Source organism: Aegilops tauschii, chromosome 5 (assembly GCF_002575655.3).
Source record: "Aegilops tauschii subsp. strangulata cultivar AL8/78 chromosome 5, Aet v6.0, whole genome shotgun sequence".
NCBI classification, from domain to species: domain Eukaryota; kingdom Viridiplantae; phylum Streptophyta; class Magnoliopsida; order Poales; family Poaceae; genus Aegilops; species Aegilops tauschii.
The window spans coordinates 277571405-277643493 of NC_053039.3; the positions used below are offsets into that span (position 1 = coordinate 277571405).

The following is a 72089-nucleotide window of genomic DNA, read 5'->3' on the forward strand; positions in this document are numbered from 1 at the left end:
AATCCTACTCTCCGATATATATAATCCTAAGACTCAAAACATTTTGTTCTAGACTCAACAACGTCAGCGATTCGATCAAGCAGGGGGCTCCTAAGTCGGGGAAGGCTCTGATTACAAACTTGTAACGCCCACGATGCGGCTATATCTCCCACGTGTCGAGGCACGACTTAGAGGCATAATCGCATAGTGGTTTTGTCGCAAGAAGGGTCATCTTCACACAATCCCATGTAATGAACAAGAATGGGATAAAGAGTTGGCTTACAATCGCCACTTCACACAATACATAAATATCATTCATACATCATCCAAAATACAATCATATAGACCGACTACGGTCAAAATCCAGATGAAAATAAGACAACCCCAAATGCTAGATCCCCGATCGTCCCAACTGGGCTCCACTACTGATCATCAGGAAAAGACACATAGTAACGGCCACGTTCCTCGTCGAACTCCCACTTGAGATCGACGCCATCGTCTACACCGGCATCGTCGGCACCTGCAACTGGTGTTGGAAGTATCTGTGAGTCACGGGGACTCAGCAATCTCACACCCGCGAGATCAAGACTATTTAAGCTTGTAGGACAAAAAGGTGCAAAGAGGTGGAGCTGCAGCGGCAAAAGCATATATGGTGGCTAACTTGCGCAAAAGAGAGCAAGAAGAGAAGCAATGGAGCGGTCGTCATCTAGCAATGACCAAGAAGAGGTCCTGAACACCTACTTACGCCATACATAACACAGACCGTGTTCACTTCCCGGACTCCGCCGAGAAGAGACCATCACGGCTACACACGCACTTGGTGTATTTTAATTGGGTCAAGTGACAAGTTATCTACAACCGGACATTAACAAATTCCCATCTGCCTCATAACCGCGGGCACGGCTTTCGAAAGATAATACCCTGCAGGGGTGTCCCAACTTAGCCCATCATAAGCTCTCATGGTCAACGAAGGATAAACCTTCTCCCGAAAAGACCCGATTAGTCTCGGAATCCCGGTTTACAAGACATCTCGACAATGGTAAAACAAGACCAGCAAAGCCGCCCGAATGTGCCGACAAATCCCGATAGGAGATGCACATATCTCGTTCTCAGGGCACACCGGATAAGTCAAGCTACGAGTAAAACCAGACCTCGAGTTTCCCCGAGGTGGCCCCGCAGGCTGCTCGGTTCGGACCAACACTCGAAGGAGCACTGGCCCGGGGGGGTTAAAATAAGATGACCCTCGGGCTCGCGAAAACCCGGGGGAAAAGGCTTAGGCGGCGAATAGTAAAACCAAAGTTGGGCCTTGCTGGAGGAGTTTTATTCAAGGCGAACTGTCAAGGGGGTCCCATAAATCACCCGACCGTGTAAGGAACGCAAACTCAAGGAACATAATCCCGGCATAACAGTAACTAGGGTGGCAAGAGTGGAACAAATCACCAGGCATAAGGCCGAGCCTTCCACCCTTTACCAAATATATAGATGCATTAATTAAATAAGAGATATTGTGATATCCCAACATATCCATGTTCCGACATGGAACAAACTTCAACTTCACCTGCAACTAGCAACGCTATAAGAGGGGCTGAGCAAAAGCGGTAACATAGCCAAACAACGGTTTGCTAGGAAAGGATGGTTAGAGGCTGACATGGCTAACAATAGGAGACATGATATAGCAAGTGATAGGTAGCGAGCATGGCAATAGAGCGAACAACTAGCATAGCGAAGATAGAAGTGATTTCGAGGGGTGGTCATCTTGCCTGCAAGATTCTCAGAGTTGTCGAAAGCTTGATCCTCGTAAGCGTACTCGACAGGTTCCTCGTTCACGAACTCGTCTCCCGGCTCTACCCAAGACAAGAACACAAACAAACGGAACCACAATCAACAACGAGAAATGCGCAAGCAACATGATGCAAGACATGTATGATATGCAAGTTATGATATGCGATGCATATGCGTGCTCCGGAAGGAAAATGATGAACATGGCAGTAACTTGGCAAACCAAGCATGCCACTGGAAAGATGAGATGATTTTGGTCGAAATCGATATAAAGATCACCGGAATCGGATACACGGTTTGCAAATGGCAAGCAAAACAAGAATGACACTAATCTGCGATAAACAGCAAGATAGCACTTAAAATGCACCAAGTAACAATGCTACATCACCCCAACATAGCAACAAAGCACATGGCAGTAATCTACAGGAGAGGCTTGACAAAAGATGAACACTGAGCTACTGCTAGTTCACAACATAACAAGCTCAAACAAGCATGGCAAAAGTGCAAAAGATTACAGGTTCACAGACTTGGTGAAAAACTGGACATGGCAAAAATCAGCATCAGGTAGCAATGTTCAGAGCACGAAATCAACATGCTACAGGAACTTAACATAGCAAGACAAAGCATGGTAGTGTTCTACTAAATTCACACGACAAAAGTCCCTTAATGACCATAAGCCAAAAAGGACCAGAATTAATAATGGCAAGCATGTAAACATAGCAAGTTTCGTTATCAGGTTTCAGACTTAGCAGAAAACAGAGCATGGCAGAAATATTAATATGTAGGCCTCTTTGTGAGCTTGATGCACTCACTACAGAGCAACTCATGATGAACCAAGCATACCTACAGCAAGATGGCATGTTTGTGAAGCTATCAATGGCAAGAACAATTGCATAGCATGTATGGATCAACTACAATAAGCTTGGCAAAAATGCACGTCATGTTAAGAATCTGCTAGAAATATTTTATAGCAAAAGTAGAGCAAGATTGAGTCATGCTATGGTACTCTAAAATTGCAAAACATTGCTGGAGTGGATCTATTACAACTATATTTACAAAACATCCTTACTGAACATCTCCAAAATATGCATGGATCTCTCTGTAGCATCAAGTTTACATGGCAACAAAATTACAGCAGACAAGGACTTTGGAGCTTGATTCTGAGACTTGTTCTGATAGCCAGAGTTTGAAGAACCATGGCCACCTTTGTTCTTCTGCTGGTAAGGCTGACGAAACGGAGGAGGAGGAGGCAACCAGAACTTCTGTTGCTTAGCTGTCACAAGAGAGGAAGAAGAAGACTGAACTGCGTCTCTGACTCTCTTCTTAGAAGCCTCACACTTGAGCTGAGCAGCCTCTTGCTTCAGTGCCATATTGTAGAATTGATCAAACTGAGTAGGCTCAACAAGAACGAGAGCTAACTGCAGATCCTCTTTAAGGCCACCTCTGAAGTGATAGATCATGCTCTTCTCATCAGGAACGTCTTGTTTAGCGAAGCGAGCAAGTTTCTGAAACTGAATGTTGTATTGATACACAGACATGTTTCCTTGCTTGAGATTGCGGAACTCCTCACGCTTGCTCTCAACAACACTTTGTGGAATGTGGTGTGCTTTGAAGTCCCGACAGAAGTCAGTCCAAGTGATCACACGACCTCCTCTGGAATCTTTGTATTGCTGAAACCAATCAGCACCTTGGTCCTTGAGCTGGAAAGAAGCGAACTTGACAAAGTCCTCAGGCTGACATTGCTACATTCAAAATGCTTGTTGATGTCCACGAGCCAATCATCGGCATCCGTGGCCTCGGCACAGTAGTTGAAAGACTTGGGCTGATTTGCGAGAAACTGGTTGAGAGTGGCAAAGTGAAACTGATTGTTGCCTTGACCTTGATTGCCTTGATTGCCTTGCCCTTGAGTACGTTCTTGCAAGAGTTGCAGAATCATCTGAGCATTGGCGTTGGTGGCTGCCATGATTGCTTGCCATGCCTCCGGAGGTGGAGGTGGTGGCGGAGGGTTCGCTTGACTCCCTTCATTGCGATCCGGATTCTGACGCGTTGGCGGAGCCATCCTGAAGAGGGTGACATCCGTTAGCATCTCGATAGACAAAAGATAAGTAGAATCAACGGACAGAAATTGCAACATATAGTCTTCACAATAAACATTCGCACGAAGATGAACGAATGAATTCCGTAGTAAATCATCACACTTCCATGAGTTGAGAAGCCACTTGAAAAAGATATGGAATGAACATATGAATTGGAAGCAACTCGAATACCACAATACAAAATAAAACAAAGTATTGGCTTGCAGAATCAGCCGGAACAAACATATGATAGAGGTTTCGTCCGAAGTTTTTGTGGTGGGGCCCACATGGGCTCAATCGTACAGCACCATCATGTACAAGGCTGTGCACATGACATACGAAGCGTCCCCGAGTCGGCAAAGCCATGGACTCTTTAAGACTCAACGAGACCACTGTAAAATCAACCGTATACAGGCGGACCACTAGACGTCGAACCCCAATCTCATATCATGCATCTGTCGGAAAGAAATCCTAAGGCTACTTGAATTCCCACTTATAAACTCCCGAAACTTTCTGGTTATGCAATCTGGTGTAGGGGAAACAGGGGACACAAAATATATCACCCAAACTAGCAATCCCTAGATCCAGCTGTATCCATCCGTCAACACATAACCAAGAAACCTTCGGAAATCGTTTACCTCAACCTTCGAAAAACATCTGTTATACAAGTTATGGCAATACTCCCGAACTCCCGCCCCAGTACTGGGTGGCGTCGAGGTGATCTCACCAACAACTGCATAAAAGAGATTTCGATGTCGGCGAAACTCAGGTATTCCAGAACTGCAACGATAAAATTGTGACGACAACACCTCGGAGCTCAACTCCCCGGGACACTGCCACAACCCCTAATGACAGGAGGCACCACGAACAATGTTCTCGTCACAAATCGATCGGAACGATTCCAAGATACCCGCGTGATCCAAATTTTTTTTTTTGTGAAATTTGAGGAGAGAATAGTCAAAACTCTACGTCAGGAGACCCCACCAGAGCGACGAAGGGACTGAGGAGTAAAAAGAATCCTACTCTCCGATATATATAATCCTAAGACTCAAAACATTTTGTTCTAGACTCAACAACGTCAGCGATTCGATCAAGCAGGGGGCTCCTAAGTCGGGGAAGGCTCTGATTACAAACTTGTAACGCCCACGATGCGGCTATATCTCCCACGTGTCGAGGCACGACTTAGAGGCATAACCGCATAGTGGTTTTGTCGCAAGAAGGGTCATCTTCACACAATCCCATGTAATGAACAAGAATGGGATAAAGAGTTGGCTTACAATCGCCACTTCACACAATACATAAATATCATTCATACATCATCCAAAATACAATCATATAGACCGACTACGGTCAAAATCCAGATGAAAATAAGACAACCCCAAATGCTAGATCCCCGATCGTCCCAACTGGGCTCCACTACTGATCATCAGGAAAAGACACATAGTAACGGCCACGTTCCTCGTCGAACTCCCACTTGAGATCGACGCCATCGTCTACACCGGCATCGTCGGCACCTGCAACTGGTGTTGGAAGTATCTGTGAGTCACGGGGACTCAGCAATCTCACACCCGCGAGATCAAGACTATTTAAGCTTGTAGGACAAAAAGGTGCAAAGAGGTGGAGCTGCAGCGGCAAAAGCATATATGGTGGCTAACTTGCGCAAAAGAGAGCAAGAAGAGAAGCAATGGAGCGGTCGTCATCTAGCAATGACCAAGAAGAGGTCCTGAACACCTACTTACGCCATACATAACACAGACCGTGTTCACTTCCCGGACTCCGCCGAGAAGAGACCATCACGGCTACACACGCACTTGGTGTATTTTAATTGGGTCAAGTGACAAGTTATCTACAACCGGACATTAACAAATTCCCATCTGCCTCATAACCGCGGGCACGGCTTTCGAAAGATAATACCCTGCAGGGGTGTCCCAACTTAGCCCATCATAAGCTCTCATGGTCAACGAAGGATAAACCTTCTCCCGAAAAGACCCGATTAGTCTCGGAATCCCGGTTTACAAGACATCTCGACAATGGTAAAACAAGACCAGCAAAGCCGCCCGAATGTGCCGACAAATCCCGATAGGAGATGCACATATCTCGTTCTCAGGGCACACCGGATAAGTCAAGCTACGAGTAAAACCAGACCTCGAGTTTCCCCGAGGTGGCCCCGCAGGCTGCTCGGTTCGGACCAACACTCGAAGGAGCACTGGCCCGGGGGGGTTAAAATAAGATGACCCTCGGGCTCGCGAAAACCCGGGGGAAAAGGCTTAGGCGGCGAATAGTAAAACCAAAGTTGGGCCTTGCTGGAGGAGTTTTATTCAAGGCGAACTGTCAAGGGGGTCCCATAAATCACCCGACCGTGTAAGGAACGCAAACTCAAGGAACATAATCCCGGCATAACAGTAACTAGGGTGGCAAGAGTGGAACAAATCACCAGGCATAAGGCCGAGCCTTCCACCCTTTACCAAATATATAGATGCATTAATTAAATAAGAGATATTGTGATATCCCAACATATCCATGTTCCGACATGGAACAAACTTCAACTTCACCTGCAACTAGCAACGCTATAAGAGGGGCTGAGCAAAAGCGGTAACATAGCCAAACAACGGTTTGCTAGGAAAGGATGGTTAGAGGCTGACATGGCTAACAATAGGAGACATGATATAGCAAGTGATAGGTAGCGAGCATGGCAATAGAGCGAACAACTAGCATAGCGAAGATAGAAGTGATTTCGAGGGGTGGTCATCTTGCCTGCAAGATTCTCAGAGTTGTCGAAAGCTTGATCCTCGTAAGCGTACTCGACAGGTTCCTCGTTCACGAACTCGTCTCCCGGCTCTACCCAAGACAAGAACACAAACTAACGGAACCACAATCAACAACGAGAAATGCGCAAGCAACATGATGCAAGACATGTATGATATGCAAGTTATGATATGCGATGCATATGCGTGCTCCGGAAGGAAAATGATGAACATGGCAGTAACTTGGCAAACCAAGCATGCCACTGGAAAGATGAGATGATTTTGGTCGAAATCGATATAAAGATCACCGGAATCGGATACACGGTTTGCAAATGGCAAGCAAAACAAGAATGACACTAATCTGCGATAAACAGCAAGATAGCACTTAAAATGCACCAAGTAACAATGCTACATCACCCCAACATAGCAACAAAGCACATGGCAGTAATCTACAGGAGAGGCTTGACAAAAGATGAACACTGAGCTACTGCTAGTTCACAACATAACAAGCTCAAACAAGCATGGCAAAAGTGCAAAAGATTACAGGTTCACAGACTTGGTGAAAAACTGGACATGGCAAAAATCAGCATCAGGTAGCAATGTTCAGAGCACGAAATCAACATGCTACAGGAACTTAACATAGCAAGACAAAGCATGGTAGTGTTCTACTAAATTCACACGACAAAAGTCCCTTAATGACCATAAGCCAAAAAGGACCAGAATTAATAATGGCAAGCATGTAAACATAGCAAGTTTCGTTATCAGGTTTCAGACTTAGCAGAAAACAGAGCATGGCAGAAATATTAATATGTAGGCCTCTTTGTGAGCTTGATGCACTCACTACAGAGCAACTCATGACGAACCAAGCATACCTACAGCAAGATGGCATGTTTGTGAAGCTATCAATGGCAAGAACAATTGCATAGCATGTATGGATCAACTACAATAAGCTTGGCAAAAATGCACGTCATGTTAAGAATCTGCTAGAAATATTTTATAGCAAAAGTAGAGCAAGATTGAGTCATGCTATGGTACTCTAAAATTGCAAAACATTGCTGGAGTGGATCTATTACAACTATATTTACAAAACATCCTTACTGAACATCTCCAAAATATGCATGGATCTCTCTGTAGCATCAAGTTTACATGGCAACAAAATTACAGCAGACAAGGACTTTGGAGCTTGATTCTGAGACTTGTTCTGATAGCCAGAGTTTGAAGAACCATGGCCACCTTTGTTCTTCTGCTGGTAAGGCTGACGAAACGGAGGAGGAGGAGGCAACCAGAACTTCTGTTGCTTAGCTGTCACAAGAGAGGAAGAAGAAGACTGAACTGCGTCTCTGACTCTCTTCTTAGAAGCCTCACACTTGAGCTGAGCAGCCTCTTGCTTCAGTGCCATATTGTAGAATTGATCAAACTGAGTAGGCTCAACAAGAACGAGAGCTAACTGCAGATCCTCTTTAAGGCCACCTCTGAAGTGATAGATCATGCTCTTCTCATCAGGAACGTCTTGTTTAGCGAAGCGAGCAAGTTTCTGAAACTGAATGTTGTATTGATACACAGACATGTTTCCTTGCTTGAGATTGCGGAACTCCTCACGCTTGCTCTCAACAACACTTTGTGGAATGTGGTGTGCTTTGAAGTCCCGACAGAAGTCAGTCCAAGTGATCACACGACCTCCTCTGGAATCTTTGTATTGCTGAAACCAATCAGCACCTTGGTCCTTGAGCTGGAAAGAAGCGAACTTGACAAAGTCCTCAGGCTGACATTGCTACATTCAAAATGCTTGTTGATGTCCACGAGCCAATCATCGGCATCCGTGGCCTCGGCACAGTAGTTGAAAGACTTGGGCTGATTTGCGAGAAACTGGTTGAGAGTGGCAAAGTGAAACTGATTGTTGCCTTGACCTTGATTGCCTTGATTGCCTTGCCCTTGAGTACGTTCTTGCAAGAGTTGCAGAATCATCTGAGCATTGGCGTTGGTGGCTGCCATGATTGCTTGCCATGCCTCCGGAGGTGGAGGTGGTGGCGGAGGGTTCGCTTGACTCCCTTCATTGCGATCCGGATTCTGACGCGTTGGCGGAGCCATCCTGAAGAGGGTGACATCCGTTAGCATCTCGATAGACAAAAGATAAGTAGAATCAACGGACAGAAATTGCAACATATAGTCTTCACAATAAACATTCGCACGAAGATGAACGAATGAATTCCGTAGTAAATCATCACACTTCCATGAGTTGAGAAGCCACTTGAAAAAGATATGGAATGAACATATGAATTGGAAGCAACTCGAATACCACAATACAAAATAAAACAAAGTATTGGCTTGCAGAATCAGCCGGAACAAACATATGATAGAGGTTTCGTCCGAAGTTTTTGTGGTGGGGCCCACATGGGCTCAATCGTACAGCACCATCATGTACAAGGCTGTGCACATGACATACGAAGCGTCCCCGAGTCGGCAAAGCCATGGACTCTTTAAGACTCAACGAGACCACTGTAAAATCAACCGTATACAGGCGGACCACTAGACGTCGAACCCCAATCTCATATCATGCATCTGTCGGAAAGAAATCCTAAGGCTACTTGAATTCCCACTTATAAACTCCCGAAACTTTCTGGTTATGCAATCTGGTGTAGGGGAAACAGGGGACACAAAATATATCACCCAAACTAGCAATCCCTAGATCCAGCTGTATCCATCCGTCAACACATAACCAAGAAACCTTCGGAAATCATTTACCTCAACCTTCGAAAAACATCTGTTATACAAGTTATGGCAATACTCCCGAACTCCCGCCCCAGTACTGGGTGGCGTCGAGGTGATCTCACCAACAACTGCATAAAAGAGATTTCGATGTCGGCGAAACTCAGGTATTCCAGAACTGCAACGATAAAATTGTGACGACAACACCTCGGAGCTCAACTCCCCGGGACACTGCCACAACCCCTAATGACAGGAGGCACCACGAACAATGTTCTCGTCACAAATCGATCGGAACGATTCCAAGATACCCGCGTGATCCAAATTTTTTTTTTTGTGAAATTTGAGGAGAGAATAGTCAAAACTCTACGTCAGGAGACCCCACCAGAGCGACGAAGGGACTGAGGAGTAAAAAGAATCCTACTCTCCGATATATATAATCCTAAGACTCAAAACATTTTGTTCTAGACTCAACAACGTCAGCGATTCGATCAAGCAGGGGGCTCCTAAGTCGGGGAAGGCTCTGATTACAAACTTGTAACGCCCACGATGCGGCTATATCTCCCACGTGTCGAGGCACGACTTAGAGGCATAACCGCATAGTGGTTTTGTCGCAAGAAGGGTCATCTTCACACAATCCCATGTAATGAACAAGAATGGGATAAAGAGTTGGCTTACAATCGCCACTTCACACAATACATAAATATCATTCATACATCATCCAAAATACAATCATATAGACCGACTACGGTCAAAATCCAGATGAAAATAAGACAACCCCAAATGCTAGATCCCCGATCGTCCCAACTGGGCTCCACTACTGATCATCAGGAAAAGACACATAGTAACGGCCACGTTCCTCGTCGAACTCCCACTTGAGATCGACGCCATCGTCTACACCGGCATCGTCGGCACCTGCAACTGGTGTTGGAAGTATCTGTGAGTCACGGGGACTCAGCAATCTCACACCCGCGAGATCAAGACTATTTAAGCTTGTAGGACAAAAAGGTGCAAAGAGGTGGAGCTGCAGCGGCAAAAGCATATATGGTGGCTAACTTGCGCAAAAGAGAGCAAGAAGAGAAGCAATGGAGCGGTCGTCATCTAGCAATGACCAAGAAGAGGTCCTGAACACCTACTTACGCCATACATAACACAGACCGTGTTCACTTCCCGGACTCCGCCGAGAAGAGACCATCACGGCTACACACGCACTTGGTGTATTTTAATTGGGTCAAGTGACAAGTTATCTACAACCGGACATTAACAAATTCCCATCTGCCTCATAACCGCGGGCACGGCTTTCGAAAGATAATACCCTGCAGGGGTGTCCCAACTTAGCCCATCATAAGCTCTCATGGTCAACGAAGGATAAACCTTCTCCCGAAAAGACCCGATTAGTCTCGGAATCCCGGTTTACAAGACATCTCGACAATGGTAAAACAAGACCAGCAAAGCCGCCCGAATGTGCCGACAAATCCCGATAGGAGATGCACATATCTCGTTCTCAGGGCACACCGGATAAGTCAAGCTACGAGTAAAACCAGACCTCGAGTTTCCCCGAGGTGGCCCCGCAGGCTGCTCGGTTCGGACCAACACTCGAAGGAGCACTGGCCCGGGGGGGTTAAAATAAGATGACCCTCGGGCTCGCGAAAACCCGGGGGAAAAGGCTTAGGCGGCGAATAGTAAAACCAAAGTTGGGCCTTGCTGGAGGAGTTTTATTCAAGGCGAACTGTCAAGGGGGTCCCATAAATCACCCGACCGTGTAAGGAACGCAAACTCAAGGAACATAATCCCGGCATAACAGTAACTAGGGTGGCAAGAGTGGAACAAATCACCAGGCATAAGGCCGAGCCTTCCACCCTTTACCAAATATATAGATGCATTAATTAAATAAGAGATATTGTGATATCCCAACATATCCATGTTCCGACATGGAACAAACTTCAACTTCACCTGCAACTAGCAACGCTATAAGAGGGGCTGAGCAAAAGCGGTAACATAGCCAAACAACGGTTTGCTAGGAAAGGATGGTTAGAGGCTGACATGGCTAACAATAGGAGACATGATATAGCAAGTGATAGGTAGCGAGCATGGCAATAGAGCGAACAACTAGCATAGCGAAGATAGAAGTGATTTCGAGGGGTGGTCATCTTGCCTGCAAGATTCTCAGAGTTGTCGAAAGCTTGATCCTCGTAAGCGTACTCGACAGGTTCCTCGTTCACGAACTCGTCTCCCGGCTCTACCCAAGACAAGAACACAAACAAACGGAACCACAATCAACAACGAGAAATGCGCAAGCAACATGATGCAAGACATGTATGATATGCAAGTTATGATATGCGATGCATATGCGTGCTCCGGAAGGAAAATGATGAACATGGCAGTAACTTGGCAAACCAAGCATGCCACTGGAAAGATGAGATGATTTTGGTCGAAATCGATATAAAGATCACCGGAATCGGATACACGGTTTGCAAATGGCAAGCAAAACAAGAATGACACTAATCTGCGATAAACAGCAAGATAGCACTTAAAATGCACCATGTAACAATGCTACATCACCCCAACATAGCAACAAAGCACATGGCAGTAATCTACAGGAGATGCTTGACAAAAGATGAACACTGAGCTACTGCTAGTTCACAACATAACAAGCTCAAACAAGCATGGCAAAAGTGCAAAAGATTACAGGTTCACAGACTTAGTGAAAAACTGGACATGGCAAAAATCAGCATCAGGTAGCAATGTTCAGAGCACGAAATCAACATGCTACAGGAACTTAACATAGCAAGACAAAGCATGGTAGTGTTCTACTAAATTCACATGACAAAAGTCCCTTAATGACCATAAGCCAAAAAGGACCAGAATTAATAATGGCAAGCATGTAGGCCTCTTTGTGAGCTTGATGCACTCACTACAGAGCAACTCATGATGAACCAAGCATACCTACAGCAAGATGGCATGTTTGTGAAGCTATCAATGGCAAGAACAATTGCATAGCATGTATGGATCAACTACAATAAGCTTGGCAAAAATGCACGTCATGTTAAGAATCTGCTAGAAATATTTTATAGCAAAAGTAGAGCAAGATTGAGTCATGCTATGTTACTCTAAAATTGCAAAACATTGCTGGAGTGGATCTATTACAACTATATTTACAAAACATCCTTACTGAACATCTCCAAAATATGCATGGATCTCTCTGTAGCATCAAGTTTACATGGCAACAAAATTACAGCAGACAAGGACTTTGGAGCTTGATTCTGAGACTTGTTCTGATAGCCAGAGTTTGAAGAACCATGGCCACCTTTGTTCTTCTGCTGGTAAGGCTGACGAAACGGAGGAGGAGGAGGCAACCAGAACTTCTGTTGCTTAGCTGTCACAAGAGAGGAAGAAGAAGACTGAACTGCGTCTCTGACTCTCTTCTTAGAAGCCTCACACTTGAGCTGAGCAGCCTCTTGCTTCAGTGCCATATTGTAGAATTGATCAAACTGAGTAGGCTCAACAAGAACGAGAGCTAACTCTCAACAACACTTTGTGGAATGTGGTGTGCTTTGAAGTCCCGACAGAAGTCAGTCCAAGTGATCACACGACCTCCTCTGGAATCTTTGTATTGCTGAAACCAATCAGCACCTTGGTCCTTGAGCTGGAAAGAAGCGAACTTGACAAAGTCCTCAGGCTGACATTGCTACATTCAAAATGCTTGTTGATGTCCACGAGCCAAAATATTACGGGGCCTACTTTGCATGCTTGTGCTAGTCACCACAGAGATCACAAAAATACATGGACTATACCACTGGAAAGATGTCATGGCATACTTCAAAACACATGTAGAGCTCATGCTCAAAAGATGCGCAGAATAAATGATACAAAAATGACAATCTCCAAGTTTTGATAAGAACCAGAGATTAACAGCAACTAGCCCTCTTCCAACGAAGATTTGGGCATCAAGATGACCTCTAATAAAAATGGTGCAATTGAACAAAATGAAGAGCATCACGGGCGAACAATTTGACATATTATACGCGCAAATCGGAGCTACATGCACAAAGTTATCGCATCGGGAACAGGAGCACTTGCGGATAGAATTCTCAGACTTGGAAAAAAAATTCGGACCGACGGAAGTCAACGGGGAGGAGTTACCAGATCTGATCCCGTGCTGGAGCTCGATCCGAGGCCGACGGCGGCGAGGCAGGGCCGGCGGGGGAGGAGCGGAGGCAACGGGGCCGGAGGCGGCGGAGGGGCGCCGGCGGCGGCGGGCCCGAGGCGGCGGCGAAGATGGCGGCGGCGGCGCCCGGCGGCGGGGCAGGCGCGCGGCGGCGAGCGTGGGCCGCGGGGGCCGGGGTCGGGCTCGCGGGCCTCGGCGGTGGCGGCGGCGAGCGGGCTGACGTGGCGGCGCGGGATTCGTCCGCCGGCGCGGGCGGACGTGTCCGGCGCGGGCGGACGTTGTCCGGCGGCGCGAGGGATTTTTGCTAGGGTTAGACTGCGATTCCGTTTTTCGAGATGCCCACTTATAAATAGGTAGAGGGAGCTAGGAGACTCCAAATGAAGTGCGCTTTTCGCCCACACGATCGTGATCGAACGACCTTGAGCATGGAAGAGAGTTTGGTGGGTTTTGGGCTGGTTTTGGAGGGGGTTTTTGCTGGACACTCAAATGGACATTGCGGATGCCCGGTTAACCGTTGGAGTACCAAACGACCTCCGAATGAAACGAAACTTGACTGGTAGTCTCCGGGTGGTATATTAAGACCACTTGACAAGCCTCGGTCCATTCCGAGAAAGTTTGACACACGCACACGAAAGAAAACTAGAGGGTGCACCGGAGGAGATAGGAGCGCCGGATTGGAAAACGGACAACGGGGAAAATGCTCGGATGCATGAGACGAACACGTATGCGAATGCAATGCACATGATGACACGATATGAAAATGCATGACATGACAAAATACAAAACGAAAGACAAAACCCGACAACGGAGGAAAAAACATATCACATAGCCGGAAATGGCAAGAGTCGGAGTTACAAATATGGCAAGTTACATGCGGGGTGTTACACGCCAACCCAAGCAAAGTTCGAATCGCCCCTCGTCTCGTCTCTTTCCCCACCTCTGTGCCGGACGAGGATGACGAAGACGACGGTCGCGCTTCACCACTGCACCGGAGCTACCTCATCTACGCCCTCGCCCACCGCACCGAGTGGTCCACCGACAACGTCGGCCACCGCAACCGACGTGCCTCGGAGACACCGACTTCCACCGCATCAGGTGCGCTTCACCAACGCCGTCTCCCAGCTCAGCGGGGCTACTTCACCGAGCACATCGTCGCGCCTCCGCCCCCCGAGGCCGCTGGGGCTTCACCAATGGTCTCGTGCACCGCATCTTAGCGCTCCGCTGCCACTCAAGATCGGCATCCGGGCGCGGCCAGCCAACGCCAGCGCATCACCCTCAACGGCTCTGAAGTGACCCGCACTCTAGCTAGGCGAGCATGCCCAAACGCCGGCCCGAACTAGGTATCCACACATCACTCCCTTGTGGACTGTTCTGACGATGTTTGGATATCCTTTCACTGCTCTCTTAGCTTACACGCCTATCCAACTCTGACTTTAACTCTTATTTCTTCTGCAGATATCATCTGAAACAAGCAAATCCATTTTTTAGCGACGCATGACGGCGCTACGGGATCTGGTACACATCCTGCACACCCGTATAACCTTGTAAGTATTTGTCCTCCGGTACAACAGCAAGGTCGGTTCCTCTTATTTGATCAGCCATTCGCCGTGTCAAAAATGCAGAGGGGGATGCAAGGAGCACAAGGCCTGCACATCCAAGCAAGTGGTAACATGGACTTGTACATGGAACATCCCAAGCGCAAGCAGAGCTGCAGTGAGCCTGTACAACGAGCTAGGGTAAGTCCCTGCATTTCATTTAATTCGTACTGGCATTCGTGTATGATTTGTGTGCAGTGGCAGATCCACGAATTCAAGTTACCAGGGGCGAACATTTAACTTAAAAATACGAAGGCACTTGCACTCCGGAAATTAACATAACTTGAGAAATGTGAAGCTACATGCACTTTGAAAACCAGCTAATGATCCAAAGTAGTTTAGATTATAAACACTGAATGATGCAAGCACCAAAAAACACAAAATGCAACATGGTGTACAAGGACTACAAACATGGTCTGTACCTGCTTAAATTATTCGTTCTCTGGCTGAAAATATCGAAGTGTAATTGCACCTATAACCAGTGCGCAAACTGCATATCAATATATCTATCCTGCACAAGTATGCCAATAGTTTCAAACAACAGATTCGAAAAGTATTTATGCTACGTTGTCATGATACGGGGACTTTCTGGTAGATAGCCTCGACGTTTCCTCAAGCCATGAAAATGCACTATAATTTGCTTGTCATCAATGCTTGCAAATCTCTATGTCTCTCTCAACATAGCAGATCATCATTAGACACTAAATCCTTCAATGGGAGCTTGCAAAATGCTTGAATTAGATGCCTCATTAGACACTATATGTTCATCACCAGGAGCATGTAAAATGTTTGCATCAAATCCTTCATTAGCAGTCTGTTCATTAGACACTTCAGGCTCAAGAACAACATGAGCTTGGATGTTTGCACCGGAAACTTGATTAGATACATCAGATTCAGTCAGTTCAGTATTGATTGGGGGAGTTATAAAATAAGTAGAAATTGGTTTCATTTTCTCATAGATTCCCTACATACAAGCAGTTTTACAAGACCATGAGGTTTAACTATCGGCCATAAATTGAAGAGTTGAATTAGATATAATCAGGGATGTGATGTACCTGCTCGTTGCGCATGCTACTCTTGCAAGCTACGACTGTCCGTTCGTGCAACCTCGATGCCATGCCCCTGCTGCCGCCGCTGCCTCCCACGCAGGCTACACCCAGGGTTGGATCTTCATCTTCTTGTCCTTCCGTTCGCTTGAAGCCTGGCAACCGCCCTCCAACGAGGGCGCGAGGAAGTGCTGTGTCGGTTTGTGCAGCGGCGGCTAGGTTAGGAGCGAACCATACTGGAGGCTAGAGCGGATGAATTGGGATTTTTCCTGCTGTCGATCGATATGGGAGGCGCTTGTTTGTGCCGCGAGCCTCCTATAGGGCCTGCCTTGCACTTATGTTATTGCCCTATCCAAATTGAAACATTTTTCTTCATTTTTTACATTGCCTGCTCGTGTGTTGGGACGAACAAAACTAGCCTGGGCCAACCTGGACGGCTCAAACTAGGTGCACACTTTCAAGCCACCCGAGGCGGCCGCCCATACCAGCCCCTATGGTGGCGTCGCCCCTTTTTGCGTGTATAATAGGGGTAGTGAAAAATATTCCAGTGGCGCTTTTGATTTACCCACAGAATGGTTGAATTGCTTGTTTCTATGAACCGAGTTCGCCAATAATGTGAAGGATGCCAGTCTTTTCGTCCTATTGTAGATTGCTTAGATCTCGATATGCCAAAAGTAATCGCAGGAAATATACAGTAAAAGCCAGTGTGATGTGTGTGGCTACAACTAGTCTGACTACACGTCCTCATATAACATATCAAGGACGCACCATCTTACCAGATTAACCATTCGACTTACCAATGCAGTGTGGGAAGAAAGAAGTATTGGGACTGCGTATCCAAGCAATTGATGCCATGGACTCCTTCGTACAGCCTTGTAAGCGAAAAAGAAGTTGCAGTGTGCCTGTACAAAGAACTAGCGTAAGTTCAGTACCTGCTTCTCAGAATTTTAGTTAGCCACTTATTGCAAAATTGTTCAATTACGTTGCTTGGCTTAACTTAGTTTGCTACTGATTACATAATGCCATAGCCTGTTAATCCTATTATAGACTGCACCTATCTATGTGTTTGATACTTACTGTTAAGAAATACCTGTTTGCCTGAACTTAAATAGCTACTTGTTTGTTTAACTACTTTGCTGCTGCAACAATGGGTTACAATGATGTTAATAACTACTTTTCAGCATCGAATTGAAACTCTTTAATTCCTTGTTTGTTTAACTGGTTTGCTGTTATAACTCCTAGTTGAGATGTTTTGCTAGCTTCGACTTTTCTGAATCCAGTCGGAACTTTAATGGCAAAACAGGTTAGCCCAAGATCAAAGAGCGAGGTCTCCATGGACGTTGTATCATCCCACAGCAGTGGCACCGGCCCAATCGTGCATTATGAATTGCCAACTGCCGATGCTCTAGAGGCTACACTAGTGGTAGAAAGAGATTATGCTTCTGCACTTAGAGATGAAGTTGACATGTTGAGGAAGCAAACAGCACAATCAGTAGCAGTACTCAAGACAACCATTAAATATTTGGTGGATTTCAAAACGAAGCAAGCTGAGACCGACCACATTGTTAAGGTCCTGAAGGAAAAAAGGAAATTAAATTTCCACTTGGTAAATCATAGGTGAAATGTTCTTTCCATCGTTGAATAACCTTTGTGTTGTTTGTTCATGTAATGAATCAAACCAGTTGTTTTAGAGATCATGTAATAATTGTTTTTTGTTTTTTGGTTTGTAATTTTATTTGAGCACAAGTCTGTATTAATTGATAAGACTCGGAGACATGTCATTTTGATTGTTGTGCCAGACCTACAAATATGCTAATCGGGCTGAATGTGCATTCAGCAATAATAATAGTATAGATGGACCATAAGTGGCACGCATTGGAAAGGGCCAAGATGCTGTAGTAGCTTGGCTAAAAAAGGATGCTGGTGTAGCAAAGAAAAGTACAGCGGCCTGGCTTATGTATGTTAGTTGATATTATTAATCCATATACTCTATAAGTGTTTATATGTCTGTTAGTTCTGTACATTCTTGGTTGATTCACTCGGTATTTGAATCTTGATACATCGCTTGTGTACATATCTAAATGGGAGTACACATTATGCTGCGTGTGACATTTGAGTTGGACATGAAGTGTTCCAAATATTCGAATTCACCTTAAACTAGATTCTAGCTTCTAAATTTGAGTATCGGCATTTGTAAACCATATTCATATATGACAGTGGAATACATCTTTGTCGTCCTTTTGAAGATATATAAAAACACATAGAATGATTTATAAAGATTCGTATAGGAATACAAAATGGATTCGAATTCAGTTGCCAGGGTAAACGTGGATGCTTATTGTCCCAAAATTCGAAAGAAGCGGCAAAATGTCCACTCCCACGTCGGCTGCCCGAAGCCAAGTGCTTGGGAGATGGAAATTACTATCTACCCATTATACGGACAATCCATCGGCCCGATTTCCACTTCTCTAAATAGGGGTAGGATAGTAACTTCAATAAGACGTGACACGACCGCCTCTGAGCCCATTCCGACATGGTGGGCGCCAAACATGGGCAGCAAAAAACATTTGATTCAAGCTCGTCCGAAAGACCTCTGTTTCTCCCTCCATTTCCCCATTCATACACGGTGGGCGGCAAAACAAACTCGACTCAGCCGAAATCGATGTAGGCAAATATTTTCAATAGGGGCAGGTTTGTAACTTCACTCAGACGTGACACAACCGCCCTACCTGTCAGCCCCGTTCATACACCGTGGGCGCCAACCATGGGCGCCAACCACCCTCTCCTCGCACGAAATCGCTCTGGGCAAATATTGGCGAGATGCGAGATTACCGTCGTATCCCCAACCGACGAGACATCCAAATTTTAAACGGGGGCTAAGTTCGTAACTTTCCCATATTTCAGACAGGCGCGGCCCAAAAACATGGTTCCCCGTACCTCTCCCTCCATTTTCCCATTCATACACCGTCCGCGCTAGAACACCATCCCCACACCTGCGTCCGTCCGCCACCCCATCCATCGCCGCCGTCCTCCACCACATCCATCGCCGCCCTCCTCCACCACATCCATCGCCACCGTCCTCCACCATGCCGGAGTGCCTACCAAGACCGCGTCGTCCACTGCTAGAGATGGATGTTTCTCATCCACGGCGGCGGACCAAGAGCCTTGCATCACGTCCTCTCGCTTCATCGGCGCCGTCGTCCTCTTTGTCGGGGCCGCTCACACGACCTTCTCTTCCACCGCAACGGGACTTATCCCCCGATGCACCCGTCTACCATCGCAGATCTCCTTCAACGCCACCGACAGCCATCGCACCCCCGATGCCTACGCGGCGCCGCAAGAGAGGTGGTACTTCATATTTCCTCAACTTTTTGATCTCAACCAGAAAAATAGATCTTAACTTGGTTACTCTACTTTCTTTTAAGCTCTTAGAATTTAGTTCTTAGTTCGAAGCAAACAACGGCTGCTAAATATAATTTCTCTGGTTTCCCCCTTTTATGATCACTATGCGATCAGAATACGTGCTTCGTTTCATAATAGCACTGCTCGACGCATCAAGCTAAACAAGCTTAGTTGTTCAAATACGAATCTGATATTATTAAAACAGATTCGTTTAACTGGTCAGCTAAATGTTCCTAAGTTAGTTTCGAAAATGCACGTTCGCTGCTCGGGTGTGTATCTCTACAGGGTGCCCACGGTGGGCCGTCCCATCCTGGGATTTTGGGTCGTCCCAGGCCCCGATTCCCCTCTGTTCTACTGCGCGCTTCCGATCTCTACTCGCCCCCAGCCGCCTGCCTCACCGGCGACTTGCCGTCCCCGGACGGCATGACTCTAGGAGGAGACGCCGGACTAATAGGATGTCAGGAGCCGCTCGCCCAACAGCGTCACCGCTGCTCGGGCGCGCCGCCGTGCTTACCTTCCCAGTCCGTTCAGGGCTCACGCGTGCAGCACCCACTAAGCCAACCCGATTTATCCTGAGATAAGTCCTCAACACTCAGCAGCCACTCCTCATCACCCATTTTCTAATTGATTCATTACTCATTAGGCAGGACTATCATTAGGGTTTGCTGTGTGCTCAGTGCTACCTACACTTAATGGTTTAGATGTATTTCGGTAATCTTTAGTACCTGTAAAGTTCACAGGGTTTTCAAAATTCTGGCCCTAGGAACAGACACTAGTCATTTTGGATTGTTGGTCGTAGTGAAATTGACCCAGATTACTACTGCAAGCCAGGTTTGTTGAAAATTTTACTTGTCTTTCTTACTCATTCGATATAATATCCAATTATTCATGTCGATTAGTTGCAAAAAATAAGTGCTAGACAAACTTCTTGATTCAGATTTTGGACGGTCTCTTACTGCAGTTACAATTCTGCATACTTGTCCTAGTGAGCTCACAAGTAAATGATTGATTCACTACATCTATGCTTGCCTTGTCATATTTGTTGTCAATATTCTTTTAGGGTGCACCACCCTGTTTCTAAATACTGCAACCGTAGACATGCGTGAATAGTATTTCTCTATGTGATCTCTTCCATCATGTGTGGGCAACGAACACTGCATTGTATAGAAAGAAAGTGTCATTTCCAGCTTTTACATAGGCTTCGATCTTTTACATGGAATACAATCTGCCTACTTGCTTTATGTCGCACTACCAACACTCCACCCTTGAAGCTAAACATTATGCCACTCATAATTCCTTAGTTTATTTGTTCAAATACGAATTTCATATAATTCTAATGTTCCTACTTCAGTTTTGAAATGTGTGTCTGCCTGTTATAGAGACATAAGGGGTTTGTATTTCTGTGTGTGGTCTGGTCAGCACGGTTGGGGGGTGGACTTTGCATATGCAGGGGTTTATAGGGAGACACTCTTCGAGTTGAATCCGCAATGCATTCCATAGATAATCGGACTACTTTTTATGTTTTCACGAATCTCAGATTCTGAACAGCATCATAATGATTATGAGCTTACGCGCATGAAAAGAATAAAGCAGAACAATGCCATGGCTGTCAAACTTGGCATTAAGGGACTGAAATCAAGTCTGGATGCAATGCAATGCAAACGCTCTCCACCTATAGATTCATGCTCAGAATATGATCCTAACAGTGATTCTGAGCTAGAGGGAGACCTAAGTCAATGTAGCTCCCTAGTGGAGGAGTCAGAGGAAGATGCCCTATCTTATTCACCCATCAAGGTGCTTTCTCTAACTTTCCAAGGTTATATTTGTCGCACATGTCTTGCAACTGATGCTTTGCATTGCTTCTACTTTGTTGAACTGCCATTAGCTTAGTTTACACATCGTGTATGTGAATACGGCCTGCCTATCCATTTTCAGTACATATTCGATCTGTCATCATACCATATTTATCCATTCAAATGTTGTTCTTGTGTATCAGACGTTCAAAAGGAAGAGGGCGATTGCTGATAGTGGAGGAGCACAAGCAAAGTATTTGGAAAAGGTAGTGGCACCTGGTAAATCAAATAGCCCATTAGGTGTAGTTGCAATATCACCTGACCCACAAAACACCCCAACTCTAGCAGACTCTAGCCCTACTACACTGGTCATTTCTAATGCCCCAACTCAGTAGATCCCAACTGCAGCAAACATTATGATTATGCCAGTTGACATAGCACCAGCTGTACGACGCAAAAACCCTATTCCAGCAAAGAGTACACCAAATCCAGTTGCCAAATCCCTTTTCAAACCAGAGAGAGCCCCAATTGCAGCAAATAGGACCCCTGTTCCATTTCTTCCCAGTTTAGAAGACAAAGCTTATATTGTTGTCAGGAACTTTGTGCGCATCTTTCCTTCATGGAAAGATTATACCACAGACACAGAACAATTTCCAGTCTTCCTCCGCAACTTACGCGTACATAATGTACTAATGTTATTCATGGTCATTACTGCATATGTTTCTGCTGACAGAAGACACAAGATTTCATTCTTTTAAATAGGCGAGGACCAAATTGGATTGCGAAGACGAGCAAGGGTTGGTTGCGCTTTTCAAGCACTCGTTGATGAAGTATCGTTCCTACCTGAGGACAACGCACTTCGATGGCAAGCCTCTAAACGAAATTTTTGTAAAGTCTCCGGTGCTACATATATCCGACGGTAACTAGAATAATCTTGTTACACATTGGTCTCGGCTGCAGCGTAAGGTACTATCTATGATATCACATCACAATTTGAACTACATTTCTGCATTTGCCTTAACGTCTCACTTGTATGAAAACTGTTAGCAGAAGAACATTCGTTCTCAAGGGACCACAGAATCTCGCAACTATACTGCACACTGCATTGCTCTTGTGAGTACCTCTTGCCCTGTATGACCATACTTACTTTCATAGCTGTTTGATTATGTAGCATCACTGCACATGTAAGCCTCGTTATCGTCCATTTGGTGGACATTATAAGATCCCTATGGACTCTTACATAAATTTAGTATCAACCCAACGCTTTTAAAGAGGTTTAGCTCTGCAATCCTCTTGTAAGGACTGAACGTCCTCTATCACTATACTTACATTAACAGCTACTCCCTCCGTCCCATAATATAAGAACGTTTTGTACAGTACACCAGTGTTCAAAACACTCTTGTATTATGGGAAGAGGGATTGGTTCATTGTGTAGCATTCTGCATCTTATCTCCCTCACCCACCATTTACTAAAAAAGATCAGATCTATATTTAATCTTACCAAAAAGTAGAATACACAGACAATGCCAGTGCAGAAGTGTAGCCTATTTCTCTTGTCAGTACATTCTGTCCTGTAATGCTTCTACTTCCAGGGATTGGTAGTTGATTATGTAGCATCAATCTGCATCTTATCTTCATTATCCTCTATCCCTTCCAGTATTATCATATCTACAATTACTCTCTACAAAATGTAGAGTACAGGCAATGCTTATGAAGAAGATTATGTGCTAAAATTCTTGAGTTATCCTTCCCTTGACATGGAGAAGGGCATTATAAAGCCGGTGTTAACTGTTAATGTAAGTCAGTCCTTCTAAAGCCTTTATCCTCAACTGTTGTTTAATTTGCTCATACTCCCTATCGTTTACTGCTGTTTAGTTTGTTGTTTCTACCAAAATGCATGTTCGCAAGAACCGTAAGTTCTAAGTTTTACTTGTAAAACCAAATTCCTTATTCATACCATGCACATTACTCATACTCCCTATATGTATGCTTGTTTTTGTGGATCTATAATCCAGTGTGTGGTGAAGCAGCCCACGTTTGCACCTTGTCATCTCCTGTTTTATATTACTGATGTGGTTGATGATATGAACAACATGCCATGCACATTAACCAAAATAGATACAATTATTTTCTCTGCCCTTCACCTATGCTTGTTATTTTGACATGGTAATCCAGTAGTGTGGTGAAGCTCCCCGCATTATGAACAATGCCAAATTATGCTATTGATATTTTGAACTTACTCTTTATTTTCTAATTTGAAATTGGATGGAATTGACAGCACAGTTATAATCTTTGTTTATACAGGTGCAAAACCTGTCATCTCACTGCTTTGTTTCAGGGTGATATGCCTGATGGCATGCACAAGTCTGCTGAAGGCTGTGCGACAAACCCAACATATATTGCAGCAAAGAAGGCAAAACATCTTGAAGATAGCGAGACAACACCAAAGTCTTGTCTTGATGCAGTGTTCAAGTTACTTGAGACTAGTAGTCAGACAAGCTCACAGAATTCGTTGTCTGAATCAGTTTGACTTCTTCAGTCCCAAGTTCTAGCGGAAAGGCATTCTGCAACTCAACTTCGACTTGAAGTCCTATCTCTAAGAAAGATTGCAGAGAATACCAATGAGAACCTCATTGCTAAACAGCTACACCTGGAAGCTATGACCGACATGCTAGGCCGGTCTCACAGCCTTGCTCAGCAACTTGCGTAGCAGTTCCCGCGCAAGGCTAACCTTTCTTGACCTGTCTTGGAAGTGGTCTCGGTTCAGTATTATTTTGTTACGCTGCAATGGTGCCCAGTTTTTGTAATCTGCTTCTTCGTTGCGCTTTATGATCACTGGTGGCGAACTTCGATGCCTAGTGGATGTAATATACCATAAATCCTTTATTGTATAGTGTAGGTTTATACTTAGTTACTATGCCGTAATTTATTTATTGTATAGAGTAGGGTTGTTCTTAATTCCTACTAGTTACTGCCATCATTCGCTATCAGGAAAAAAAATTAGATGTAGTCGACCGAGCTGAAACATTCGCCTCTAATGGGCCTGGTGTTTAGCGGGCCACAATTGGGCCGGCCTGCATCTTTCTTGGGCCCGAATCATTGCGGCCTTCACACTTTGCGCGAGGCCCACAACTTACACCGGCCTATATTTTAGTTGGGCCTTTTGTGGACCCAGCGCTTAGTTTGGCCCAGGTAGCGCTGGGCCATTAACAGGCTGAATATTGTACTGGCCTGTTACGGCCCAGATGAAACCATGGGCCTTTAGCAGGCCGACATGCATATTGGGCCTCAATTTTCACTAGTCGTCGACGGGCCTTCAGCAGGCTGAAATGTAGACCGGGCCTTTTTGGGCCTAGTTATATCACGGGCAGTTACCAGGCTGAAACATATCTCGGGCCTTAGTTGGCCCACTGATATAATGGGCCTTTAAGAGGCCGAAAGCTTAGTACAGACATCAACGGGCCGAATTATGCGACAGGCCTTTAACAGGCCCAAAGTCACGTTGGGCCTAACTGTTGCCACCTTTATCATGGGCCATTAGTGGGCCCGATGTCCTGTCGGACGATATATGGCCCGTGGGCAGCACGGGCCATTCCCAGGCCGAAAGTCATACCGGGCTGAAATGGGCCCATGTCTACATCGGGCCTCTAACAGGCCGAAAGTCACTAGGCTGTAATTGGGCCCAAATATTCGGCGCACAATTAACGGGCCAGATCTGGCTTCGGGCCGTAAATGGGCCCAAATATTCAGCGAACAATTAACGGGCCAGATCTGGCTTCAGGCCGTAAATGGGCCATTATTAAGCAGGTCGTTATTGGGCTGGCCCACTAGTAGGTACTACGGGCCTTTGACTGGGCCGGCCTTTTTAACCTATATGGGCCTCTGTTGGGCCGTGCCACGTGTCCACATATTATAGGCGCTTTGGGTCCAATGAGTAGATGACATCTGTCCCAACGATGAGCCGACACGTGTTTCCTCCAGCCAATGAAGATTTTACACATGGAAAATCCCCATTGTTTGGGGTTGTTAACGGGTTATCGGATCCAAAACAGGACCCGATAGCTTAACGGCGTTCCGTTACGGTGGATGCCATGTGTCGGTCACCCTTGACGAAAGCACTTCTATGACGCGCGATTTATCGTCAGGGAAGTGGACACTTCCATGATGATAATTTTGGTAATGTCATGGAACACTTCTACGACAGCATAGGTATGACTATCTTGATTCTGTCATAAATTTGTCATGGATGTACATGCATGACAGAAAATGTGACCTACTATGACAAACACGTATCATCACGGAAGTGTAGTTTTTTGTAGTGTATGCCTACAACACCTTGAAGATGCCTGGGCCACTAGGGGTCATCACCATCCCATCTGATCAGAAGGATGCAATCATTTGTGTGGACAAGATGTAGCGGGATGCGGTCGCGACAGAGGCAGTGGCAGCAGCAGTTCCCACTAAGGAAAGCAAAGGAAAGAAGAGAGATTCTAGGGACTCCAGCAAAGAGTTCGGGAAGCCTGCCCCCACCGAGTGCACGTCACCCGTTGACGACGTGCCGGAGTGTTCCAACAACAAGAGATCCAATGTCGCTGCACCGCAAGTTAAGAAGGTCCTGGCAGGGCTGGCTCGCGTTCATGGTACTTTCACCATCAGCGCCACCCTCGATGACAAGTAAGAAAGCGCGCTCATTGCCTTCCTACGGGCGAATATCGATGTGTTTGCCTGGCAACCATTTGATATCCCCGGCGTTTGATACGTCTCCAACGTATCTATAATTTATGAAGTATTCATGTCCATATTAGATGTTTTATATGCATTTATATGATATTTTATATGATTTTTGGGACTAACCTATTAACCTAGAGCCCAGTGCCAGTTTATGTTTTTTCCTTGTTTTTGAGTATCGCAGAAAACGAATACCAAACGGAGTACAATTGACATGCCAATTTTTGATGATTTTTATGGACCAAAAGAAGCCCTTGGAGTAAAAGAGTTGGGCCAGAAGAGTCCCGGGCTGTCCACGAGGGTGGGGGGCGCGCCCACCCCCTGGGCGTGGGCCCCTATCTCGTGCATGACTCGGAGACCCCCCCTGATGTGAGACCTACGCCAAAAATTCCTATAAATACAGAAACCTCCAGAAAATAACCTAGATCAGAAGTTCCGCCACCGCAAGCCTCTGTAGCCACGAGAAATCAATCTAGGCCCTCTCTGGCACCCTGCCAGAGGGGCCATCATCACCGGAGGCCATGGAGGAGGATCCCGGAGGGGCCATCATCGCCATGAAGGCCATGGACCAGAGGGAGAACCTCTCCCCATCTAGGGAGGAGGCCATGGAGGAGGAAGCACAAGGGGGAGAACCTCTCCTCCTCTCTCTTGGTGGCTGAGGGAGTCCCGGACTAAGGGTTCCTCGGGCGTCCGGCCTGTTGGACATGGGCCAGACTAATGGGCTGTGAAGATATAAGGTCGAAGACTTTCTCCCGTGTCCGGATAGGACTCTCCTTGGCGTGGAAGCCAAGCTTGGCGACCAAATATGAAGATTCATTTCTCTGTAACTGACCTTGTATAACCCTAGTTCCCTCCGGTGTCTATATAAACCAGAGAGCTTAGTCCAGAAAAAGACACAGTCATATAGGCTAGACTTTTAGGGTTTTAGCCATTACGATCTCGTGGTAGATCAACTCTTGTAATACTCATATTCATCAAGATCAATTAAGCAGGAAGTAGGGTATTACCTCCATAGAGAGGGCCCGAACATGGGTAAACATTGTGTCCCCCGTCTCCTGTTACCATCGACCTTAGACGCACAGTTCGGCACCCCCTACCCGAGATATGCCGGTTTTGACACCGACATTGGTGCTTTCATTGAGAGTTCCACTGTGTTGTCCCCAAAAGGTCCGATGGCTTCTGCAGACATCAACAACGATGCAGTCCAAGGGGAAACCTTCCTCCCTGGACAGATCTTCGTGTTCGGCGGCTTCGCACTGCGGGCCAACTCGCTTGGCCATCCAGAGCAGATCGACAGCTACGCCCCTGGCCATCAGGTCAGATTTGGGAGCTTGAACTACGTCGCGGACATCCGCGGAGACTTGATCTTCAACGGATTCGAGACCACGGCAGCCGCTCCCTATGCCTACGATGAACATGATTTAAATCTGTCATCGGACCCTACTCAGGAAATTGCACCTGTAACCGCTCTGGCCTTAGATCCAGAGCAGACCGCGCCATCCGAGGACGGAAAGCTCAACCCCACAATGGAGGCCGCAGATTCCGCGGCGCTGGAGCCGCACACAGACTTAACCTCATGTGATATCTGTGTCACCGGAACTCCGGACTTGTCTCCAGCTATAAGCTCTGAACCATGTGCGTCCGCGGGCGCTGAGCTCGATCAGTTATCGATCTTCGAATTCAGCGCCGCAGATATCTTCCAGCACTCACCTTTAGGCGATGTGTTAAACTCATTAAGGAATCTATCCTTAGCGGAGGGCTCACAGCCGACCTATGTCTGTTTTGAACTGGAGGCTGATGACGGGGAATTTCGCTTCCCACCCGCCACCCACTACATAGCCACTATCGAGGACTTGACTGACATGCTCGATTACGGCTCAGAAGACATCGACGGTACAGACGACAATGCAGATGAGGAGCACGGCCAAAACCCACCGTTTACTGGGCGTTGGATGGCCACTTCTTCGTACGACGTATACATGGTGGATACACCCAAAGAGAATAACAGAGAGGACAAGGAAAAGCAAGTCGAGGACGAGCCTCCCAAGGCACAACCAAAGCGCCGGCGTCAGCGACGCTGCTCTAAATCCCGCCGTAGCAAGGACAGCAACACCGGCACAGGAGACGATCACACTCCGGATGGTGCCGAAGGCAGAGAAGATCTCGACAAACAAATGGCCGAACAGGACGATCGGGAAGATGGGCAAGTCAGCCCAGATGAACAGGCCATAAACGATGACTCGAAAGGCAGCACTTATCTTCCACCCTCCGAGGATGAGGTGAGCCTTGGCAACGAGGATTTTATCGTGCCTGAGGAACCCCTCGAGCAAGAGTGCTTTAAGCGCCAGCTAATAGCCACAGCGAGGATCCTGAAAAAGAAGAAGCAGCAGCTTCAAGCTGATCAAGATCTGCTCAACGATAGATGGACTAACATCCTGGCAGCTGAAGAATACGGCCTGAAGCGCCCAGCCAAAAGTTACCCGAAGCGCAAACTACTACCTCAGTTCGATGACGAAGCACCGGAGCCCGTACCAGCATCGGGCGATGCGGCTGATCGACCGCCACGCGGTCGGGATACAACGACAACTCAAGCCGAACACCAGTCCGTCCCACCTCGCCGTAAGGGCAGCGATGGAATAGCTCGGGGCTATACATATGACCTTTGGCAGGACCTGGATAGCAGAGCAGGACATACAAGATCAATCTATGGGTCGCGAGGGCGTGCCTGGAAACGCGACGATGGCTACATATTCGGACGCGACAAAGCTAGTCACGCCCGGGCCGAAAACGCAGTTGGACTCCATCGAAGCTACGTCGCGATGTGGCCCAATATAGAGGCGCCGCACACCCTCTCTGCTTCACTGACGAAGTAATGGATCATGAATTCCCAGAAGGGTTTAAACCCGTAAACATCGAATCATACGGTGGAACAACGATCCCGCGGTATGGATCGAGCATTTTATTCTCCACATCCATATGGCCCGCGGAGATGATCTTCACGCCATCAAATACCTCCCACTAAAACTCAAAGGGCGAGCTCGACACTAGTTAAACTGTCTGCCTGAAAATTCTATTAGCAGCTGGGAGGACTTGGAAGAAGCCTTCCTTGACAACTTCCAAGGTACATATGTCCGGCCACCAGATGCCGATGACTTAAGTCACATAGTTCAACAGCCTGGAGAGTCAGTCAGGAAATTCTGGACTAGGTTCCTAACTAAAAAGAACCAGATCATCGACTGTCCGGATGCCGAAGCCCTAGCGGCCTTTAAACAGAGCATCCGTGACGAATGGCTCGCCCGCCACCTCGGCCAGGAAAAGCCGAAGTCCATGGCAGCCCTCACAGCACTAATGACCCGCTTTTGTGCGGGAGAGGATAGTTGGCTGGCCCGTAAGAAAAATACAGCAAGTGACACGGGCACCTCCGAGGTCAAAAATAGCAATGGCAAGCTCCGACATAGCAGACACAAACGCCGAAGTAATGGAGACAACACCGATGACACGACAGTCAATGCCGGATTCAGTGGTTCCAAGTCCGGTCAGCGGAAGAAGCCATATAAAAGGAGCAATCAGGGATCATCCAGCTTGGACCGCATACTCGATCGTCCGTGCCAAATCCATGGCACCCCTGACAAACCAGCCAATCATACCAACAAAGATTGTTGGGTTTTTAAATGGGCCGACAAGTTAAATGCCGAGAACAAAGAAAAGGGATCGCAAAGCAAGGACGATGACGAGGAGCCCCGGCAACCGAACACAGGGGGACAAAAGAAGTTTCTCCCCAGGTTAAAACGGTGAACATGATATATGCTACGCACATCCCCAAGAGGGAGCGCAAGCGCGTGTTCAGGGACGTCTATGCGATAGAGCCAGTCACCCCAAAATTTAATCCATGGTCGTCATGCCCAATCACTTTTGATCGACGGGACCATCCGACTAGTATCCGTCATGGCGGTTCAGCCGCATTGGTCCTTGACGAAATAATTGACGGATTCCACCTGACGCGAGTCCTTGTGGACGGAGGCAGCAGCCTAAACCTGCTCTACCAGGATACAATGCGCAAAATGGGTATTAACCCATCACGGATCAAGCCCACAAAGACTACCTTTAAAGTAGTCATACCAGGTGTAGAGGCCCGTTGCACGGGCTCAATTACGCTAGAGGTTGTCTTCGGATCTCCGGACAACTTCCGAAGCGAAGAGCTGGTCTTCGATATCTCGTCCCCTTTCACAGCGGCTACCACGCACTGCTTGGACGAGCCGCATTTGCTTGGTTCAACGCGGTGCCACACTATGCTTACCTCAAGCTCAAGATGCCTAGTCCACATGGCGTCATAACAGTCAATGGAAACACGGAACGCTCCCTCCGTACAGAAGAACGCACCGCTGCCTTAGCAGCAGAAGTACAGAGCGGCCTTCTCAAGCAGAACCTTAATTCAGCTGCTGAGCCCCCGGACACCGTTAAGAGGGTCCGGACTATTCTGCAGTAGGACATCTCAGCTCGTCAGGAGCTCGACTAGCAATTCGGCCTCCGTCCCAGTCCCGATCAAGTGGTGGCATTGGTACCGCGCGTACATAACTACGCACTCAAAACACCATGGGCACAGACGGAGGCATACCTGCCTTGTGACCCACAATACGGCTTGACCGCTCCCGGACTCATTTACATTCACTGTTTCCTTTTTCCTTTTCAGGTTCCTTTTCCACAGGCCTTGCCTGATGGCTTGATTGCAGGTACTTTAAAGGACAAATACACCCAGCCGGTAGTCAGCTTGGACGTAGAGGGGAATTTCTAAGTGGTTTCTTAAACAAGCACTCTACCTGTCTCCAGGGTCCCACATGCAGCTCTCCCTTGGTCGTGGCATGTCAAATAGCTCATTGCTTATCACACTAATTGTATCAATGCGCTTCGACGTATTAATCAAATCCTAATGGAAACAGTTTGCGGCCCAAATTTTAGGGCCCCTGCTTTATGCTTTTGCTCCTTTTCTGTTTTCCTCTCGTTTTTAAGCTTATCAGATAGCACCCGTACACTATGGTACGTTTCAATTTGCCAGGGGCTTCATAGCGCCCCGCTTTATGGCAACAAAAGTCCGAACACTTTTTACAGTATAGTTCGGCACCCCGAATTTAGCACTATATTCATTGGCTCTAAATCATGTCTTTGGTCAATAGTTGGGTTGCCCGGCTCCTGTGCTTGCTACCTTACGTTCTGCTATATCGGCTAAGGTAGTAAAGGGAGCACTACTGTGATTGTGCCCTGGTTTACCCGAAGGAGCACCTCAGTAGAGAAAGCCGAAAACTGACTGTCATGATGCGGCGAGAGCCGGTCAGCTCTTCGGAGGTCTCAAATCAATAGAGATTTTTTCCGCATTATGCGAAGGATCGGTACTTACCCGATCAGGTGCCTATAGCATTCTAGTTCGGATACTAGGGGTGCGCCCACATTTTTTTCAAGTCGTATAGTCTGATTGCCTGGTTCGTTGCGCTAAATACCTCCTTCAAGGACCTAACAATTGGATCAAGAGTGTTTAGATTCTATCCCAAACACCCCCGTACTACCTACATGGGGGCAGAAGCCGATGACTGGCCAACTCTCAAATTTCATACAAAACGGCCGCGCAGGAGGTAAAACTTTTTAAACATAACGAAAATTATATTACATAACAACTTTGTTTCATCTTACAAGGCACAGACAACTTGAATATATTCATTCAAAGATAATGTCTTGTGAACACTGCGTCACTACAAGGCGAGACCCCTCCAGGACGTCTCCAAAATACCGCTCGGGAGTGCGGTGCTCGTTGCCCTCGGGCGGCCCCTCGGTCACAAGCTTGGCGTCCATCTTCGCCCACCACGCCTTGACTCGTGCAAAGGCCATCCACGCTCCCTCGATGCAGACCGATCGCTTGATGACGTCCAGCCGAGGACAGGCGTTCACCAGCCACTTCACGAGGCTGAAGTAACTGCCGAGTATTGCTTCGGCAGGCCACAGCCGGATTATTAAATCCTTCATGGCCTGTTCGGCCACCCTATGCAGCTCGACCAACTGCTTTAGATGATCGGTGAAGGGCACTGGATGCTCTGGTTCAAGGTATTGCGACCAGAACAACTTCTCCGTTGAGCTCCCTTCTTCGGCTCGGAAGAACTCCGCAGCGTCTGACACACTACGCGGAAAATCCGCAAACGCCCCTGGAGAACTCCGAATCCGGGTTAGTAAGACATACTACTTCTTCACATACTTGCTTTGCATACTAAACGCCTTACCCGCCGCGATCTTCCTGGCCTCCTGGATCTCCTGGAGGGCGCCCTGGGCCTCAACCCGGGCTTCTTCCGCGCTCTGGCGGGCCTTGGCGAGTTCGGCCTCTCGAGCCGAAACATCGCACTCCAAGGCCTCGCATTTCTTCAAAGCGTCCTGGAGCTCTTGTTGAACCTCGTTGACCCTGGCCTTGAGCTTCTTGCGGGCGGCTTGCTCCTTGGCAGCTTTCTCCTCGGCTTCGGCCAGGGCCTTTTTAAGGGCCTCGACCCCGGTCGTTGCTCCTGCACATATCATAACGCTATGGTCAATACACATCATTTATTCTTTCCGAATATATAGCGAATCATTAAATACCTTGCTGGTCTGCTAGCTCCTTCCTCGCTTGGCCAAGCTCCTCCTCGGCCCGCTCCAGTCTCTGCTTTAGTCCGGAGACTTCGGCAGCGTGTGAGGTGGCGACCAGTAACGACGCCTTCTCATTAATACAAGACACATTTAGTTAGTTTCCTGCAAAAATGAATTGATCCTCTGTCCGGTTTTTGCTTTCCGAACACCGGACAGTGTCTCAGGGGCTACTGTCTATATGGGGATTTTCTCCTTTGTGTTGCTTACCTCAAAACCTGTCAGCAGGCTGCCATAGGCTTTGGTCAGTCCACTCTTGACGGACTGAACCCTCTCAATCACCGTACCCATAAGGATACGGTGTTCTTCCATAATGGAAGCGCCTTGCAGCGCTTCCAGAAGATTGTCCGGTGCCTCTGGTTGAACAAAGGTCACCAGTGGGATACGCACACCTCCGTCTTTCAGAGGAGGCTGCACGCCGCACTCCGGAGCCGTGTAGGTCTCCAGAACCATATTCGGACGGGGGCCGAACTGAATACGGCCCCCATCGCCAGTCTCCATGGGGGATTGCTCCCCCATGTGTCCGACAGCCGAGGTTTCGCCCTCTGGCGCCACACTGACAGCCTCCCGAGACTCTCCCTGGCCTGGGAAAGTCCTTCACGACAACACCTTGGCGTCGCCCTTAGCCGTGGGAGAGTAAGCGGCCGGCGGTGACGCGCTGGCCATTGCCCTTGAATCCAACAAACCTCTTGACGAGGATCGCTGCGAGCTGTCGTAGGCCGGACTAGAATTGCATAATTAACCATGTCAATACAATGAGGAGGAGAGGCCGGATACACGGGAGAGTACTAGTCTGTTAGTACTTACGATGCGGCCGGGGGCGTCGCTCCTGACTGCTCTCGACGTCCCACGCGGTTTTGTCCGCGAGGGAGCCTTTACCCTTCTTGGGCGCCTCCGCCTCCAGATTTGTGGAGACCGCCCTCTTGTTCCTCCCCCCATCAGGTGGAGGATGGCTTTCCTCCTCCTCCTCTTTGTTGTCTTCAGCGGCGGAGGAGTGACTCCTGTCTTTGGACATCACGTCCGAAGTGCCCTTGCGGCGGGGGCCACCCCGGGCCCCCTTGGCCTTCTTCTCCGGCGGCTGAAAGGGCGCCAGGACCATCATCTTCGCCAGGAGCGGGATGACTAGCTCTTCGGGCAGCGGAGCTGAATTGTGAATTCGCTCCGCTTTCTCCGCCCATTCCTGAAAGGATAAATTGGGGAAGTTTAGTTACCCTCCTTGAAAAAGCTGGTAGAGAATACGCCTTGAGATGTGAAGGACTTGCGGCGCTGGCGGGGTGGGCAAGATCGTGCCCACGATCCGAGTCTATGGCCGGCGGCTTCTCGTCGCCCTTGAAGAGCAGCTTCCAGGCATCTTTGTGGGTGGTGCCGAAGAGCCTCACCAAGGTTTGGTGCTTCTCTGGATCGAATTCCCATAGAGGTAAGTTCGGCTTTGGCAGGGGAGGATCTGGCGAACTAGCATAACCTGTATCACGTCGACGAGCTTGCTGTTTTTGTCCACCATGCTATAGATGCGCGTTTGCAGCGCCATCAGCTCGTCCGACGAAGACCAATTTGGGCCCTTCTCCATCCAGGAGGTCAGCCGCATTGGAGCCCCGGACTTGAATTCGGGAGCCGCGGCCCAGGTGGCGTCGCAGGGCTCTGTGATATAGAACTACAGCTTCTGCCATTCCTTAACAATCTCCACAAATGTGCCTTTGGGCCATGTGACACTGGGCATCTTTCTCACATGGCTCCTCCGCACTCTGCGTGTTGGCCATCCACCACCTTCTGCTTCATGTTGAAGATCTTAAGCCACAGACCAAAATGGGGCTAGACGCGGAGGAAAGCCTCGCACACGACAATGAATGCTGAGATGTTGAGGAAAGAGTTCGAGGCTAGATCATGGAAATCTAGCTCGTAATAGAACATAAGTCCGCGAACTAAAGGGTGGAGTGGAAACCGTAGTCCGCGGACAAAATGAGGGAGGAACACCACCCTCTCGTTGGGTTTGGGTGTAGGGACGACTTGTCCTCGGAAGCCGATGGGCGATCTCCTTCGCCAGATACCCGGCCTCCCGCAGCTCGGCGATGTCCTTCGCCGCGACGGAAGAGGCCATCCACTTGCCTTGCCCTCCAGAGCCGGACATGGTTGAGAGCTTGCTCGGGGTGGAAGAAACAAGAACTTGGGCACTGGAGCTCGAGAATGGAAGGGCAGAGGATGAAAGAAGGCGTGGGTGAAGAAAGGGAATCCTTATCCCCTTATAAAGGAAGTGAATATCGAATGCCCCCCCCCCACTCGCCTATTCCCAAGGGATGTGTAAATGGCACGGTTGGATTACCCATGCCCGTATTGATGAGAATCCCGCAATAAGGGGACGCGATCTCTGCTTGACAAGACATGCCAATGGAAACCGCATCTCGAAAAATGGAATGGCAGACAAAAACGGTTCGAAATAATGATCGGGCAAGCGTGATGTCATCTTGCGAAAAGTTGTCAGCGGATGGGACTCGTGAAATATTATACTCTCTATGGATGTGTGTGTGGTACTTGTGTTGCAATGCCGAAGACAATCTGCGCGCCGGACACCTCGTCATTGAAGCCTGGTTCAGGGGCTACTGAGGGAGTCCTGGACTAAGTGGTCCTCGGGCGTCCGGCCTGTTGGACATGGGCCGGACTAATGGGCTGTGAAGATATAAGGTCGAAGACTTTCTCCCGTGTCCGGATAGGACTCTCCTTGGCGTGGAAGGCAAGCTTGGCGACCAAATATGAAGATTCCTTTCTTTGTAACCGACCTTGTACAACCCTAGTTCCCTCCGGTGTCTATATAAACTGGAGGGCTTAGTCCGGAAAGAGACACAGTCATATAGGCTAGACTTTTAGGGTTTTAGCCATTACGATCTCGTGGTAGATCAACTCTTGTAATACTCATATTCATCAAGATCAATCAAGCAGGAAGTAGGGTATTACCTCCATAGAGAGGGCCCGAACCTGGGTAAACATTGTGTCCCCCGTCTCCTGTTACCATCGACCTTAGACGCACAATTCGGGACCCCCTACCCGAGATCCTCCGGTTTTGACACCGACAGTGGCGCCGGAGTGCCATCGGGAGAGGAATCATCGCCGCGGTGATCGTCTTCATCAACATCACCATCATCATCACCATCCTCATCTCTTTTATGCGGTCCACTCTCCCGCACCCCGCTATAATCCCTACTTGAACAAGGTGCTTTATGCCACATATTATGATCCAATGATGTGTTGCCATCCTATGATGTTTTGAGTAGATATCCTTTGTCTTTGGGTTGATTGATGATCTAGATTGGTATGAGTTGTATGTTTTATTTTGGTGATGTCCTATTGTGCCCTCTGTGTCGTGCAAGCGTGAGGGATTCCCGCTGTAGGGTGTTGCAATACGTTCATGATTCGCTTATAGTGGGTTGCTTGAGTGACAGAAGCATAAACCCGAGTAAGGGGGTTGTTGCGTATGGGATAAAGGGGACTTGATATGTTAATGCTATGGTTGGGTTTTACCTTAATGATCTTTAGTAGTTGCGGATGCTTGCTAGAGTTCCAATCATAAGTGCATATGATCCAAGAAGAGAAAGTATGTTAGCTTATGCCTCTCCCTCATATGAAATTGCAATGACGACTACCGGTATTGTTAATAATTGCCTAGGACAATTCCGCACACCGATCCATCATTTTTCCACACTCGCTATTTATAATATTTAGTAATATATTCTAAATTTATGATAACCGCACCTACTTTTATGTTTTATCTCTACGATGCCATGCAAAGTTATCCTCTTCATACCCACAACGTAGTTTTATTTCTCGTTTCTAGTTGGAAGCAAACGTTCGGTGTACGTATACTCGTATCAGTGGCAGATAGGACTTGAGAGAACATTGATCTTACCTTTAGATCCTTGTGTGTTCGACAATCCATACTTATCACTTCCACCTTTGGGAATTTCAACGATGATTCCCTGCACTTGGGGATTATCAAGCTCTTTTCTGGCGCAGTTGTCGGGGAGCAATAGCGTGGGGTTGATATTCTCGTGTGTGCTTGTTTGCTTTCTTCACTAAGTAGATTTTGTTTTTCCTTTTTGTTCCTGTTTTGTTGTGGGTTAAACATACAAAAAAAATAAAAGAATAAAAATACAAAAAAATTACTTGCCCCTCATACCTAAAAAGTTTTTTCATCAGAGAAGTGACTAGAAGGTTATGCATTGGAGAAGTGAGGGTCGACCTTGAGCACTTGTGTTCATGCTCATGGAAACAATGTAAAACATTTCATGGAAGCTTCTCTGAAAATAATTATCTCATTGTATATATCCATTGTATTATAAAAATAATGTGCCAAGCTTTGGTTTTAGGATGATTAGATTGCTTGTTTACTATGTGCAGTACAAAAATAGAAACTTTGGCTGTAGTGCGTGAATTTACCTTTTTTACTGGAAATTCAAATGGGTCTGAAACTTTTTGCACATTACTTATGTACAATTTTTTTAAAATTTCATATTTTTTTAGAATTTTTTGGAGTTACAGAAGTTTACTAAACTTCCAGATTACTACAGACTGTCCCCTTTTTGACAGATTCTGTTTTCTATGTGTTGATCGCTTATTTTGATGGATCTATGGATAGTATCGGGGGGTATGAACCATCGTGAAGTTGGAATACAGTAGATACTGTGCTAATATGAAATTGGAATGAGTTTGCAACAGTACCTAAAGGTAGTGATTTGCTTTAGTATACTAACGGATCTCACAAAGTTTTTGTGGATGAAGTGTTCGAAGAACGAGGAGTTACCGATGTGAGAAGAATAAACAGAGGCCAGAGTTCAAGCTTGGGGATGCCCAAGGCACCCCAAGTAAATATTCCAAGGATACTCAAGCATCTAAGCTTGGGGATGCCCCGCTTGGCATCCCATCTTTCTTCTTCAACAATTATCGGTATACCGCAGTTTTTGTTTTGTTCACATGATTTCTGTCCTTTGTGTTTTTCTTTTTATTTAAGAACCATTCTAGTATGAGATGTCCCTTCATCAATATATAGAATGATTCATGTGCTTCACCTATATCTTTTGAGTATGACCTTATAGAATGCTCTTTGTGCTTCACTTAAATCTTTTGAGTATGGTTTTATAGAATGCTTCGTGTGCTTCACTTATATATTTTGAGCTTGGATATTGGGTAGTCTATATTAATTGTAGAATGCTCCATGAACTTCACTTATATCTTTTGGAGTATGAATAATATTATCATCTAAAGCGGGTTTGGAAGAGTGTCAACTTTAGGAATTAGTGATCCCACTATTCCGAATGAGAAGAATTTTGCTTATGTGGAGAGTAGAAAATTTTCTATGCTTGTATATCATGAAAAGAATGCTTTATGTGATGGTTATATTGTTTAATTAATTCATGATGCTACTGAAAGTTATTATGAGGGAGGAATATATGCTTGTAGGAGTTGCAATATTATCAAGTTTCCTCTCTATGTGCTTAAAGTTTTGAAGTTATACTTGTTTTGCCTTCCTATGCTAGTTGATTCTTGTTCCTTTAAATTTTGTGTTCACAAAATCCCTAGGCATAGGAAGTGGGTTAGATTTAAATGTGCTAGTCATATTCTTCATAATGCTCTCTTTATGTTTCAATTCTTATCTTTTATGTGAGCATCATTGAAATCATCATGCCTAGCTAAAAGGCATTAAAGAAAAGCGCTTATTGGGAGACAACCCAATATTTACCCTTACTGTTTTTGTGTGTTTACATGATTAAGCTACTGTAGTAATCATGTTTTATAGCTTTTGTTTCAATAAAGTGCCAAGTAAGACCATTGGGAAGACTTGGGTGAAAGTTAATCTGATCTTGCTGTAAAAAACAGAAACTTTGCGCTCACGAGATTAGCTGTCATTTTTTACAAAAGAGTGATTTTGAGTGGATTATTTTTGCAGAAGATTAATAGACAAATTCCTCACGTCCAGCAATGTATTTCATAATTTTTGGAGTAGCATAAGTATTGTTTCTGTTCACATCATTACAGACTGTTCTGTTTCTGACAGATTCTGTATTCATTGCGTAGTTTGCTTGTTTTCTAGTTTCTGTGGCCTATATTTCTCAATATGAATTGTAGAAATGATATAGTACAGTAGGAATTGTGTGAGAACAATTATTAACCTTGTCTTTGACAGTACCAAAGTGAATGGTTTACTCTTTATCATAGTAACCCATCTCATGAAGTTCCGTTAAGTTTTGTGTGATTGAAGTTTTCAAGCTTTGGGTGAGATATCGATATGAGGAGAATAAGGAGTGGAAAAACCCTAAGCTTGGGGATGCCCAAGGTACCCCAAGGTAATATTCAAGGAAGACTCAAGCGCCTAAGCTTGGGGATGCCCCGGAAGGCATCCCCTCTTTTGTCTTCAAAACTATCGGTATACCTTACTCGGAGCTATATTTTTATTCGTCACATGATATGTGTTTTGCTTGGAGCGTATTTTAAATTTTACTTGCTGTTTGAATAAAATCGTTCGATCTGAAATCTTGAATGAAAAAGAATCCTCCCATGGCTAGTTAATTATTTGACTACTCAGTGTTCTTCACTTATATCTTTTTGGACTAGTTTGTCATTTACTCATGTGCTTCACGTATATCCTATGAGTAAATGGTTGCATGAATTGAATGTCATAAATCAGAATTTATATACATTTCATATGCTTATAACTTGGGGAGTAATAAGTATAGGTAGTAAACTTATTGAAAGTTAGCAAACGCAGAATTGGTCACTTGAACAATTCATGAAAGAATATTGAAGGAAGATAGATTTCACATATAAGTATACTATCTTGGACATCTTTTGTAATTGTGAGCACTCATTAAAATATGACATGCTAAAAGGATGATGTTGGACAAGGAAGACAACTTATTGGGTTATATTTTCCTATATCCGAAACGTTATATTGTCTTGGATCATCCAACATGTTGGGCTTGCATTTCCCTCTCATGCTAGCCAAATTCTTTGCACCAAGTAGAAATACTACTTGTGCTTCCAAACATCCCTTAAACCAGTTTTGCCATGAGAGTCCACCATACCTACCTAAGGGTTGAGTAAGATCCTTCAAGTAAGTTGTCATCGGTGCATGCAATAAAATTGCTCTCTAAATATGTATGATCTATTAGTGCGAAGAAAATAAGCTTTTATACGAACTTGTGATAGGGAAGAAATAAAAGCGATGGACTGCATAATAAAGGTCTTTATCACAAGTGGCAATATAAAGTGACATTCTCTTGCATTAATATTTTGTGCATCCAACCATAAAAGCGCATGACAACCTCTGCTTCCCTCTGCAAAGGGCCTATCTTTTAGTTTTATCTTCTACCCTTATACAAGAGTCATGGTGATCATCACCTTTCCTTTTTACACTTTTTCCTTTGGCGAGCACTTTGTGTTGGAGCGATCCGGATATATATATCCACTTGGATGTAGGTTTTCATAAATTATTATTGTTGACATTACCCTTGAGGTAAAAGGTTGGGAGGCAAAACTATAAGCCCCTATCTTTCTCTGTGTCTGATTAAAACTTTGAACCCATAAATATCACATGCATGAGTGTTAGCAATTGTGAAAGATTAAATGATAGTTGAGTATGTGGAGTTTGCTGAATCAAAGCTCTAACATAGAACCTTCCCGAAAATAAGATGAATTGCAATTGTTTGATGCCTAAGAGCACTGTTTGTTAGTTTTCGAGAAATTTTATGATCTATACTTTAACATGTGAATAGCTTGTTACTTGATCATGAAAAGTTTTATGAGATGAGCTACTGTTATGACATATAATGATGCTAGAAAAGGTGATGGAAATTATCGTTGATCAAACTTGTGCACCTGCTAGCATTCACACTTCAGAAATTATTTCATTTATCATTTACCTACTTGAGGACGAGCAGGAATTAAGCTTGGGGATGCTGATACGTCTCCAACGTATCTATAATTTATGAAGTATTCATGCTATTATATTATCCATATTAGATGTTTTATATGCATTTATATGATATTTTATATGATTTTTGGGACTAACCTATTAACCTAGAGCCCAGTGCCAGTTTCTGTTTTTTACTTGTTTTAGAGTATCGCAGAAAAGGAATACCAAACGGAGTCCAATTGATGTGCCAATTTTTGATGATTTTTTATGGACCAAAAGTAGCCCCCGAAGTAAAAGAGTTGGGCCAGAAGAGTCCCGGGATGCCCACGAGGGTGGGGGCACGCCCACCCCCCTGGGCGTGGGCCCCTATCTCGTGGACGACTCGGAGACTCCCCTGACGTGAGACCTATGCCAAAAATTCCTATAAATACAGAAACCTCCAGAAAATAACCTAGATCAGAAGTTCCGCCGCTGCAAGCCTCTGTAGCCACGAGAAATCAATCTAGGCCCTCTCTGGCACCCTGCCGGAGGGGGCCATCATCACTGGAGGCCATGGAGGAGGATCCCGGAGGGGCCATCATCGCCATGAAGGCCAAGGACCAGAGGGAGAACCTCTCCCCATCTAGGGAGGAGTCCATGGAGGAGGAAGCACAAGGGGGAGAACCTCTCCTCCTTTCTCTTGGTGGTGCCGGAGTGCCATCGGGGGAGGAATCATCGCCGCGGTGATTGTCTTCATCAACATCACCATCATCATCACCATCCTCATCTCTTTTACGTGGTCCACTCAAACGCACCCCACTGTAATCCCTACTTGAACATGGTGCTTTATGCCACATATTATGATCCAATGATGTCTTGCCGTCCTATGATGTTTTGAGTAGATATCCTTTGTCTTTGGGTTGATTGATGATCTAGATTGGTATGAGTTGTATGTTTTATTTTGGTGCTGTCCTATTGTGCCCTCTGTGTCGCGCAAGAGTGAGGGATTCCCGTTGTAGGGTGTTGCAATACGTTCATGATTCGCTTATAGTGGGTTGCTTGAGTGACAGAAGCATAAACCCAAGTAAGGGGGTTGTTGCGTATGGGATAAAGGGGACTTGATATGTTAATGCTATGGTTGAGTTTTACCTTAATGATCTTTAGTAGTTGCGGATGCTTGCTAGAGTTCCAATCATAAGTGCATATGATCCAAGAAGAGAAAGTATGTTAGCTTATGCCTCTCCCTCATATGAACTTGCAATGACGACTACAGGTCTTGTTAACAATTGCCTAGGACAATTCCGCACACCGATCCATCATTATTCCACACTCGCTATTTATAATATTTAGTAATATATTCTAACTTTATGATAACAACACCTACTTTTATGTTTTAGCTCTCCGATACCATGCAAAGTTATCCTCTTCTTACCCACAATGTAGTTTTATTTCTTGTTTCTAGTTGGAAGCAAACGTTCGGTGTACGTAGAGTCGTATCAGTGGCAGATAGGACTTGAGAGAATATTGATCTTACCTTTAGCTCCTTGTGGGTTCGACACTCCATACTTATCACTTCCACCTTTGGGAATTGCTACGATGATTCCCTGCACTTGGGGATTATCAGCGTTCCTAGCAAGGTCATCGAGCACCACCTTGTTGTCTGCCCACACACCAGACCTGTCAAGCAGAATGTTCGGAAGCAGGCCTTGGAGAGGCAACAGTTCATTACGGAAGAGATCAAGAAACTTGAGGCAGCTGGTTTGGTCAGAGGAGTGCTGCATCCCACGTGGTTGGCAAATCCAGTGGTAGTCCGAAAGGCTAACGAGAAGTGGAGGCTGCATAGATTTCACAGATCTCAACAAGGCTTGCCCGAAGGACCCATTTCCCTTGCCGCGTATCGATCAGATTGCGGATTCCACTTCAGGTTGTGATTTGCTCTCCTTTCTGGATGCATATTCTGGGTATCACCAAATCTTCATGTCCAAGGAAGACGAAGAGAAGACGTCGTTCATCACCCCATGTGGTACGTACTGTTTTATCCGCATGCCGTTCGGATTAAAGAGTGCTGGGCCTACTTTTGCAAGGGCAGTCTAGATTGGTTTTGAGCCGCAGGTACACAGAAACATAGAAGCTTATATGGATGACATTGTGGTCAAGACCAAGGATAGAGCCACCCTTATTCAGGATTTGGAGGAGACGTTTGCTAATCTATGCAAGATCAATTTGAAGCTCAACCCGGAGAAGTGTGTATTTGGTGTCCCCTCCGGCAAGTTGCTTGGGTTCTTCGTATCCCATCGCGGGATCGAAGCCAACCCCGATAGATCGAGGCTATCGAGCAGATCCAAGCGCCAAGGACAATTAAGGATGTGAGGCGTCTGACAGGATGTGTTGCCACGCTAAGCAGATTCATCTCCAAGTGTGCCAAGCGCGCCCTGCCATTCTTCAAAATTTTGAAGAAGGCAGGGCCTGTGAAGTGGACCCCGGAAGCAGATGCAGCTTTGCAAGAATTAAAGGCCTAGTTGTCTTCTGTGCCTACCTTGGTTGCTCCCAAACCCCAGGAGTCGTTGCTGCTATACTTAGCAGCAACCAACCAAGTGGTCAGTGCGGCCTTGGTAGCACAACGAGAAATGGATGAGGTAGAGAGTGAGCAGAGGCCGACAGAGTCAGAGAAGGATTAGGACAGCTGTGAGCACGGCAACAAGACCAACCCCAAGGACGCGGCAAGTAAGAAAGTGGTGCAGCGCCCAGTGTATTTCGTCAGCTCCTTATTATAGGGGGCTAGATCGAGGTACTCTGGCGTGCAAAAGTTGATCTTTGGTCTCATCTTGGCCTCAAGGAAACTGTGCCACTACTTCCAAGCCCATGAGATCACGGTTGTCACTCGTTTCCCGTTGCAAAGGATACTTCGAAACCCTAAGGCTACCGGCAGAATAGTGGAGTGGGCTTTGGAGTTATCCAGTTTTGGTTTGAAGTTTGAGAGCACATCAACAATTCAGAGCATGGCATTGGCAGAGTTTATTGCAAAATGGACGCCACCCGGAAGGAATCGCCGCAAGAATGGATTATGTATTTTCATGGTGCTTTTTCCCTACAAGGTACAGGAGCTGGCATGCTTCTTGTCGCCCCCTCCCGGGAGCACTTAAAGTACGTCATCCAAATGCACTTTACCCGGGAAGAAGCAACCAATAATACAGCTGACTATGAAGGGCTCCTTGTCGGGCTCAGGATTGCTGCCGAATTGGGAATTAAGAAGCTGGTCATTCGAGGAGATTCATAGCTCGTGGTGAGACAAGTCAACAAGGATTACCAAAGTCAAAGTGTGATGCGCAGAAGCTTGTTGTGGAACCAGGGACTCCTGTTCTCCATCTCACTTAGCCCTCCGTATCCCCAGCAACAATGGCCCGGAAAAGGAGAAAGTTGGACTTCTGTAAGCCTCTCCAGGTAGAGTCGTCCGCTCCCGGCAGAGACCCTGCCGGAAACTACTCCTCATAGCCTGCTGGACCACCCCCTCCAGCCAGGCCAATGGACCCCACAAACGAGGCTTGTGCTCCCGCAGCAGAGGAGATGCCGCTAGTCCTCGTTGCCGAGCCCCCGGCTCCAACTTGGGAAAGGCACGTTGTCCACTTCCTCCAAACTTGAGAGCTTCCCGGCGACCAAAATGAAGCTGAAAAAGTAGCCCGTAGGGCCAGTATGTATCAGTTTGTCGATGACACTTTGTACAGAAGGAGGCCCAACGGTGTGAAATTGAAGTGTGTCTGTCGGGAAGAAGGAAAGGAACTGTTGGCTGAGATTCACAAAGGCATTTGCGGCTCCCACATTGGATCAAGGGCATTAGTTGGAAAAGCATTGCGGCAAGGATTCTATTGGCCCACAGCCCTCCAAGGTGCTGTCGAGCTAGTCACCAAATGTGAAGCCTGCTAGTTCCATTCCAAGAAAACCCACCCATCTGCCTGCCCAAGCTCTTCAGACAATCCCTCTATCATGGTCATTTTCGGTCTGGGGGCTCGATATCCTCGGCCCCTTCCCCCGAGCAATCGGGGGCTTTGAATTCTTGTTCGTTGTTATTGACAAGTTTACAAAGTGGCCGGAAGTGACTGCCGTGAGAAAGGTGACTGCACAGTTGCTATCAAGTTCTTGAAAGATCTGGTGTGTCATTTTGGAGTTTCGGCAAGGATCATTACCGACAACGGCACCCAGTTCACAAGCCGCGCCTTCATGCAATATGTTCATGCCCTCGGATGCAAGATCTCATTCGCCTCTATGGCACACCCACGGAGCCATGGACAAGATGTGAGGGCGAACGCTGAAGTGCTGCATGGACTCAAGACAAGAACTTTTGATACGCTGCAGAAACACGGCAGGCGGTGGATCGAGGAGCTACCGAGAGTTCTCTAGTCCCTCAAAACGACACCGAACCGAGCTACGGGGCAGACTCCCTTCTCCCTGGTCTATGGGGCAGAAGCAGTTATCCCCACAGAACTCATTTACGGGTCGCCTCGAGTGCTTGCCTACGATGAAGTAGCACAAGATCAGCACCGGCGTGACGATGCTATGCTACTCGAGGAGAACCGTCTCCGGGCTGCTACGCGTGGTGCACGCTATCGGCAAGCCCTGTGTCGCTATCATAGCCGTAGGGTTCACGCCCGTGTTTTGAGGAAGGTGACCTTGTCCTTAGGCATGTTCAGTCCGCCAAGGGTACAAACAAGTTGTCACCAAAGTGGAAAGGCCCTTACCGAGTAGTACGAGTCACCAGACGTGGCGCAGTCCGTCTGGAGACTGGAGATGGCACTCCGTTGCAAAAATCATGGAATATTGAGCATCTCCGCAAGTTCTACCCGTAAGACGCGGCTGTCGGGCCCTGCCCGGCAGCCACCCTTTTCTACAGGCCTTGCCTCAGTTGCATGTAACCCCTTGTACAAAGTCAGGGCGATGACCTGTGCAAGAGAACATAAAGAAGCGTTGTGGGGTGCCCCCGACCAAGATTGCATGCATGTCTGAGCATTCCAAGATCACTGCATAAGCATTTCATGAGCATTTGCATATGCATATAGATAGGATCGTATCCTGCATTCATTCTCATCTGCATGAAGCTACAGGTTCTTGCCGTGAACTTGGCTTCGACAAGGAGTTGAGAAGACTGCCCGGCACTGCGATCCCCAGCAAGCCACACAGATAAGTTTTACCTCCTGTCCGATTAGTATTCTGTAAGCTATAACTTGTGCATAAGAAAACCTCGCCACTCTTTGAGACTTAGGTGCTCCCATCCCTGACTCGAACGCTGCTTTGGTCAGGATGGTCGCAATGGCCTTTGGTAGAAAGAAGTTGGCAGGGGTTGGTCCCTTTCTCTATTGCTCGGTAGACACAGCTTTCCGGCAGACAAAAAGGATGCCGGTAAGGTAGATTGCCGGGGAAAACTCATTTATTTACATTAAAGAGGCATCCCACCTCTGCATGGACATACACATGCACGGGTTCCCGACAAGGTTCATCTTCTTCATTAATATGTTGATACAAGTACAAGCATTACAGAACACAAACACGGACTCGAGAGATTACATTATTTGAATTAAAATTTGGCAAGTGCCGGCAGATTTAAGATTGAAAAAGGATAAGTGCCCCCTTACGCCTTTACCCTTGTCCATCTCCTTCAGGGTATTACAGGGAGGGACTAAAGAACCAAGAGGCAGAATCGGCTTGGATTTGGCGCCTCCCCAGGATCAAGATGACGCCATCCTCTAGTTGGGAGGGTGGAACCGGAGGGCGGGAGGGACGGTGGCGTTGAAGGGAGCCCAGACAAGGGTAGCGGAGTCACCGGGAAACACGAGCTGTCAGAATGGCCACCTCCGTTCCTGGCGCGTCATGGGTTGCTGCTACCTCCCGTACCGCTGCCGTTCGACGATCCCGTCGCGGCAGGCGTACCGGACACCATGCTCTCCGAGGGACTCAACACAAAGAGCATGGTCGTCCCCAGCGGCCCTGATATCGGAAGCCAACATGCGCCTAGAAGGCATGAATAGGAGCAAAGTTCCCTCATGTACGGTAAAAGAACGGCGCCCAGGAGGAGTCGGAGTCGCCTTCTCCAAGGGTGACTTCCTTCCAGGACCCCTCCCCAGAGTCGCGAAGGGAAGAAGAATGGGGAGCGATTGACTACCACGCGCCATGCCCGCCTCAAGCCTCGACGTGGTATCGTTCGCATTCCCTCCCACTGAAGCCAAGGCCATGGGCGGCCCGGCGGCAAGCACGCCGGAGTTGCCAGCCCCAGCGGTGTCGCCGCGCCGCCCGAGCCCCCCTTTCAGATCCGCGGAAGGCTTCAAGATGGATCCCGGGGGCTGGCCCCAGGCACTCTTCTTCGACATATTTAACAAGAAACAGAAGACGGAAAAGGAGGAAAGCGAGGATGAGTGACTCCACCATCCTCCGCCCGTCCCCTTTATAGGCAGGCCGGGGAGGGGAGCCGCTCCCTCAATGGGCGGCCACCGTCCTCCTCCGCCAATTCAAGACGACCGGGCCCTCACCTTGATGCTCTCCCACGCTACGCGCTTCCATTACCTATCCCGCGTGATGCATGCAGCATACATGGCCAAGGATAAGGGCATGGTGGGAAGAGTGAATTGGCAGTTTCTACCCCGTGCTTTAAAGTCATTCATGGGCCATTACTAGAGCGGCCCCACCACTATTGGCTTTACACGATGCGCGGAAAAACCGGAAACCGGCCCGGAATCAAGACTAATGAAGAAGCAAAGAAGGCCTCAAGAGACCAGCCTCTTCAGCAACCCCGCCTGTGCAGTTATTAGGCCCTACCCCGACGACGCTCAGCAGCGCGTTCGGGGCAGGCTCGGGGGCTTCTATCGGTGCAACAAACCATGGGTCTGTTGCCCAGACTATGCATAGGCACGTGATCAAGATTGAAGCACTAGCCCAAGTCAGAGTACAAGGGACTAAGAGATTCAAAGGACCAACATGCATATCAAATCGACCAAGGTCAAGCCAGCGAAGTGTGATATCGTCAGAAGAAAGGCCTCCCTTGCCGGGCAGGCGAGCCCGGCAAGGGGCGAGGCCACGCCCAGAAGCAGACAAGCCAAGGCGTCCCGGTAGGGCCTGCCGGTACTCACGGAGACGAGACCACCTCACCAACCACTCCACCACGACCCACGTCGTCGATGAGTGCGGTGTCAAGCCGCAGAGGGACCGCAGCCATTCACCACATGGCAGCCTCTCCCTACAGGAAAAACCCACAGATGACTTCTGTTCTGCGACGTGTCAAGCGAGCAGGCGTGGAGCTGGCAAGATAGCCCGAGAAGCCTTGTCGGGCAACCAACAATGTGACGTTGAGCAGTGCATTTAATATGCCCTGTCAGCCGTAGAGTTAGGTATGATAGCACTGTTTGCTATCTTATTAGTGTGTAATGACTACTTTGCCATTGTGGTAACCCCTTGATCTATAAAAGGAGGCCCATGGCAACTGTAGAAGGGGTTAGAAGGTTGGATAACTCACACCCCCATATGCGCGTAGCCGCTGCTGCCCTGAGGCAACCCCTCCCGGGCAAGTGTACTACGCTCCACCACCACCTTTCACCATTAATCCACCAAAGCAGGAGTAGGGTTTTACACCTCGCGGCGGCCGAACCTGGGTAAAACTGCCTGTATGATCCCTGCCGCGCTGCCCCATGCTCGTCTGTTCTTTGTGCAATGCGACGTCCCCCTGTCGAACCAGCAAGGGGCCTCCTGGTCCCATAGGTGGCCGTGGTTTCCTGCGACACAATGGAAAAGTATTGTAACACCCCGGATGTAACTTTCCATATTTGTAACTCCAACTCTTGCCATTTTCGGCTATGTATGATGATATTCCCTTCGTGGTCGGGTTTTGTCTTTCGTTTTGCATTTTGTTCATGTCATGCATTTCATATCATATCATCATGTGCATCTCATTTGCATACGTGTTCGTCTCATGCATCCAAGCATTTTCCCCGTTGTCCGTTTTGCAATCCGACACTCCCACATGCACTGGCGCATCCCTCTTATCTCTTTTCGTGAGCGGGTGTTAAACGTTCTCGGAACGGACCGAGTCTTGCCAAGTGGCCTTGCTACACCACCGGTAGACCACCTATCAAGTTTCGTTCCATTTGGAGGTCGTTTGATGCTCCAACGGTTAACCGGGTAACCGCAAAGTCCTTTTGTGTGTTGCAGCAAAACCCCCCTCCAAACAGCCCAATAACCCACCTAAGGCCCTTCCATGCTCTCGGTCGTTCGATCATGATCGTGTGGGCGAAAAGCTCACTCTATTTGGAGTCTCCTAGCTCCCTCTACCTATAAATATGTCCTCCCCGTTCAAAATCCGGGTAAAAACCCTAGCCCCGCTCCCTCCGCGCGCCGGACACGTCCGCCTGGCACCGGACGAAACCCGCCGCCGCGCCCGTCCAACCGGAGGCCGCCCCGTGGCGCCGCCGCCTCCCTCTGCCACCGGCCCGCGAGCCCGCGTTGGGCCTGCCGAGCCCATCGCGCCGCCGCCCGGTCTGCGCCCCCGCGCCGCCCGACTCCGCCGCCCTCCCGCGCGAGCCGGCGAGCCGCCGCCGCGCGCCTCGTCGCCGGACGCCGCCACCTCGCCGCGCCGCCTCGCCGCCGCCCGTGCCCGCCTCTCCGCCGTCCTCTGCCGACCCCAACGCCTGCCGACCCCGCGCTCCCGCACCTCCTCCCGGCCGGCTTCCTCCCTCTCCCGAGCTCACTCCGGCCGCCCGTCCTTGAGCTCCGGCGAGTTGCTGCCTCGATGTCCGTGCCCACCGAACCCTAGATCTGGAGAGGTTGACTCCCCCCCCCCAAATTCTCCAAGTCCCGAAGTATTTTCACATTCTGTTGCCATGTTCATTGCATCACAACTCGCTGCACACTGCTCCGTTTCGTGCGTGTAACATATTGAAATGTTCGAATCGAGATGCTGTTCATTTTGTTCCATTGTGCTGTGCTTGTTTGAGTCCATCTTGATGCCCAAATCTCTGGTGCAAGAATGCTATATGATGTTTTCTGCTGTTACTTGGCAGAAATTGGTGTTTTTTTTATTTTTGCTACATTTAATGTGTGCATCTTATGGGCATGAGCTCTACCAGTGTTTTCATATATGCCATGCCATATTACAGGGGTGTATGCCATGTATTTTTGTGATCTATGTGGTGACTAGCACAAACATGCAAACTAGGCTTCGTGATGTTTCTGTTTTCTGGGACTCAGGTTTTTACTATCTGTTACTGCTGTTATTTTGTTGCCATGTATCCATGTGTCTACAGAGAGATCCACGCTTCTTTTGAGTATGTTCAGTAAGGATGTTTTGTAGATACAGTTGTGCTCTATCCATCCATGCCCCTGTTTGCAATTATGGAGTGCCATAGCATATCTTAATCTTCCTCTACTTTTGCCATAAATTATTCCTGGGAGATTGTTAACATGATATTCAATTTTTCCAAGGTTGTTGTAGTTGATGCATACATGATATGAACTTGCTCTTGCCATGGATAGCTTCACAAACATGCCATATTGCTGTAGATATGCTTGTTTTGTCATGCATTGCTGTGTAATGAGTGAATCAAGCTCACCAAGATGCCCTCATAATTTCTGTTAATGCCATGCTCTGTTTTCTGCAAAGTCTGAAACCTGTTAACGAAACTTGCTCTGTTTACATGGTTGCCATCATATCTTCTGGTCCTTTTTGGCTCATGGTCAGTAAGAGACATTTGTTCTATGCATTTAGTAGATTCATGATATGTCTTGCTTTGCTATGTTAAATTCTTGTAGCATGTGTTTTTCTTGCTCTGAACATTGCTACCTGATGCTGGTTATGCCATCTCCAGTAATTTCACAAGTCTGTGAAACTGATATCTTTTGCACTTTTGCCATGCTTGTTTGTACCTCTTATGTTGTGATCTAGTCATAGATCAGTGTTCATCTTTTGTCAAGCATCTCCTATAGGTTACTGCCATGTGGTTTTTTGCTATGTTGGAGTGCTGTAGTATAGTTACTTGATGTATTCTAAGTGCTATCATGCTGTTAATCACATAATTGTGTCATTCTTGTTTTGCTTGCCATTTGCAAACCGTGCATCCGTTTCCGGTGATCTTTATATCGATTTGAAGAGAAATCATCTAATCTTTCCAGTGGCGTACTTGGTTTGCCAAGTTACTGCCTTGTTCATCCTTTTTCTTCTGGAGCATGCATACGCATCGCATATCATATCTTGCATATCATGCATGTATTGCATCATGTTGCTTGTGCATTTTCCGTGATTGATTGTGGTTCCATTGCTTGTGTTCTTGCTGTGGGTAGAGACGGGAGATGAGTTCGTGAACGAGGAACCTGTTGAGTACGCTTACGAGTATCAAGCTTTCGACAACTCTGAGAACCTTGCAGGCAAGATGACCATACCCTCGAAATCACTTCTATCTTTGCTTTGCTAGTTGTTTGCTCTATTGCCATGCTGTGCTACCTACCACTTGCTATATCATGCCTCCCATATTGCCATGTCAAGCCCTAACCATCCTTTCCTAGCAAACCGTTGTTTGGCTAAGTTACCGCTTTTGCTCAGCCCTTCTTATAGCGTTGCTAGTTGCAGGTGAAGCTGAAGTTGGTTCCATGTTGGAACATGGATAATTTTGGCATATCACAATATCTCGTATTTAATTAATGCATCTATATATTTGGTAAAGGGTGGAAGGCTCGGCCTTATGCTTGGTGTTTTGTTCCACTCTTGCCGCCCTAGTTTCCGTCATACCGGTATTATGTTCCTTGAGTTTGCGTTCCTTACGCGGTTGGGTGATTTATGGGACCCCCTTGACAGTTCGCCTTGAATAAAACTCCTCCAGCAAGGCCCAACCTTGGTTTTACCATTTGCCACCTAAGCCTTTTCCCTTGGTGTCGTGGAATTGTCACGGCAGATGTCCTCGTGCAAGGACTTAGTCGTGGAGCCATCGCAGCTAGGAAGCTTAAAGGGGTTAAACGGGACAAGGAACACGAGGGTTATACTGGTTCGGCCCCTTACGGTGAAGGTAAAAGCCTACGTCCAGTTGAGGTGGTATTGATTAGGGTTTCGATGACCAGGGAGCTTAATTGCTATGCCTGGCTCTCGACGAGATCTTACTTGTCCTTAAACCGCCGCCGGGTCGCCCCTTTATATAGAGAGGTTGACGCCCAGCGGCTCTCAGAGTCCCGGCCGGCTCTTAAGAGTGTCCGGCTCGGACTCTCAACTATTCTTTGCCTTACACTACAAGTTCTACCATAATGGCGGTTATAACTACGGGCCTTAAGCCATCTCCAGGTCTTAGGCCCATCATTGACCCGCCGTCTTCAAGCTCGGTACTGGGCTTCGCGTGATGACCATTATGAGTAACCCGGCCCCTCCTAGCGGGTGACTCTAAGGGTTATATCCTCAACATTAGGCCCCAGATTGATTTGAACCGGTTCATGTCAATCTTCAATTCTTTTGACAAAAAAAATCTTCCGGCTTATGGTCGCGTGAAGGCTATAACCCGCCGTGACGTCATCTTCTGGATTCCTGGTAACCCACCATGACGTCATCTTCCATTAAGCCCATTTTTTTATTCCACCATATCCTCAACGGATCTTATCTTTAAAGGCCATACCGAAAATCGAGGCGTTTTTGTGGTGAGATAATCACGCCGTGACCTCCTCGTTTCTCGCGCCCACTTATGAGCCTTGTCTTATAAATAGCCCAGCCCAATGAGCCTCTAGTCACTCGTCGCCTCCATCTTCTTCCTCCTCTCGCCACTGTGCTGCCACCCGAGCTCCGCCGCCGCCGGCGCGGGTTTCTTCGTCTTCACCAACTCAGGCCGCTGCATCAACCTGACATGACCAGAGAAACGCGACGAACCCCTGCCGTAACTCCGCACCTGTAAGTCCCTGCTCCTCTCCACCGTAGATCCGCATTAGGGTTCCACTGTTCTTCGCTGTTCTTCGCTGTTCTTCGCAAGTTCCCCGCAGTTCGGCCACTATGGTCATGTTTTGATCCAAGAGTAGCACAGATCTCCTGCGGTAGTTGTTGTACATCCATTTTTCCACTAGTAGATCCCCTTTGTTTGAAATAAGATCCCACTCTGAATCCATGAACTTCTTCTGCGTCAGTTCTAGGTCTAGAAAATTTTCTCTTTAGCCGACCGTTTTGATCCAAATTAATTACTGTGATATGTGAAACTTGTTTTCACCACACTTAGTGAAAAATTGCATCTGCTGAGCTATGGCGGCTTACATTTCCGGCTCAAAGAAGCCATGCGCCTTAAATTTTCCGGCTCATTTATGATAAAGCTGTAGACAATTTGAATTACTCACGATACCTTCAGCGGCTTAGATAACCCGATGCACTTAACCATATGTCATTAGGCCCCTCTCATAAGCCGCCATTTGAGTATTTAAACTGTAGACATCTGCCGGCTTATAATTGAACCGGACATTTTCCTTTTTTCATAGGCTTCATGTTTTACAATGCCTCCCAAAGCTCCCAAAGCACCCATCACGTGCAACTGGATGAGGTCCAGCGTCACCGACGACACCTTAGTTGATTTCGTAAAGACGGGTTACTTGCCGAAGAAAGAGATCATGTCTTATCGTGCCTCTGACCCGTCGGAGGAGAGACCTCAACCCAGAGATGGTGAGGTGGTTATATTTGCTGATCACATGAGCCGGGGCTTCGCACTGCCCGGCTCAAAATTCTTTAGGGATGTTCTGAACTTCTTTGATCTGCGGCCACAAGACATAGGACCCAATTCCGTGTCAAATATATGCAACTTCCAAGTATTCTGCGAAGTCTATCTTGGAGAAGAGCCCAGCCTACTGCTTTTTAGGGAGCTGTTCTATCTAAACCGCCAGAACGAGTGCGCCAATGGGCCGAGCTTGGAACTTGGTGGAATCTCCATTCAACGACAGAGAGATTGCCTTTTTCCTTACGCTGAGCCGCCAAGCCACCCAAAGGACTGGAACCAGACGTGGTTCTACTGCCAGGACACTTCTCCGGCTGACGAGAGCCCTCTTCCCGGCTTTCGTGCCGTGCGTCTGGAACCAAACCACCCTCTGCCAGACACACTATCTCAGGCGGAGCGTCAACCTCTGATCCCCACCATCAACAACATCAAGGCTCTCCTGGGAAACGGCCTCAACGGCATTGATCTGGTCCGGGTTTGGATCTCCTGGCGGGTGATCCCTTTGAGCCGCCGCCCCGGCTTAATGTGTGCTTATATGGGCCGGAAGGATGACCCTCTGCGGCACAGTCCCAATGATCTTCCTGAGGATGTTCTGGACGACATGACCAAGTCTCTCCTGAATGAGAGCTTAGCCGACTGTGGGAGGACCGGCTTGAACCCCTTCTGCCAAGCTAACCCGGCTCCAGCGGTAAGTCACTGACCTGACCACCTTGGTTTTCCTTTGAATAATTTCCATCTGAGCTTTAAGAAATCTTTGTTGTATATTTCAGGCTAATGACAAGTTCTGGAAGGTCAAATATGACCATGAGGCGGCCAAAAAGGCCAGGAAGGCTAAGAAAGCCACCAGGAGAGCCGCCCCTCGCAAGCCGGGAAGCAGGCCTACTGCCTCAAAGCTGCTTCAGCTAAGCGATAGCTCCGAGTCAGAGGTAACCCCTGAATTTGTAGGCTTGTTTTTGTTTCCGCTTTTCTGCTGTCTTTTGACCACCTTATTAACTTGATTATCCACAGGATGACACCGGAGCAAGTAACCCGGTAACTGAAGAGGTAACTATACTTTCCTCCGACTCGGACCCCTTGCCAAGGCTGAAAGTCTGAAGAGTAACCCGGAAAGTAAGCTTTTCGCATCCTTTAGCTTATCAAGATCCTCAATTTTTTTTGAAGCAACAGATTCATGAGAGCCGGAGGCAAACCCGGGCCAGCAAGGATGCAGACCTCTCCTCCGGCTTACCCGAAGCATCAAGAAAGCGCCGGACAGAGGTTATCTCCAACTTATACCCTTGTCATCCTTTAGCGGGTGTCACTCGTCAACCGCTCAATTCGTCTGATTCCAATTATCAGGAAACTTCACCTTCCTCTGGTGATTCTATGCAATCTACCCTGCCGGCTTTCAAGACCGCGCCCGGGTAATGATGGTCATCTTATGTTGTACTTATCTTACTCATGCTTTTGTACTAACCTTTTGTCCTTTCAATGGCCAGGCAAAGCTCAGAAAGAGGGCGAAGAAGAACAAACCGGTCGAAGAGCCGGTCTTGGCTGAGCCGGAGGTTTCAACTCAAGAGCCGCCAGCTGCCTCTGCTCCTGAAGCCACTGCTCCAACCGACGAGCCAATCACGGAGACTTCTGCTAACCCGGAGACCTCCAGCCCAGCTCAACCGGCCAATGACCCGGACGTGGTAATCACCCGGACGGAGTTTTTCGAGCCGGGGAGACCCACTGCGCTGGCTAAGTGCTCTGCCAAAGAAGAGTTGCTAGAGCGCCGTAGGGCCAAGTTGGACATCACCAACTACGCCAACCAGAGCATTGGAGATATCATCTCCGGCTATGTCAATCAGGTGCACAGCAGCCGGGACCTGGAGATTGACATGGTGAAGCAGATACAGCAGAAGTCTGAGGTACCACTCTATTGCTTACTGCATAGTCATCTTTACCATACTAGCCCCCAAGTCTACTACTTATGATAGAATATGTTGTAGACTTAACTTCCGGCTTACTTCCATGAACCGGTAATTTGTAGATAGAAACTTTCAACATGCATTAGCCCCCAAGTGCCAAGTGTCTTTGCTTGGAAAGTGCTTGGGACTTTAAAGTTGCATAATAATTATTCATACTATAACCCGGAAACTGCACAGGCTGCTTGCAAGAAATTTGAGGCTGATATCTCTGAGCTGAAGAACCGCCTGAAGACTCAGGAAACTGAGACCCGGAAGGCCAACGCCAAATTTGAATCCAGTATTGCTGCTCAAGAGAAGCTGAAGAAGAAGTTTGAAGCTGAAAGGAAGACTTGGGCCGAAGAGAAGGCTGCTCTGGTAAGCCGGGCCGAACAGGCGGAGAAGGCTCTGACGGAGAGAACCGCCGAACTCTCCGGCTTAAAGCGCCATGTGTCACAGATGGTCGCCGCAATCTTCGGTAAGTCATTCTGCCGACTCTCGACAAGTTTATAGTCTTTATGTCTCATAACTCCCATCATTGCTAGCGTCTTATCTTACTTTGTTAAACAGGTCCCAGAAGCGCTAACCTCAATCAAAATGTGCTGACCAAGTTGAAGGCCGTGTACACTCTGGTGGAGCAACTCTACACCGGGTCACAACGCGCCTTGGCCGTTGTGGCCCTATCCAATGAGGTTCCGAATCACCTGGCCGACGTACTTCGTCGGCTTGCCGTTCTTCCTCAGCGTTTCCAAGAGCTGCGACGGGCCTCTGCAAGAGCCGGAGCCATAGCTGCTCTGAGCCGGGCCAAGGCTTTTCTTCCAGAGCTAGACCCGGCTGACATTGCACTTGGATACCCCAGCTTGAAGGAAGACGGCACCCCCTTCGACCAAAAAGACTTTGCTGCATGTGTGAAGATCGTGCGCCCGGTGGCCACCCAGATTGGAAATGACACCGACCTTACCAAGTACTAGCCAGGCTACGACGCAGAGAATCAGAGGATCCCCACTCCGTGTTATGAAGCCATCAGCTTGGTCCCGCCGACTCGTAAGCACACCTTTGCCCCAGAAATTGACCCGGCCGGGTTAATTGACGAGGAGGCTCAATTTGAAGCTTTGACTGGAAATCGTCAACCTTCCAGGTCATGGGAACAGCCGGAGGAGCGGAGAGGGATGAGCCGGAAGCGTCGACCCGGCAAGCATCTTGATTCTTAGGCGGCCCATGATTATGCCTTTAAAACAATGCCTCATCTTTTGGACTCGGAGAGTCTTGTAATAGAGTAGGACAAACATGTTAACCTTGTCATGCCATCGTGCACATGTTGAATGCTTAACTCCATTACAATTGCTTCCTTATATCCCTCCGGGTCATAACCTATCATTTATTTTCCTTAAGCTCGAATAGCTGTCTTGAACCATCCTGCATAGAAAACAAGTCGCAAGTTTCCAGGCGGCTTACCGCACTGAGAATCATAGACCATATATATAACCCGGAAAAAATCACCAAAGACTGGCCCTTAATTATATCTTTGATGTAACCATGACGGCATACTTACGAGCCTTCGAGTACAGTTCCGGCTTATGTAACCCGAATAATGAGGTGAAGATCTCAACTCCGGTTTACCAGCATCAAGAATACTTACTGTATGTTATCAACATTGTGAATCAAAAGTAAGTCGGCAAAGGAAAAGCCGCCCTTGCACACTGTTGATGTGACCAACAGAACTTGTTGTAAGTCAAAAGATCAAAGACTTAGGGGCTTCCGGTTCGAATATAACCAGAGAGCCGTCCCAAAGGGGTTAAGCTAAGATTCGAATGCGACCATATAGCCCCCAGTGGCTTTGGCGATGCCAATCAAGAGGGTACCGAAAGCTATGTTCTCTTTGGTTCGAATACGACCCATGTTTGAACAGGAAGCCCCCAAATGACCTTAAGAGTTGTTTAACGACGCTGATTCGAATACGATCCACGTCGGTTCCCAAAGGGGGTTGAGCTATGATTCAAATATGATCAAAGAAAACTCCCCAATGAGCTCGGCACTTTGCCAATCAAGTGGGTATCGACAACTATGTTCTCTTTGGTTCGAATACGACCTATGTTTGAAAAGGAAGCCCCTAGGTGACTATATTGTTTAACGGCAAGATTCGAATATGATCATAAGCCGGATCCACCTCCAAGTTACCATGTGACCTTGTAAGGGAAACAACACATTTACCTTTGGAGGAGAAAAAAGGACAGAGGTTTCAAGAGGTGATTATGCAGTGTGTTCACAAGAACCAATATGGTTTCATAAAAAGTAGAACAATTCAGGATTGTATTGGGTGGACCTTTGAGTATTTGCACCAGTGTCATCAGTCCAAGAAACCTATTGTGATTCTAAAGTTGGATTTTGAAAAGGCTTTTGACTCCCTTGAGCATGAGGCCATTGTGCAAATTCTGAGACATAAGGGCTTTAATGAGAAGTGGATCCTTTGGATGAAGCAGCTTCTCTCCACAGGTACCTCCTCTGTTCTGCTTAATGGTGTCCCTGGTAGGAAGTTCAGGTGCAAAAAGGGTGTCAGACAGGGTGATCCAGTCTCTCCTCTCTTGTTTGTCCTAGCTGCTGATCTTCTGCAGACTGTAATTAATGATATGTTCAGAAGGGGCCTTCTTCAGTTACCTATTCCTTGTCATGATCAGGATTATCCTGTAGTTCAGTATGCTGATGATACTCTTATTATCTTGCCTGTTGACAAGGATCAACTCTTAGCCCTAAAGGATATGCTCAGGATCTTCTCTAAGTCCACTGGTCTGGATGTGAACTATCATAAATCCTTTATTATTCCCATCAATGTGGACACTGCTGTCATGGCTGAATTAGCTTCTGCTTTTGGATGCCAGATTGGGAAAATGCCTTTTACCTACCTTGGGTTGCCAGTGGGAACTACAAGGCCTAAAATCCTGGATTTTATGCCACTGGTTGATTGCATGGAGAGGAGAATGATAGCTAGTTCATCTTTTCTGAATCAGGGGGAAAGGCTGCAGTTCCTTAATTCTGATTTGTCATCTATGCCCATTTTCTACTTGTGCAGTTTGGCTGTCCCAGCTGGAATTCTTAAACAATTGGAAAGAATCCAGAGGCAATGTCTCTGGAGGAGGAATAGGGGTCAGCCTGCTCCCTCCCTAGCTGCTTGGGACCTTATTTGCAGGCCAAAAAACAGGGGAGGTCTTGGCATCCTCAACCTTGGTTCCCAGAATGTTGCACTTTTGATCAAACATGCCAATAATTTCCTTAATAAAAAGGATCTTCCTTGGGTTTCTTTAATTTGGGATACTTACTACCATAATAGGGTCCCTCAGGGAACTTCTAATTGTGGCTCATTCTGGTGGAAGGATATTTGCAAGGTCATGCATCATTTTAGAGAGTGTGCTTGGGTTCAGATTAATGCAGGGAACACTGCCCTCATGTGGTCAGATAACTTGCAGTTTGATGGTCAGGTGTCTAGCCTTCCGCTCAGATTTCCCAGGCTCTACTCCTATGTTAAGGACCCCTGGGTTACTGCTATGGAATTCTTGGGCTCTCAGGACATTTTCCAGCAGTTCCACCTCCCTTTGTCCAGCCAGGCTTTTGATGAACTGACTATTCTCCAGTCTATGTTGGATGGCCTTATTAGAGCACCTGGGTCCAAGGATATTTGGTTTTGGAAGGGCACTGCCAAGGGATACTCACCAAAGCTGTTTTACTCACATACTTTTGTCTCTGCATCTTTCAACCCTTTGACAGCTTGGATCTGGAAGTCCTCTTGTACAATGAAAATCAAAGTCTTTGCTTGGATGCTTATTATGGACAGGTTGAACACCAAGGACATGGTGGAGAGGAGGCATTGGCACTTGGAGGGTGGAGTGAGCTGTGTCCTTTGCCCTTTGCAGACTAGGGAGACAAGAGATCATTTGTTCTTCAATTGCAACTTTAGTGTCAGAGTTTGGAACTATCTGCAAATTGATTGGTCTTCTGGTGACTCCATGGCTCATTTGGTCCTTAATGCTAGCAGGAGTTTTAGGAAGCCCTTCTTCACTGAAGTGGTGTTCATTGCTTGCTGGAATATCTGGATCATCAGGAATGCTAAGGTCTTCAGGCATGAGAGGGCTGGATTTAATAAATGGAGGTCTGCTTTTATACATGACATCAGCTTAATGCAATATAGAGTGAAAGCTGCCTACAAAGATGATCTTTTATGTTGGATTTCATTCCTGCCACCTTGAGGTCTTTAATAGTATTTTCTACCCTGTTCTTTTTCTTCTTCCCCTAGATTCTTTGATTACCTCTTGTAATCCCCCCCTTTTTTTTTCTATACCTGTACTGTATATATTTTCTCAATAAAGTTTTGATATGCTGTGGGGGTTTCCCCTACAGTTCCCAGTCAAAAAAAAGGACAGAGGTCCTGCTTTATTGCTTATCATAATATATACATGGCTATAGAAATATGTACATTATGAGAGCCGATGGCTCAAGTATAATAAGGCCGAAGTTGAGCTATGTTCCACGGCCGACGGGTCTCTTCCTCCGACTTACGTGAATCTTTATGCTCCCGAACGTCAATAAGGTAGTATGACCCGTTGTGTAAGTTCTTGCTGACCACAAAGGGCCCTTCCCAAGGCGGGGATAGCTTGTGCGCATCTGTTTGATCCTGGATGAGCCGGAGCACCAGGTCACCTTCTTGAAAGACCCGGGACTTAACCCGGCGACTGTGATAACGGCGCAGGTCTTGTTGGTAAATCGCTGAATGAGCTACTGCCACGTCACGCTGTTCGTCCAACAAGTCAAGAGCATTTTGGCGCGCCTGTTCATTATCCGCCTCAACATAAGCCGCCACTCGAGGCGAGTCATGACGGATGACACTGGGGAGGACTGCTTCCGCTCCATAAACCATGAAGAAGGGCGTGTAACCCGTAGACCTGTTAGGAGTAGTATTGATGCTCCATAACACGGAGGGTAGCTCCTCCACCCAACAACCCGGCGTCCATTGCAAAGGGACCAAAAGCCGGGGCTTGATGCCTTTCAGAATCTCCTGATTAGCTCTCTCCGCTTGACCATTGGATTGAGGGTGAGCCACTGATGAAACATCAAGTCGAATATGCTCTCGTTGACAAAACTCCTCCATGGCGCCTTTAGACAAATTGGTACCATTGTCAGTTATAATGCTGTGTGGAAAGCCAAAGCGAAATATCACCCTCTTCATGAACTAAACCGCCGTGGCTGCGTCACACTTGCTAACTGGCTCTGCTTCAACCCACTTTGTGAATTTGTCAACTACCACCAAGAGGTGGGTCTTCTTATCCTTGGACCTTTTAAAAGGCCCAGCCATATCAAGCCCCCAGACCGCAAATGGCCAAGTGATTGGTATCATCCTCAGCTCCTGAGCCGGCACATGAGCCCGTCGCGAGAACCTCTGGCAACCATCACATTTACTGACCAAGTCCTCCGCAGCATGAGCCGTCAGCCAATAAAAACCATGACGAAAAGCTTTGGCCACAAGGGATTTTGATCCGGCATGATGGTCACAATCCCCTTCGTGAATCTCACGTAAGATTTCTTGACCTTCCTCAGGGGAGACACAACGCTGGAACGCTCCCGTAACACTGCGGCGATGCAGCCCACCATTAATAACAACCGTTGACTTAGACCGCCGGGTTATTTGTCTGGCCAAAGTTTCATCCTCAGGCAAATCTCCCCGGGTCATGTAAGCCAAGTATGGCACTGTCCAGCCCGGGGTGATGTGGAGAGCCGCCACCAACTGTGCCTCCGGGTCAGGGACAGCCAAATCTTCCTCTGTAGGTACCTTAACGGAAGGGTTATGCAAGATGTCCAGGAAAGTATTAGGCGGCACCGGTTTTTGCTGAGAGCCCAGCCGGCTTAATGCATCAGCCGCCTCGTTCTTCCTGCGATCGATGTGCTCTACTTGGTAACCCTGAAAGTGTCCAGCAATGGCATCAACTTCACGGCGATAAGCCGGCATGAAAGGGTCCTTGGAATCCCACTTGCCGGATACTTGTTGGGCCACTAAGTCTGAGACGCCGAAGCACCTTACCCGGCTCAAGCTCATCTCCTTAGCCATCCGAAGACCATGGAGCAAGGCCTCGTACTCAGCCGCATTGTTAGTGCAAGGAAACATCAACCGTAGCACATAATGAAACTTGTCACCTTTACGGGAAGCCAATACAACTCCAGCCCCCGAGCCCTCCAATTGCCTGGACCCATCGAAGTGAATAGTCCAATATGTATTATCCGGCTTTTCTTCGGGCACTTGTAGCTCTGTCCAATCGTTGATGAAATCCACCAAAGCTTGAGATTTAACAGCAGTGCGTGGTACGTATTTCAGACCATGAGGCCCAAGCTCTATAGCCCACTTAGCCACTCTTCCTGTGGCTTCTCTGTTTTGGATGATATCTACAAGGGGAGCAGAACTAAACACAGTGATAGGGTGACCCTGGAAATAATGCTTAAGCTTCCGGCTTGCCATGAACACACCATAAACAAGCTTCTGCCAATGTGGATACCGCTGTTTGGACTCGATGAGCACTTCGCTGATGTAATAAACAGGCCGCTGAACCGGATGCTCCTTACCCTCTTCTTTGCGCTCCACCACCACAGCCACACTGACGGCCCGTGTGTTAGCAGCTACATACAGTAATAAAGGCTCCTTGTCAACCGGATCAGCAAGGACCGGGGGCTCGGCCAGCTGTCTCTTCAAATCCTCAAACGCAGTATAGCAGCATCATTCCAGACAAAGTCATCAGTTTTCTTCATCAACTGGTACAGCGGCATGGCCTTCTCACCCAAACGGCTTATAAACCGGCTTAAAGCAGCGATACGACCCGCCAGGCGCTGGACGTCGTTTATGCACGCCGGCTTAGCCAGAGAGGTGATTGCCTTGATTTTTTCCGGGTTAGCTTCAATGCCTCTGTTAGAGACCAGGAAACCCAAGAGCTTGCCTGCAGGAACACCAAAAACACACTTGGCCGGGTTAAGCATCATCTTGTAGACCCGGAGATTATCAAAGGTTTCCCTCAGATCATCTATCAAGGTTTCCTTCTCCCTGGACTTAACCACAATATCATCCACATAGGCATGAACATTACACCCAATCTGGTTATGAAGACAGTTCTGCACGCAATGCTGATAAGTCGCCTGTGCACTCTTGAGTCCAAAAGGCATAGACACATAACAGAAGGCTCCAAAGGGAGTGATGAACGCCGTCTTCTCCTGGTCCTTAACTGCCATTTTAATCTGATGGTATCCAGAATATGCATCCAAGAAACTTAAATGCTCACAACCCGCCGTAGCATCAATGATTTGAGCAATATGGGGAAGGGCAAAAGGATCAGCCGGACATGCCTTTTTTAAGTCCGTGTAGTCCACACACATCCGCCAGGTGCCATTCTTCTTGAGCACGAGCACCGGGTTAGCTAACCACTCTGGGTGAAAGACTTCAACAATAAACCCGGCCGCCAAGAGCCGGGCCACCTCCTCACCAATGGCTTTCCGCCTCTCTTCATTAAACCGTCGAAGGAATTGCCTGACCGGCTTAAATTTCGGATCAACATTGAGAGTGTGCTCAGCGAGTTCTCTAGGTACACCTGGCATGTCAGAAGGTTTCCATGCAAAGATGTCCCTGTTCTCACGGATGAACTCGATGAGCGCGCTTTCCTATTTCGGATCCAAATTGGCACTGATACTGAACTGCTGAGACGAGTCACCTGGAACAAAATCAACAAGTTTAGTCTCATCAGCTGACTTAAATTTCATTGCCGGCTCATGCTCCGTGGTCGGCTTTTTCAGAGATGTCATATCTGTTGGGTCAACATTATCCTTGTAAAACTTCAGCTCCTCCGTTGCACAAACAGATTCTGCATAAGCCGCGTCACCTTCCTCACACTCCAAGGCTACCTTTCGGCTACCATGAACCATAATGGTCCCATTGTGACCCGGCATCTTGAGCTGCAGGTATACATAACACGGCCGTGCCATGAACTTGGCGTAAGCCGGCCGTCCAAATATGGCATGATATGGACTTCTTATCTTGACTACCTCAAAGGTCAATTTTTCCACCCTGTAGTTGTACTCATCTCCAAAGGCCACTTCCAATTCGATCTTACCAAGTGGATAAGCCGACTTACCAGGAACCACACCATGGAAAACAGTATTGGACTGGCTGAGGTTCTTATCAATCAACCCCATACGACGGAAGGTCTCATAATAGAGGATGTTGATGCTGCTGCCTCCGTCCATGAGCACCTTAGTGAACTTATATCCTCCCACCTGAGGAGCCACCACCAGGGCCAAGTGACCCGGGTTGTCAACCCGGGGAGGGTGATCCTCCCTACTCCACACAATAGGCTGCTCAGACCATCTTAAATAGCGTGGAACCGCCGGCTCAACAGCATTCAGAGCCCTTTTGTGAAGCTTCTGATCTCGCTTACACAGACTGGTGGTAAATACGTGATACTGTCCACCGTTAAGCTGCTTTGGATTGGTCTGATAACCCCCCTGCTGCTGTTGATGACCCTGGCCAGACTGTTGATTAAATCCCCCTTGACCATTCTGAGGATTAGGATTTGAGCCGCCGCCCGGGCCATTGTTGCCATTAAAGGCATTGAAATTCTTAAAGGCCTTCATGATTGCACAATCCTTCCATAGATGAGTAGCTGGCTTCTCCCTAGAGCCATGCCTCGGACAAGGCTCGTTTAACAACTGCTCGAGCGTCGGGCCTGACCCGCCAGCTCGGGGAGGTGGCCTCCCTTTATGTCGCTGGTTGTTACCCTGTGAATTGGTATTGGCCACAAACTCCATGTTGCCATCAGCCTTACGCTTGTTACCTCCTTAGTTTGCCGGGTTATGCTGAGGACCCTTGCCATTGCCGTTCTTCCTTCCCTTCCCTGTCCTTTCATCATCTGAAGCGGGGTCCTTGGTATCAGAGTCGGCGTATTTGACGAGAGCCGCCATCAGCGTACCCATATCATTGCAGTCGCGTTTGAGCCGCCCGAGTTTCATCTTCAGGGGCAGGAAGCGACAATTCTGCTGCAACATTAAGACTGCAGAGCCGGCATCCATCTTATTAGATGAATGTATTATCTCTTTGACCCGGCGAACCCAATGCGTCGTAGACTCACCCTCCTGCTGTTTACAGTTGGTCAAATCCACAATTGACATAGACTGCCTATAGGTATCTTTGAAGTTTTGGATGAACCGGGCTTTTAGCTCAGCCCAAGACCCGATGGAATTCGGTGGCAGCCCTTTCAACCAAGTGCGGGCAGTCCCATCTAACATCATGGTGAAGTACTTGGCCATCGCCGCTTCACTGACCTCCAGCAATTCCATGGCCATCTCGTAACTCTCGATCCAGGCTGCAGGTTGTAAATTAGCCGTGTAATTAGGCACCTTCCTAGGCCCTTTGAATTCCTTGCGTAGACGTTCATTGCGGAGAGCCGGCACTAAACAAGGGACACCTCCAGTCCTCGTAGGGATACCCACGTCGACGGAAGTTGTCGGATAAGCCGGGGGTGTCTGGTAAGCCTTCACCTGAGGCACTTGCTCCGCCTCTTGCCGTGCTCTGTCTTGGTCTGTTGTGTGAAAGGCTCCGTTATGAGCCGGGCCATGGCCAGGGGGCAAGTCATGGCGTCGGACATTACTTGAGCCGGTCGCTGAAACCATGTGTCTGCTATAACTCGGGCTCCGGCCTGGACGAGGGGTTGAATGGATCCTGTCCCGGCTGTAAGAGTATGCCTCTCGCTGCGCCAGAGCTGTCTGAAGGAGCTCCCTGACCCAGCGGGTTTCAACCGCCGTTGGAGAATCGCCATCAATTGGGAGAGCCGCCAGCCGTGCCGCCGCGGCGACCATGTTTTCCAGCGGGTTGGCATAATGACCCGGTGGTATTGGCACGTACTGAGGCGGGGCAGGGTTCACCCAGGGAGGCCCCATCACTTGGGGTTGAATTGGTGTCCCAGCTCCGGGTACTATGATCTCCGGCGGGTTACTAGACCCTGCACCTGGCGTGTTGAAGAGGTTTCGAGGATCGTAGACCGGAGGGAGCCGAGATTGGGCCTTTTGATGCCTCCTTCTCATGACCTCATTGGACGCGTTCTGATCCATCGTGAGCCGGAAAGACTGCGCCTGAATCAACTGAGTCTGGGCGTTGAGAGCCGCCCTCTCCTCAGCCATCCTGATCCCTTCCGCCGCCAGATCCTCATTGGCTTTCACTAGATCTAACTTTAACTGCGCCACCTCCGCATCATGCTGAGCTTGATCCGCCGGGTCAACCGTAGCGGTCAACAGGGCCGTCATCTTGTCCGTGAGATCCATCAGCACCTGAGCCGGCGAGGGCACCGGGTTTCCTGACCCGGCCGCAGGGTTTTGAACAGGCTGTGAACCGGCCATGAAGATTCCAACCTAGCTCGGCGGCTCAAAGGGGTCTAGAATACTGTCGCCGTCGGAACAGCCCCCGACCCTGCCATCCTGGAGTTGATATAACGAGTTTGACTCATCCGTAGCCGATTCGCCGTCAGAGCCGGCGGCCGTCTCATCACCAGATCCAGACCCTTCAGAGAGTCCTCCATGAACACATCCCACAAAAGCATGCTTCAAGGCAGGTAGAGCCCGGGCGGGTCGTGCACGCTGAGCCGTCTCGATGAGACCAGCGCAGAGATCCGGCTCAGGGCCCGACTAACCAATCTTGCCAATGAAGACATGAATTCCGCCAAAGGGGACCCGGTACCCGTACTCAATTGAGCCGGCGTCGGGGCCCCAGTTTGCATCGTCGATGTAGAGCTTGCCGCGACGACTCTTGGTCATCCGGCCCACAGCGTATCCCTTGAGCCCTTCGAAGCTGCCCTTCAAGAACTCAAATCCATCGTGCGCTGGCCCCACGGTGGGCGCCAACTGTCGTGGAATTGTCACGGCAGATGTCCTCATGCAAGGACTTAGTCATGGAGCCATCGCAGCTACGAAGCTTAAAGGGGTTAAACGGGACAAGGAACACGAGGGTTATACTGGTTCGGCCCCTTACGGTGAAGGTAAAAGCCTACGTCCAGTTGAGGTGGTATTGATTAGGGTTTCGATGACCAGGGAGCTTAATTGCTATGCCTGGCTCTCGACGAGATCTTACTTGTCCTTAAACCGCCGCCGGGTCGCCCCTTTATATAGAGAGGTTGACGCCCAGCGGCTCTCAGAGTCCCGGCCGGCTCATAAGAGTGTCCGGCTCGGACTCTCAACTATTCTTTGCCTTACACTACAAGTTCTACCATAATGGCGGTTATAACTACGGGCCTTAAGCCATCTCTGGGTCTTAGGCCCATCATTGTTCCGCCGTCTTCAACCTCGGTACTGGGCTTCGCGTGATGACCATTATGAGTATCCCGGCCCCTCCTGGCGGGTGACTCTAAGGGTTATATCCACAACACTTGGGTTTTCGCGAGCCCGAGGGTCATCTTTAATTAACCCCCCCTCCCGGGCCAGTGCTCCTTCGAGTGTTGGTCCGAACCGAGCAGCCTGCGGGGCCACCTCGGGGAAAATCGTAGCTTGACTTATCCGGTGTGCCCTGAGAACGAGATATGTGCAGCTCCTATCGGGATTTGTCAGCGCATCGGGCGGCTTTGCTGGTCTTGTTTTACCATTGTCGAAATGTCTTGTAAACCGGGATTCCGAGACTGATCGGGTCTTCCCGGGAGAAGGTTTATCCTTCGTTGACCGTGAGAGCTTATAATGGGCTAAGTTGGGACACCCCTGCAGGGTATTATCTTTCGAAAGCCGTGCCCGCGGTTACGAGGCAGACGGGAATTTGTTAATGTCCGGTTGTAGAGAACTTGTCACTTGACTTAATTAAAATACATCAACCGTGTGTGTAGCCGTGATGGTCTCTTCTCGGCGGAGTCCGGGAAGTGAACACGGTTTGAGTTATGCATGAACGTAAGTAGTTTTAGGATCACTTCTTGATCATTTCTAACTTCACGACCGTTGCGTTTCTTCTCTTCTCGCTCTCTTTTGCGTATGTTAGCCACCATATGTGCTTAGTGCCTGCTGCAGCTCCACCTCATTACACCATCCTTTCCTACAAGCTTAAATAGTTTTTGATCTCGCGGGTGTGAGATTGCTGAGTCCTCGTGACTCACAGATTCTACCAAAACAGTTGCAGGTGCCGACGATACCAGTGCAGATGACGTAACCGAGCTCAAGTGGGAGTTCAACGAGGAATGTGGTCGTTACTATGTTTCTTTTTCCTGATGATCAGTAGTGGAGCCCAGTTGGGACGATCGGGGATCTAGCATTTGGGGTTATCTTATTTTCATTTGGAATTGACCGTAGTCGGCCTATGTGTGGATTTTGAATGATGTATGAATTAATTTATGTATTGTGTGAAGTGGCGATTGTAAGCCAACTCTCATTATCCCATTCTTGTTCATTACATGGGATTGTGTGAAGATAACCCTTCTTGCGACAATACCACAATGCGGTTATGCCTCTAAGTCGTGCCTCGACACGTGGGAGATATAGCCGCATCGTGGGCGTTACAAGTTGGTAATCAGAGCCATCCCCGACTTAGGAGCCCCCTGCTTGATCGAATCGCTGGCGTTGTTGAGTCTAGAACAAAAATGTTTTGAGTCTTAGGATTATATATATCGGAGAGTAGGATTCTTTTTACTCCTCAGTCCCTTCGTCGCTCTGGTGAGGCCTCCAGACGTAGAAGTTTTGACTCTCCTCTCCTCTCCTCAAATTTCACTAAAAAATTTTAGGATCACGCGGGTATCTTGGAATCGTTCCGATGGTTCTTGGTGCCTCCTGACATTGAGGGGTTGTGGCAGTGTCCCGGGGAGTTGAGCTCCGAGGTGTTGTCGTCACAATTTTATCGTTGCAGTTCTAGAATACCTGAGTTTCGCCGACATCGAAAATCTCTTTTATGCAGTTATTGATAAGATCACCATGACGCCACCCAGTACTGGGGTGGGAGTTCGGGAGTATTGCCATAACTAGTATAACAGATGCTTTTCGAAGGTTGAGGTACACGATTTTCGAAGGTTTCTTGGTTATGTGTTAACGGATGGATACAGCTGGATCTAGGGATTGCTAGTTTGGGTGATATATTTTGTGTCCCCTGTATGCCCAACACCAGATTGCATAACCAGAAAGTTTCGGGAGTTTATAGGTGGGATTCAAGTAGCTCTTAGCATTTCTTCCCGCAGATATTTGGTTTGTGATTGGGTAATCCTTACCACTTATTTGTTCCACTCGTACTTTTTCTATTTTATTCATCAATCCTTTATCAAGTGGCTTCTCACCTTAATGGAAGTGTGATGATTTACTATGGAATTCATTCGCTCATCCTCGTTCGAATGTTTATTGTGAAGACGATATGTTGCAATTTCTATCCGTTGATTCAATTTGCCTATCTGTCTATCAAGATGCTAACGGATGTCACCCTCTTCAGGATGGCTCCGCCAATGCGTCAGAATCTGGAACGCAATGAGGGGAGTCAGGCGAACCAACGCCACCACCTCCGCCTCCGGAGGCATGGCAAGCTATCATGGCAGCCACCAACGCCAATGCTCAGATGATTTTGCAACTCTTGCAAGAACGCACCCAAGGGCAATGCAATCAACGAAATCAAGGCCAAGGCAACAATCAGCCTCACTTCGCTACCCTCAACCAGATCCTTGCAAATCAGACGAAGTCTTTCAGCTACTGTGCCGAGGCCACAGACGCCGACGATTGGCTCGTGGACATCAACAAGCATTTTGATTGTACCAATGTCAGGCCTGAGGACTTTGTCAAGTTTGCTTCTTTTCAACTCAAGGATCAAGCTGCCGAGTGGTATCAACAATACAAAGATTCCAAAGGAGGTCGTGTGATTACCTGGGATGATTTCCGCCGAGACTTCAAAGCTCACCACATTCCACAAAGTGTTGTTGAGAGCAAGCCTGAGGAGTTCCGCAATCTCAAGCAAGGCAGCATGTCCGTGTATCAATACAATACTCAGTTTCAGAAACTCGCTCGCTTTGCTAAGCAAGACGTTCCTGATGAAAAGAGCATGATCTATCAATTCAGAGGTGGCCTTAGAGAAGATCTGCAATTACCTCTCGTGCTTTTTGAGCCGACCAAGTATGATGATTTCTACAATATGGCACTGAAGCAAGAGGCTGCTCAACTCAAGTGTGAGGCTTCTAAGAAGAGAGTCAGGGACGCAGTTCAGTCTTCTTCTTCCTCACTAGTGGCTGCTAAGCAACAAAAGTTCTGGTTGCCTCCTCCTCCTCCGTTTCGTCAGCCTTTCCAGCAGAAGAATAAAGGGGGCCATGGATCTTCCCACCCACCCAACCCTAGCTATCAGAACAAGTCTCAGAATCAAGCTCCAAAGTTGAATTCTCCTTATCATCGTCCACTCTCAGAGGTGACTTGCAATAAGTGTCAGCAGAAAGGTCACTATGCTAACAAGTGCTTCAACCAAAGGCGCCTTCCGCCTCCTCCTCCTGTGAGATCTTCTAGCAATGCAGTGGTCAAGCATAATCCTAAGTCTGCAAAGGTGAACATGATGAATGCAGCTCAAGCGGAGGAATCTACTGATGTGATAATGGGTAATCTCTCAGTTAATGATATTCCTGCAAAAGTCTTATTTGATACTGGTGCTTCGCTTTGTTTCATGTCAAGACCATTTTTTGCCAAGCATGAATTCACTTGTTCACATTTGGGTAAACCCATGGATGTCGTTTCTCTGGGTAAACGTTTGAGTTCTAGTTTGGTGGTTCCGGATGTTTCCATCAAGATGTGAAACTATAAATTTCGGTCTTCTCCAATTGTCCTTGGTGACTCGGATATTGATCTAATTCTCGAGATGGACTGGCTTTCTAAGCACAAGGCTCAACTTGATTGTGCTGCCAGGGAAATTCAATTAACACACTCTTCTGAGGATGTTATCATCTATGCCACTCGTGATGAAACCATTCGGTTGTTTTCTCTCAATGAGAAGGGCGAGTTGGATGCTATTTCTCAAATTCCAGTAGTTTGTGAGTACCAAGATGTCTTTCCAGAAGAGCTTCCGGGTATGCCTCCTCACCGGCCAGTTGAGTTCATTATCGATCTTGAGCCTGGCACTGAACCCGTTTTCAAGCGTCCTTACAAGCTTGGACCCAAGGAGCTGAAGGAATTGAAGAAACAACTCAATGAACAAGAGCGTCTGGGTTTGATCAGACCGAGTTCATCTCCTTGGGGTTGTGGTGTTCTTTTTGTCCAGAAGAAGGATGGCACGGACCGACTTTGTGTCGACTACCGTCCATTGAACAAGAAGACAATCAAGAACAAGTATCCACTTCCCAACATCAATGAGCTATTCGAGCAACTCAAAGGTGCTAAAGTATTCTCCAAGCTTGACCTTCGTATGGGTTATCATCAGATTCGCATTTGTGAAGAAGATATTCCCAAGACAGCATTCAGAACAAGCTTTGGTTCTTATGAATATACTGTCATGTCTTTCGGCCTTGTCAATGCTCCTCCAACGTTCTCTCGAATGATGAATTTCATCTTCAGCCCCTATACCAATGAATTTGTCCTGGTGTATCTCGATGATATATTGGTCTTCTCCAAGAATAAGAAGGATCATGCCAAACATTTGTGATTGGTGCTCGACAAGCTCAGAGAGTATCAATTTTATGCGAAGTTTTCCAAATGTGAGTTTTGGCTTCATGAAGTTCTTTACCTTGGTCATATCATCTCTGCCAAGGGCATCGCTGTTAATCCCGAGAAGGTGTCTGCAATTGTGAATTGGGAACCTCCTCAGAACGTCAAGCAGCTCCGCAGTTTATTTGGTCTTGCAAGCTATTGCCGAAGATTCGTTGAGAATTTTTCTAAGATTGCAAAGCCTCTTTCCAACCTCCTCCAGAAGCATGTGAAGTATGTCTGGTCTCCTGAGTGTGACGTTGCTTTCAACACTCTGAAAGAGAAACTCGTCACAGCTCCTGTCTTAACTCCTCCTGACGAATCCAAGCCATTCGAAGTTTTCTGTGATGCTTCTCTTCAAGGTCTCGGTGCTGTGTTAATGCAAGAGAAGAAAGTTGTGGCCTATACCTCTCGTCAGTTGAAGCCCAACGAAAAGAACTATCCCACTCACGATCTTGAGTTGGCGGCAGTTGTGCATGCATTAATAACATGGAGACATCTCTTGTTGGGAAGAAAAGTGGACATATTCACCGATCACAAGAGTCTCAAGTACATCTTCACTCAACCCAACCTCAACCTCAGGCAAACTCGATGGGTCGAAATGATTCAAGAGTACAATCCGAGTATTGAGTATACTCCAGGCAAGGCCAACGTCATTGCAGATGCTTTGAGCAGGAAGGCTTATTGCAACAGTTTAATCCTCAAGCCATTTCAACCGGATCTTTGTGAAGCTTTCCACAAACTGAATCTCCAAGTTGTTCCTCAAGGCTTTCTTGCCAACCTCATAGTCTCTCCTACTTTGGAAGATCAAATTAGTGAGGCACAACTCTTGGATACCATGGTGAAGAAGGTGAAACGTGGTATTGTCAAGGGTCTTTCCAAATACAAGTGCTATCGCATTGATGACAGAGACACTTTATTCTTCGAGGACCTGATTGTGGTTCCTAAGGGTGATCTAAGGAAAGTCATTATGAACGAGACACACAATTCTCTGCTTTCCATTCATCCTGGAAGTACGAAGATGTACCATGACCTCAAGCAGTCGTATTGGTGGACTCGAATGAAGCGAGAAATCGCCCAATTCGTGAATGAATGTAATGTCTGTCGAAGGGTGAAAGCAGAACACCAACGACCAGCTGGTCTCCTCCAACCTCTTGCTATCCCAGAATGGAAGTTTGATCATATCAAAATCGACTTTGTGACTGGATTTCCAAAGTCCAAGCGCGGAAATGATGCTATCTTCGTTGTCATC

At 47.6% G+C, this 72089-nt stretch overlaps 1 protein-coding gene across 1 annotated transcript; it reads left to right on the plus strand.

The window, feature by feature from the left end:
* The first annotated feature begins 33971 nt into the window (after positions 1-33971).
* Positions 33972-59403, plus strand: LOC141022768 (uncharacterized). The gene is made up of 2 exons (XM_073499022.1): positions 33972-34049; positions 57508-59403. Exons 1-2 carry the CDS (start codon positions 33972-33974, stop codon positions 59401-59403), a joined length of 1974 nt encoding a protein of 657 aa, XP_073355123.1.
* Positions 59404-72089: the final 12686 nt, after the last annotated feature.

What these genes read in the sequence shown, in the direction of transcription:
- LOC141022768 (XM_073499022.1), top strand. Translation starts at nt 33,972, where the DNA reads ATGGCCGGCGGCTTCTCGTCGCCCTTGAAGAGCAGCTTCCAGGCATCT. An exon ending in TGCCGAAGAGCCTCACCAAG is followed by an intron (nt 34,050 to 57,507) that starts GTTTGGTGCTTC and finishes TATTTGCACCAG; the next exon opens with TGTCATCAGTCCAAGAAACC.